This window comes from Podarcis melisellensis (genome assembly GCF_964234715.1).
Source record: "Podarcis melisellensis genome assembly, chromosome: 17".
NCBI classification, from domain to species: Eukaryota; Metazoa; Chordata; class Lepidosauria; order Squamata; family Lacertidae; genus Podarcis; species Podarcis melisellensis.
The window spans coordinates 37,494,524-37,555,471 of NC_138534.1; the positions used below are offsets into that span (position 1 = coordinate 37,494,524).

General features: G+C 46.9%; 1 protein-coding gene across 3 annotated transcripts; it reads left to right on the top strand.

Annotated features, from left to right (window-relative positions):
* Nucleotides 1–32,916: 32,916 nt before the first annotated feature.
* Nucleotides 32,917–60,414, top strand: SCNN1A (sodium channel epithelial 1 subunit alpha). 3 transcript variants are annotated; one of them, XM_081894173.1, is made up of 14 exons: nucleotides 32,917–33,160; nucleotides 38,745–38,790; nucleotides 40,815–41,205; nucleotides 43,125–43,374; nucleotides 45,092–45,279; nucleotides 51,048–51,148; nucleotides 51,838–52,001; nucleotides 52,626–52,724; nucleotides 52,895–53,012; nucleotides 53,157–53,235; nucleotides 54,505–54,562; nucleotides 56,332–56,387; nucleotides 57,868–57,943; nucleotides 59,791–60,414. In XM_081894173.1, the coding sequence occupies exons 1-14, from the start codon at nucleotides 33,074–33,076 to the stop codon at nucleotides 60,088–60,090; spliced, it is 2,013 nt and encodes a 670-aa protein (XP_081750299.1). In that variant the 5' UTR covers nucleotides 32,917–33,073; the 3' UTR covers nucleotides 60,091–60,414. The 3 variants fall into 3 exon arrangements, with proteins under 3 accessions (XP_081750299.1, XP_081750300.1, XP_081750301.1); XM_081894174.1 differs by lacking the exon at nucleotides 32,917–33,160 and adding an exon at nucleotides 35,142–35,198; XM_081894175.1 differs by lacking the exons at nucleotides 32,917–33,160; nucleotides 38,745–38,790 and adding an exon at nucleotides 38,995–39,095.
* The last annotated feature ends 534 nt before the right edge of the window (nucleotides 60,415–60,948 follow it).

Here is a 60,948-nt window from a genome sequence, read left to right on the forward strand (position 1 = left end):
TCCCTGGGCTGGTGCCTTGGCTGCTTCTGGGGACTGTGGTCTTCTCTGCAATCACCACCACTGTAGCAATAACAGGCAGTATCATTTTGTCTAAATGTAATCCATTTGAATCACATCTAAACAATGACTCAGGAATTAACACAACCAGTTCCTGTAAGTTTTTTAGCCTACTATATTTTTCCCCGAATTTCCTTCCTCTCGTGATATTTTTGTTCTCATCCATTTTATTACTAACTTCTCTGTGGAGGCACAAAAATCTGTTACAAAACAGCACAAGGGATGTCAGCACAGAAGCTCACCTGAATGCCATCAAAGCCCTGGCTTCTTTCTCCATTCTCTATGTAACTAACGTTTTTGTGGAAATCTTGTCAATAGTTTTGTTTTGGAAGGGCATTAACGCCAATGGGGTGCATTTAATTCTTTTTAATGTGATTGCCGCATATTCCTCTGGTCATGCCATTATCCTGATCTTCATGAATCCCAAACTGAAACAGGAATTAATCAAAATGCTACATCAACTAAAATACTGAATGAAATATTGAATAAATGAATGCACTATCATGTCAAAACTGAAAAGCAAGTGTTCTACCAATGTAGGTTCCTTCTTAGTTCTGTGTTTCCCTTCAGATATCCATTTTAATTTCCTCCACATTATTACACAACTTTGTGAGGGGTCTGGTATATGGTTAATCAGAGTTCTGAAGATTTATTTTTTTCTTAATGGCTGAAAACTAAAGACGGGGGAACGGGCTAGTCTTGGTACTTGGCTTGTCTTGGTACCTGGCTCTTGCTCCAGCATGTATTGTGGGAGACACCGAGGCACTGAGTGGAAAAGCACTTCTCCTGCCAATAATCCTCCCATGCTGCCATTAAGAAACAGAGGTTCTCCTGTTAATTAGAGCTTAATTTGGACTAATGTGCATGATTTTGCTAGAAGAGATGAGATCATAAACTGGGGAACTGAACCAGCTGCAAGGTCTTTAAGGTCTGAACTTGAGAGAAGACATCATTCAGTACAAAAGGCAGTTCGGGGAGGGGAGCCTATGGCTTCTTTATATAAAGTTTTCTTCTCTACGTTTATGATTTGGCAACCCTCCCTTGAATGCTCATTCAGATTGTATATGTGCAGGTGAGGAGGGATGAAACTGGATTGTAGATATGGAATATAACATTAAATGGAACTGTAGCTCTATGTTGCAAGAGGTTTGCGATGGAAGCTTAGACCTGACTCTTCCCCATCCTTTATTATTTACGGAATGAACTGAATAATGTTAAAAGGACTTGGAATTTATTTAATTGGAAGTACAACCGCTCAGTTATCTCCAGCCGGACGGAAGGATGAAAGGAATCTGCAAACTTGCCAAGGAACTGATAAGGTTCATTACTGGGACAGTGTGATTTTTGCAACTGTTGTCATAGTTGCACACCAACGAAGCATGGGACAGAGCAATGGAGAAATTTCTGAAGCAACAATAGGATATTAGCTCCACCCAAGGCATGAGGGAGAACAGCAACAACCGGGAAAGATAGACATAACATTTTACAAGGACAGGAAGAAACATCACGGACAGAATAATTGTCGCACACAGGAAGAACAAGGATATAGTTTGAGTGCCTCACTGGTAGTTTCATAAATCATTTAATGTATCAACATGAATAGAAGTTATTATTACAGTACTGCAGTAGTTGTATATATGATTATTATTGTGATTGGAATGTAATTGAAATTAATAACATTTTGGAAGGCAGAATTAAAGAAAATCATCAAACCATCAATTCTAGCATGCAGTAGGCCACCTAAATTATATCATTTGGTATTTGAATGATTGGTATTAGTAATTGTATTATAATTTGGCATTATTATTTTTTCCAAATTTTTTATTGATTTTCCACATTTCTTTGTATCACCTTGTAACAGTTCTCCAAAATCATCTTTCTAATAAAATTAACTACTTCAATTTACTATCTTCTTCTCTTTTCTTAATAGTCTAAATCCATAATGCTTTAGAATTATTTCTTATTCTAAGCCTAAGCCTATTTGATACTTTCAAGTGACTTCTAATTATCTTATGTTGCAATATTTAGCTAAATAATCTTCAAATTTCTTCCAATCTTCTTGGTATTCCTTCTGATCGTGGATTCTTCCAGTCAGGTGGCCAGCTCCAAAAACGCCAACATCTTCATCTGCCATTCTTCTACAGTTGGTATTTCTTGAGATTTCCAGTTTTTAGCTAATGGCAGTCTTGCCGCTGGAGTGGCATACAAAAACAATCTAACATTTTTTGGGGCAATTCCAATCCTATTATTCCAAGCAGAAAGGCTTCTGGTTTCTTAACAAATGTATTTTTCAACTTTTTTTTTTTATTTGGCATTGTTATAATGAGGCTATTATTGGACTGTAATTGAAAACTAATAAAAATTATTATCCAAAAAAAGAATGAAAAGAAAAGCAGGTGCTGCAAGCAAGGGATCAATATAAATAACAAAAGCCTGACAGTTTTGGTTCAGGCTGTGTATACATTACCATTTTCCCCAGCTCTAATTCTAGCGCACTCCCACCACTGGTGTTTGAATCTGTTATACAAATTCTAAGGTTTTATATATATATATATATATATAATAAATGTTCATAACTCTACAAGGCAAACACATACGTAAGTATATAAACCACGTGGAGGAAATAGTATAGGAGAACAATCCTGAAACCATTTTGACTCTCCCAAAATGACCTCAAATGTTTCTCTGCAAGGAGGAAGGAAATGGGAAAAGCTTTCCAATTGTCTTTGGACCACCTCTTTCTGTGATGTATGTATGATGTTTTGGGGGGGTGGTCTTGAGCTACAGGGTAAGGTAAAGGTAAAGGGACCCCTGACCATTAGGTCCAGTCATGACCGACTCTGGGGTTGCAGCGCTCATCTCGCTTTACTGGCCGAGGGAGCCGGTGTACAGCTTCCAGGTCATGTGGCCAGCATGACTAAGCCGCTTCTGCCGAACCAGAGCACCACATGGAAACGCCGTTTACCTTCCTGCCAGAGCAGTACCTATTTATCTACTTGCACTTTTACGTGCTTTCGAACTGCTAGGTTGGCAGGAGCAGAGACCCAGCAACGGGAGCTCACCCCGTCGCGGGGTTTCGAACCGCCAACCTTCTGATCGGCAAGTCCTAGGCTCTGTGGTTTAATCCACAGCGCCACCCGCGTCCCTCTGAGTTACAGGGTAGGCAATTTCAAAAGTCTATATAAGAGATTGCATACGAATCTGTAAGGTTGCTACATTGGCTAAAATGCTGAACGAAGCCACCATCTTAAAGGCTACCAAGATCTTATGGAGGTGCCTTCCTATTTTGCAAGAACAAAACTATCTTCCTGAGAACCGCCTAGAAGACGTTCTCCTACACAAGACTGCCCAACCACTGCAGACTTGTTTGCACAGGAGAATGTCCTGCTGGATATGCCCATGAAGTCTTCATTTGTTTTGAAACCATATTTATTCGCTTAACAAGTCATCCACTGCAAACAGAATTATTTAGCAAATCGGGTTCCGCCACAATTCTGGGCTTCGCTTTCGGAGAGCCATATTCAGTTTCTCCAAAGTATTTACACAACCTTGTGAGGCGACAGGTGTATGAGGAATCAGAGCTTTAGAAATATTGGTGTTTCTTAATGGTTGTCTCTCGTTCCTTGAATTCACAATTCACCTGTACAGTATGTGCCTCAGACTAGAGACAGAGTAAGCTGAAAGAAGGGGGACCAGCCATTGTGGTGGGAATCTTCCACCTGAATTTGGAGAGTCTGGCTGTCTTCGCTCCTGCCCTGGTTATATTGTCGTGAGGTTGAGGTTGCGCTAATTATCTCCTTTGATTTTTAAGAGTGGGATCTGCTAAACGAGTTGAAGCAGTTGGAATGCTGGATATTACTTTCATAAAAGTATCTATTTGTACACATTATGAAGGTAGGTAGCAGAGAATGACTACGGAAAGTGAAAGTATTGTTCTGAAAAGAGGAGGCTGAAGGCAAGGGATTTGTATAAAGAACAATAGACTGACAGCTCCAAATCTGGCTGTCCACATGTTAGCATTCTCTCTGATTAATGTGGTTTGAATCCCACAATGAAAGGTACAGGCTGAGACATCTCCCCCTAGGCTGGTGGCCGGGCTGTGCCACACTGCAACAGAAGCATCACAATTCAGGTCAGGGAGAAGGTGCAGGGAGTAGGAGGGAAAAGTCATTTGGGGGGACAACAACAACAACATTTTTTATATGCCTCTCATCTGACTGAGTTGCAAAATTTCTCTATAGAAGCAGAAAACCTGGAGAAACTGTCTTAATTTCATTAACTAAATATTATGTTGAATGTACACAATCAGCTTCCTGGTTTTTAATTCTTCTAACTTCTGCCTTTTTATGGAATGCCAATCTATTGGCCTGCATAATAGCTCTACTGGACCGCCTCTCCTGATATGTCCCATGGAGGACCTTATGGTCTTCAAACATAAACATCTTGGAGGTCCCAGGCCACAGGGAGGTTAGGCTGGCCTCACCCAGAGCCAGGGCTTTTTTGGCTGTGGCTCTGATCTGGTGGAACACACTGTCACCAGAGACTAGGGCCCTGCGGGACTTGACATCTTTCTGCAGAGCCTGCAAGACAGAGCTGCTCCACCAGGCCTTTGGCTAAGGCACAGCATGACCCCCTTCTTTGGTAATCCTCACAGAACCCAATGGTTGCCATTAATTTGATTTTGAATTGATTTTAGAATGAATTGATTTTAGAATGCTGTATTAATTTACTGTTGTTAGCTGCTCTGAGCCCGGCTTCCGCTGGTGAGGGCGGGATATAAATAAAAAAAAAAATATTATTATTTATTATTATCTAACACCCCACTTCAATTACCCAACTAATTAGAACAAATACCCATTTGATAAAGAACTATGTTTTCAAATTTATTAATAAGATTAATAGCAATGTTGGTGGACAAAGATTAATCAAAATAAACAAATCCTCTCTCTCTCTCTATATATATAAATAAATATATCACTTTGTTAAGCCAGATTCAAATACAATAATCAAAATGTCTGTGGAATTTGCACACATGACATCAGAAGAGGCAATATCGATTTAGTAATAGAATCCTTCCATGGTTGATTTGCATCTGAACAGAATCAACAAATGAAAATAACTCCTCAGCTCTCTAAAACCTTCTCTGTTCTAGATAAAAGGCAGAGCTATTGTGCTCCACACAACACATATACATAAAGTGTGGTGGTGGCAGCAGATGGTGCAAATATTACACATTACAGCAGAGTTTACATCCTCCTTCACGCTCAGAAAGATGTCTACCTTACTTGAATTGTTCTGCTTCATTCTTCTGGTGGTTGTGACCCTCACAGGATTGGCAGGAAATGGATTTATTCCTATCGTTAACTGCATTGACTGGTTTCAAAGCAGAAAACTATCCCCAGCTGACATGATCCTGAGTTGTCTTAGCTTGTTCAGATTTGCATTTCTTGCCATTGTGATACAGTTTGCAATTCTTATCCTCTTTTTCAGGGACACTTTTCAGAATAAGGACCTAAGCACTGTATACAGTGCTTCGTGGTTTTTTGTTAATACTACTGAACTTTGGTTTGCCGCTTTGCTCAGTGTCTTGTACTGTGTAAAAATCGCTAACTTCTCCCACCCTCACTTCTTGAAAATGAAGCAGAGATTCCCTGGACTGGTGCCTTGGCTGCTTCTGGGGACTGTGGGCTTCTCTGCAATCATCACCACCATCAAGGTAATAATGGGCAATAGACTCATGTCTGAATGCAATGCATTTGAATCACTTCTAAGCAATAACACTGACTCAGGAATGAAGACATCTGACTTTTGTAAGTATTCCATCTTTCTATATGTTGCTCCAGATCTCTTTCCCTTCATGATATTTTTCTCCTCATCCATCTTACTACTAACTTCTCTGTGGAGGCACAAAACTCTTCTACGAAACACTGCAAGGGATGTCAGCACAGAAGTTCACCTGAATGCCATCAAAGCTCTGGCTTCTTTCTGCATTCTCTACGGATCTAACTTTATTGTGGGAATTTTGGAAGCTGTCCTGGCCTGGATGGACACTGTGGACCTTTGGGTAAAAATATTTTTTTATAATGCGATTGCTGCATGCTCCTCTGGCCATGCCATTATCCTGATCTTCATTAATCCCAGACTAAAAAAGGAATTGGTAAGGATTCTACATCAGCTAAAAAGCTGCATGAAGACACCATCTTAAAGGCCATCAAGACATTATGGAACTGTCATCCTCTTTTGCAGATACAAAACCTTCTGTCTGAGAACCACCTAGAAGACGTTCTCCTGGAAAAGACTGACCAACCACTGCAGAGTGGTTTGCATAGAAGGATATTGCACAATATTTTCTGTCCCTGTGTTTGCAGGTGCCCACATGCTCTGAGGACAGAGCTTAGGAGAAGTTCTCCTGAACAAGAGTGCCCAGCTGTTGCAAGAAGGGTTGCACGGGAGAACTTTCTGTTGCGTATGCTCTCTAATTCTGTAGTAGTTGTTTAGTCGTTTAGTCGTGTCCGACTCTTCATGACCCCCTGGACCAGAGCATGCCAGGCACACCTGTCTTCCACTACCTCCCGCAGTTTGGTCAAACTCATGCTGGTAGCTTCGAGAACACTGTCCCACCATCTCGTCCCCTGTCGTCCCCTTCTGCTTGTGCCCTCCATCTTTCCCAACATCAGGGTCTTTTCCAGGGAGTCTTCTCTTCTCATGAGGTGGCCCAAGTCTTGGAGCCTCAGCTTCAGGATCTGTCCTTCCAGTGAGCACTCAGGACTGATTTCATTCAGAATGGATACGTTTAATCTTCTTGCAGTCCCTGGGACTCTCAAGAGTCTCCTCCAGCGCCATAATTCAAAAGCATCAATTCTTCAGCGATCAGCCTTCTTTATGGTCCAGCTCTCACTTCCATACATCACTACTGGGAAAATCATAGCTTTAACTATATGGACCTTTGTTGGCAAGGTGATGTCTCTGCTTTTTAAGATGCTGTCTAGGTTTGTCATTGCTTTTCTCCCAAGAAGCAGGCGACTTTTAATTTTGTGGCTGCTGTCGCCACCTGCAGTGACCATGGAGCCCAAGAAAGTAAAATCTCTCACTGCCTCCATTTCTTCCCCTTCTATTTGCCAGGAGGTGATGGGACTAGTGGCCATGATCTTCGTTTTTTTGATGTTGAGCTTCAGACCATATTCTGCGCTCTCCTTTTTCACCCTCATTAAAAGGTTCTTTAATTCCTCCTCACTTTCTGCCATCAGTGTTGTGTCATCTGCATATCTGAGGTTGTTGACTCCTCCCATGAGGATGCGTATTTCCACGCACTCCGAGACCATCACTTTCCACGTAGCCACGTTGGCTGGTCCGCCCATTATTCTGGGTATGAGTTGGTTGGCCTTGCACAATCCGGTGGTTTCCTGGCACCAGTGGTCCCTGACTTTCAGGTCGGCGCACTGTTTGGAGAACTGCCTGGGAGTAGGGAAACCTCGAGACAGGGGGGCCCAGATGGCAGCAACATGCATGGGAAGCAAAGGCAGAATCCCTCCGCAATACCGAGACTTGGAGGAAGTGTTCAGTGAGAGGGAGGCGAACACATTACCGCCGCACCGGCCATACGATTGCCAGATTAACCTGGTCCTGGGGGCCAAGCTGCCGGTGGGGAAGCTGTATTCCATGTCGGATCAAGAGATGCAGGAGTTGAAAGACTTTATTGACAAAAACGTAAAAGGGGGGGGGGTTCATCAGGGAATCCAAAGCTGTGGATGGCAGCCCGATGTTCTTTGTGGACAAGAAAGTGATGAGTGAGAAGAGGCTGGTCGTGGATTTCAGGGCCCTCAACTCCTTGATGGAACCGTGGCCTTCCCCATGCCGAGAATCGACAACGTTTTGGCGAGAGTGCAGATGGGATTTTTTTTACTAAGCTGGACCTCTGGGGGGCGTACAATCTCATCAGGGTGCATGAGGGCGACGAGTGGAAAACCACCATGTTTACACTGCTGGGGGCATTCAAATATCTCGCCATGCCTTTCAGCTTGCAATGTGGAAGCCCGTGCTTCCAGGCTTTCATGCACCACGTGCTGGGGCCACTGCTGTATCGCAACTGCGTTTGCTTTTTGGATAATATCCTGGTATTTTCTGACAACGAAAGGCAGCACGTGAAGGACGTGTGTGAAGTCCTGAGCAAGCTAAAGGAGCATCACCTGTGGGTGAAGCTGGAGAAGTGCCAGTTCCACACAAAGGAGGTTGGGTTCCTGGGCTACAGGTTGTCAGATAAGGGCCTGAGAAGGTGAAGGCTGTGGTGGAATGGAAAAGCCCTAAGACCAGGAAGGATGTTCAGCGGTTCCTGGGTTTCAGCAACTTCTACAGGAAGTTCATTAAAAACTTTGCACAGTTGACGGCGCCCATAACGGACTGCCTTAGTGGGAAGAAGTTTATGTGGACTGAAGCGGCGCAAGAGGGATTTGAGAGGCTTAAGAAGATTTTTGCATCCGAGGAGCAGCTACTGCATGTCAACCCCGACCTGCCGCTGCGGGTGGAGACTGATGTGTCTGACCGGGCCATTGGAGCGGTACTGATGCAGAAAGATGGCAAGGGGGATTGGCGGCCGTGTGCCTTTTTCTCCCGGAAGCTGAAGAAATCGGAGCTAAACTACAGTATCTATGACAAAGAATTGCTTGCTATTGTGGCTGAGTTCAAGCAATGGAGACACTTCCTGATTGGTGCAAGCCACCAGATACAGGTGTGCACGGATCACAAGAACCTGGAGTACTGGCGTACGGCACATGTGCTGCGCCAAAGGCAGATACGCTGGGTGGAGTTTTTTGCCAACTTCAACTTTAGGATTCAGTACATGCCAGGGGAGCAGAATGTGAGGGCAGATGTGCTATCTCGCAAGCCCGAGTACCTGGGGGAAGAAGGACCTCCTGTAGCCAGGCTCATGTTTCCCGAGAAAAGGTGGACTTGTGGGGGGGCATTGGTGAAGGACGATGAACTGATGCAATTGATCAGAGACGATGCCTTTGCACGGCAGAAGATGGACGAGCTAAGGGAAAAGGAGGGAACTGAGGGAGGTTTTGAGGGAAAAGGGGGGCTTCTATTCTATCGGGGGCATTGTATATTCCAGGTGAATCCCTAAGGGCCAGAGTCCTCAAGCAACTTCACGACAGCTCCACGGCAGGACATTTTGGGCAACACAAAACCATGTTGCTGGTTACTAGGGAATTTTGGTGGCCCAAAGTGAGGGAGGACGTGAGGGAATATGTAAGAGTGTGTGACACCTGTCAGAGGGCCAAAGGGGAGAGGGCTGCTCCAGCAGGGTTGTTGGAGCCTTTGCCCACACCAGGGAGGCCATGGGAGGTGGTATCGGTAGATTTCATCACTGAACTGCCCAGGCCCAAGGGGAAAACAGCAGTCATGGTGGTGGTGGATTTCCTAACCAAGATGTGTCATTTTGTGGCATGTTCACATGCAGTGACGGCGGAGGAAACAGCCAAGCTGTTCATAGAGCATGTGCTTAGGTTGCATGGGGTCCCTTCTAAGGTGATTTCGGACAGGGGGACCCAATTTACGTCACGGTTTTGGCACAAGCTCATGAGTTTGCTGCAAGTAGAGGTGAGCTTCACGACAGCGAGGCACCCCAAAACCAATGGGCAGGCGGAGAGAGCAAATGCTGTCTTGCAACAGTATTTGCTGTGTTATGTCAGTCAGAGGCAGAATGACTGGGTGGACAAATTAGCACTAGCGGAGTTTGCTTACAATAACGCGGAGAATGTATCCACAGGGATGACTCCTTTCTTCGCCAATCACGGGTGTCACCCTAGGGCTTTCCCGGGAAGGGGGGAGGAGTCGTGGAGTGTGCCTGCCGCGGAACAGTTTGCGGAGGAAATGGAGGCGATTCACCAACAGCTCCAGTTGAACTTGGAAAGGTCCAAAGAAGTATACAAAAGGGAGGCAGACAAGCATCGGAGACCAGGGGAGGTCATCCAGGTTGGGGAGAGAGTGTGGTTGTCCATGCAAGGGTTGCCCTGGAAAGGGGGGTGCAAGAAACTCAAACCCTGACGGGTGGGGCCCTTCGAGATCCTACAGCAGATCAATCCAGTGGCATTTAAGTTGAGGCTGCCTGAGAGCATGAGGATTCATCCCGTCTTCCACAGGTCACTGCTGTCGCCCTACAGGGAAGGAGGCATCTGGCAGGGTAGAGGGGAAGGGGAGGTTCCACCGCCCGAAATAGAGGAGAGGGAGCAATGCAACGAGGTGACTGAAATACTGGACTCTCGTTGGAAAGGGGAACAACTAGAGTATCTAGTGGCTTGGGAAGGCGCCCTGTTCAGAAAACACATGGGTTCCGGAAGGTTGCATCTCTGAGGAGTATCTGGTGGAGGAGTTCCACAATTTATTTCCCGACAAACCAAAACCCCCAGGTAAGTTCTTTAAACAGGTGTTTGGGCCGACGGATGATGAAGAGGACTTCGGGGGTTTGCCACCATCAGACGATGGGGGGGGGCGGAAGAAGTCGGTGGAAACGGCCAGGGAAAAGGACATCTCAAGGATCGCCGGGAAACTGCGGGTTTGTAGGAGGGCTGGAGGGATGTTTTTGAGGATACAGAAGATGAGGATGACATTTTCCTAGGTTTCCCTCCCGCGACCCCTGATATGGGCGAAACTGGAACAGTCGTCTCTCTTGAGGAGGAGAGGGGGGCCTTTGGGGAGGGGGTGGATGTCAGGGAATTGGTGGCAGAGAAGGGGGAGAGAATGGGGACTTACAGAGATAAGCCTCTGTTACTTAGCAGCTGTACTTCTTCGGAAGAGGAGGGTGACAAAGGGTTGTCAGGAAGCAATGAATCAGAGGGGGGGAGTCACTTCTGGGGCCCAGCCACTCTCGTAACAGAGGAAGGAAGGGGGGTGGGTTCAGGAACTGGATTTGCTGGCAGAAATCAAAAGCTTCTTCAGTCTCTGCAACTGACTCACCATGATGGAGGCTGACTCTCAGAGCTCTTTGTAAATAGCAAGAAGAAACCAATAAATCTTGTAAATATGGCTGGATTCCCAGACTCTTATCTCTGCTAGCACTCACCAATCACCCCTGACATAAGGTTTCAGGGGAAATGAAAGCTGACATGTATTCTGAGCTGAAAGCTTTTGAAGCAAAACTACACATTTTGTAAAGCAAGATAATGAAGACAGATTTTCAAACTTTTCACACTGCAATGAACTAAAATTTGAGAAGGAAAAGAAAAGGCACTAAAACTATTGCAGAAGGAATTCCAGAACAGATTCCTTTATAATAATAATAATAAAAAATTTATTTATACCCATTATATTAAAAACGCAATAAAAAATCAAACATTAAAAACTTCCCAAAACAGGGCTGCTTTCAGATGTCTTCTAAAAGTCAGATAGTTGTTTATTTCCTTGACATCTGACGGGAGGGCGTTCCACAGGGTGGGTGCCACTACCGAGAAGGTCCTCTTACCAGGTTCCCTGTAACCTCACTTCTCGCAGTGATGGAACCTCCAGAAGGGCCTTGGAGCTGGACCTCAGTGTGTGGGCTGAACAATGGGGGTGGAAACGCTCCTTCAGGTATACTGGGCCAAGGCCGTTTAGGGCTCTAAAGGTCAGCACCAACACTTTGAATTGTGCTCAGAAACGTACTGGGAGCCGAGGAAGGTTTTTCAGGACTGGTGTTATATGGTCTCAGCTGCCACTCCCAGTCACCAGTCTAGCTGCTGCATTCTGGATTAATTGCAGTTTCCAGGTCACCTTCAAAGGTAGCCCCATGTAGAGCGCATTGCAGTAGTCTAAGTGGGAGATAACCGGAGCATGCACCACTCTGACAAGACAGTCCGTGGGCAGGTAGGGTCTCAGCCCGCGTACGAGATGGAGCTGGTAGACAGCTGCCCTGGTCACAGAACCGACCTGTGCCATGTGCATAGGAAAGAAATAAGAATGTTTCACAATCCACTTGAAGTGGTGCCAGAAGATGCAAGTGATATTTTTTTCCAGATGGAACTCACTGATTTGCAAGCCACTGATCATCTCAGAGACATATATAAAGAAAATAGGCTGACGAGGTTTTTATTCTAGCCTAAAATATACTTGGGACGCAGGTGGTGCTGTGGGTTAAACCACAGAGCCTAGGACTTGCCGATCAGAAGGTCAGTGGATCAAATCCCCTCAACAGGGTGAGCTCCCGTTCCTCGGTCCCTGCTCCTGCCAACCTAGCAGTTTGAAAGCACCTCAAAGTGCAAGTATATAAATAGGTACCGCTCCGGCGAGAAGGTAAACGGCGTTTCCATGTGCTGCTCTGGTTCGCCAGAAGCAGCTTAGTCATGCTGGCCACATGACCCGGAAGCTGTACGCCAGCTCCCTCGGCCAATAAAGCGAGATGAGCACCGCAACCCCAGAGTCAGCCACGACTGGACCTACCTTTACCTTTAAGATTGTAGGTATGTTCACAGTCTTTGGCACCACATGCTTCTGAAAACAAGCTTTTTCAGACAACAACACTAAAAGCACCTCATTGAACAGCATGAAAGATTCTCAAAGTTGCTTGTAAGTAATGAATAAAATTCAAAAGCTGCATGAAATTCCATTGTTAATTTCACTCATTCTCAGCAGGTGGCAGTGTTGCCATTCTGAGCTCTTAGGGAAAAAAGTACTGTACGGTTTTCTGTGACCTCAAGTCTGCTTTCTGAGAAAATGTTCCCTTAACGAACATATACATTTTAATTTCATACCCCTCAAATGTTCTGATGTTCCAGGGACAGTCCCGGAATTACAGAAGACATCCCTATCTTCATTGGAGAAATGCTGGAGGGCATGTAATTTTGCTTGTTATTAGAAAAGAGGTAGGGGTGCAAATAAATAAAAATGCGCCTGCTTATATCTCTAATGCAGGTACAGTGGTACCTTGGAAGTTGAACGGAATCCATTCTGGAAGTCCGTTCAACTTCCAAAACGTTCGGAAACCAAGGCACAGCTTCCGATTGGCTGCAGGAAGCTCCTGCAGCCAATCGGAAGCTGCGGAAGCCGTTTCGGACGTATGGGTTCCAAAGAAGGTTTGCAAACCAGAACACTCACTTCCAGGTTTGCAGCGTCCGGGAGCCAAAACGTTCGACTCTCGAGGCGTTTGGGATCCAAGGTACGACTGTATAGCGGACACTCGGGTTGTGAACGTGATCCGTGCGGGATGCATGTTCGCAACCTGCAGCGTTCGCAATCCAGAGTGGCGCATCTGTGCACACGCAGGTTGTGATTTGGCGCTTCTGCGCATGCACAAAGTGCAATTTAGCTCTTCTGCGCATGCGCGATTGCCGAAACCCAGAAGTAACCCATTCCGGTACTTCCAGGTTTTGGCAGTCCGCAACCCGAAAAAAACACAACATGAAGTGTCTGTAACCTGAGGTATATCCTCCATCCTGTATACCAGACAGGCAAGCTGTGGCCCTTAAGATACTATTGGACTCCAAATCCCATTGACCCCAGCTAACATGGCTGATGGTTAGGGGCGATGGGAGCTATTGCTGTTGGCATCCGTTTGCCTCTAGAGACAACGGAGTGCGCCACCAAGGGTGAAGCCAAACCACTTCACTAGCAACACCGGAGCAACCTTCCTGGAGCGCAAGCTCGGGACACTCAGTACATGTTGTTTGGGGTGCTCATTGCACACCAAGCATTGCTTACGTGATGTCGCATGTGCAACAGCAGCTCCCACCCAATTCTCCTTTTAAGTTAGTGCGTGTGAGCAGGCTGCTCTCCTGCACAATCTCATGCAGTGAATTGAAGCTTCACAGGAGCACGACAATGCACAGCCATATGCTCAGGGAGTGTTCCTATACGCCACTGTGCAAGAAGCTGGAAATGGGATTAAATATGAATCTCTCCAGGTGGTCTCCAGGGCCTAGACTTGTTTGACGAGCACAATTCAAAGTGTTTCTTTCCTTGGCATCCTTCAGATGTCAAGGAAAGAAACAACTATCTGACTTTTAGAAGACATCTGAAGGCAGCCCTCTTTAGGGAAGTTTTTAATGTTGGATGTTTTATTGTGTTTTTAATATTCTGTAGGGAGCCGCCCAGAGTGGCTGGGGAAACCCAGCCAGATGGGTGGGGTATAAACATATTATTATTATTATTATTATTATTATTATTATTATTATTATGCATGGCACTGGGGTCATATGAGATCCAATAATTGCCAGCATGGCTGAATTTGGACAAATGCAGGTTATCTTTGGCTGGTATCGATATGAGAAAAGTTGCAACTGCTGAAATTCTCCCTTCATGTCAGCTATGGAAGGCAAAAGAACCTTGCTCAAGAGATGAGAGACTGGGGTAAATATCATGGGCGGTTTGCACGCCATTTGTACTTTGCACTCACCACAAGCCCAGCTCACTGCTAGCTGTTTTGAATTTTGGTCAGCTTTTTTTCTTTTTCTTTTTGTGTATTACATAAATATTTTTATTAGTTTTCCAGCACAATTATACATTTTTCTCTATGTTTTAACAAATTAATCTTTTTTGACTTCCTTCCGCTTCTCTGGTAATCATCCATATTTACTCTTCGATACGCATTCCCTTCATTGTATTGCCCTTTGTCTTCCCTCCCCTTTCTATTTCTTTTTGACAATACATCTCAAACTTTTACAGTGCTTCTTGAAACCCCACCAGCATTGTTTGCACATCACATACATTTTTTCAGATAATCTACAAACTTTCCCCAATCTTCGATGAACTTTTGGTTTCGAACATATCTTATTTTCCCAGTCAATCTATCCAGTTCCGCATAGTCCGTGAATTTTGGTCAGCTTTTCAAGCGCTGTTATGATGACCTCTGTTGGGTGATCCATTACGGCGCTTTTATAGTTATGACAGCAGCATGCACATCATGCACTCACTGACACATATTGAGAAATCTGTCATAGGCGATAGCTGCTCTCTGTGTCATTTGCCAAAGGAACATTTGTGAGCCATTTGGTGGAAATCTGTGCTTCTTCTTTTTAATGTTTGTGTACGCTTCTCAAATGGTTAGGATCACGAGAAAGAGAGCTGAGAGGGTTTGTGTGCTGCTGGGGAGTTCCCATGCCCTAGATCTCTGAAACCCTAAATGGGAACTCTGCAAACAGTAACTGGTGAACTTCCTGTCCCTCATTCGGGTTTCCGAGCAACAAGGTGGGTTAGCTCTATTGCCAGGCAAAAGATGAGGCTGAAATTCGCAGCTCCTCACTTCTTCTTCCAGTGAGAGTTCAAAAGCAAGTTGAACGAGCAGTTTCAATAAGAAGCGGGAGTGAACACGCAACCCAAAATAAATTAGAAGAGACATATAGAGAATGGAGTATTACTGATGGAACAAAAAAGGGCTTTTAGGAATTAATAAAATAAATATACAGACTGAGCAATGTCCTCAAATTTATTATTGCTAACAAACTGGGGAGGTCAAAACTACGGGGAAGGGATAAAGTTTGGTAGGCCGTTCTGCTGATTGAATTAAGTGAAATCAGACTGACAGATGGGAGAAAGCAGGAAATGGAATTTATGATGGATTGGCAACCTTTTATGGAACTTTGGGAGACTAGATATTAACATTATAGCTACATTATTGCTTTGCCAGAATGTAATGTTAATTGCTTGTCATCATAAGCTAAAATATTGAAGATTTGATTAAATGGACTAGATATTTATATTAGCCATATGATTTATTCTAATCGTTTTCTCATGCGATTGCCATTAACAGTACATTGTGTTTTTGATATGTCTGTGTTGGTATTTTTACTTAAAAAAAAAAACAAAAAACCAAGATTAAGCAATGCCTGTGTCACCTTCTTTCCAAGAACACCGTTGGGAAAATACAATGTGAGTTTTGTGTTTTAAGAGCTTGAACACGAGCCCATATTCTTGCAAAATCCTGTGCACAACTTCTGAGCAATGATTCTTGGCTCTGGCTTCTCTCTTGAAAAACCACGAGCTCAGTGGTCCAGGGTCCACTGCCTGCATCCAAAAATAGGTGGCGTCTCAGCACAGACCGGGTCTCTTGGCATCTACAAAGGCCTGCCTAAGAATGTTGCAACTGTGAAGTGTGTGGTCATGCCGTTGCCTTTTCAAGTAGGAAAGTCTGAACTCTCGTCTCACAAAATGCAGAGGTTAATATGTTTCTCAGCAGGCTCTCTCTCCCCGGCCCCCTGCACAAATTGATACTGTTATTTCAGGTGGTACAACATCTTACAGAAGTATACTTTTTAAAAAGTTATTAGGTATTCCGTTTCTATGCCACTCTCCCTCCCAAAGGACGTTACGTTATTCTGCCCCATTCATTTCAGTGCAAGGAAAATCGATACAAAAGCCACCTCTGCAACATGTCTCTGTTGCAATAATAGTACATTAGTGCTGGATTTATACTGAACAGCCCACAAATTGTCCCACTTTATTAGTTGTTATGCAATGCTCCTCCAATAGAATTAGTCTCATTGTTGCCATTTGGAGGAGCATTCTTACACTGTAGTGCAGCCATACAGGGCAATTGGGAATGAGCAGAGGTGCCAGGTTATCCTCAAGATTGTGATGGCCCAGCGAAAGTGTGAGTGTGACATCACTCAAGTATTGCATGTCATGGTGTGTGACATCATGTGACGTTGCATCACCTGGAGAAGGCTCTGTGGGAGCCAGCACTGAAGCTGCAATGCACCAGGCCGCCCCAACACTGAGAGGGCCTGGCCTGTTTCCAACAAAGATTGAGGGGGTTGGAGACACGTCAGCCCCCTATAGTTGGTGCACCTGGGAATGAGGCACTATGTCTGCCCCAAAACCTTTGCAGTTTCAAACTGTATTGAAAATAGGATTGCATCAAGAGCACAAGTTGTTGCCTCTCTGAACATATCCACACTTCCTCTTGTTCTTGTTCTGCTGCTTTCCCCCGGGGGGGGGACTGCTCTTTTGTGCTCCCTCGGAGCAAATGGCAATTCAGGTTTTCTCCACTTTTGCTCCAATTTAGCAAACTAAAGAGCAGGCTTTTCCTGCAAAAGGAGCGGTGCAAGCAGAAAACTACTCAGAGCCATGCTTAACGAGCGCAGGTCAAGCGGAGAACCACTCAGACCAGTGCTTCCTAGGCACGGAACATGCAGAAGTGTGGACAAGGCCTTATAATGTATCAACAATGAAAAGGATGTCTGGAGGGGCCTTTACTGAGAACAGCAGGCCAGGAACTGTTGCAGCTTCTAATGGACCCTGTCCGTGCCCCCTAACATAGGAGAAAACGATAACCATGTGATGTTGGATAGCAGCAGGTGTTTTACACAGCAGATTCCTAACAGGAGCAAAACTCCTGGAGAAGTTAAAGCACTGAATTTCAGGAACAGAACCCTGAAAGGCCCATGAGGTTCCTTAGCTTGCTACAGTGCCAGTTCTCAGGGACAGCCCCAGAACTGGTATCCTGCCCCAGGCATATAAATGAGCAGTTGCCACAGAAAGCAACGAAAGCGCTGGATCTGCTCCCCATGGACCTTCTTTGTGATGTTGCTGCTGCTCAAATATTGGGTCAGTCAAGGGCAATCAGAAAGCCCTGTTGTCCTTTTGTTTGCCAAGAAAACTGATTCCACCAGGGCAGGACTTTCTCATGGAGCACCGAGCTGGCAATTTCTGCCTACTGGAAGCTGCTTCCTGGTCCCTGGCTGTGTGACTGGGGCAGAATAATTAATCAATCACAGACCCACACCCATAGATTGCGGCCAGCAAAACCAGGCCCAGAGTGATTTAGGGGCCCAATAAGCCAACAGCATATTCAGCATCCCCTGCAAGAACCAGCCTCTACAGAAGAGGACATGGTGATGATGGCTGTAAGCAGTGGCCTTTTCTGCCAGTGTCAGCCTTGGGCTTGCATTGATGCCTCTTGTTGCAGTATATGCTCCACACTTATCATCGTGCATCAACAGCTGTCATGGTCTGGTTGGACGCAGAGGAATGGTGGGAGGATCCAGCTGGGAAACCCCTAGTGGACAAAGGCTCAGTGCCCAAGGACAGGTGGTGGGACAATGATGAGTGGTCAGAGGGAAAAGACTGGGAAGAAGTAACAGGGCTTAGTGAGCTGTGAGAGTTGGTGGCAGAGACAGGGCCAGAATCAGAGGCAGAAGCTGAAGCAGGAGAGGAGGGAGGCCAAGAGGCAGAGATGAATCAGCACTGCTGTGACAAGCTCCCCTCCCACCTGGTATCCCAGAACCAGGAGGAGCATGAAACAGGAGGAGCAAAGTCAGGCATGCAGGCACAGTCTCCAATTGCCTGGGAAGGAAGAGACATAGATGGCTGCGGGGTGGTAGGGACCTTTAGTCATGACAACTGATCCATGGGGGCAAGACATATTGGGGATGAGTTGCTGTGCTCTTTAGACCTGCCACTCATGAGACCTGCCACTCCACCAAGTCAGTGCAGATCCTGTTCTTTCTAATAAAGAGTTAACTCCGACATGCACAGTGTGATTTACTGCTGGCTTGCTCCTGTCAATAGCCAAGTAGTACAGTTAGGTAATTTTGGGGAGCGTCCGGCAGAGAAGAGTAGCAGTGCTTATCAGCTTCCTAGCACTGGTTTCACTGTGGCTTACCAGGAAGAAGAGGAGGAAGGACAAGGCAGGAGTTTGTCATAGTGCAGGTGTCCAGGCAGAGACAATTCAGCACTTCCGTCAATGCATTCACACCGTGTCAACCTCCCCACCGCCTTGCCCTCCCCCCTCTCCCTCCCTATACGTCAGAGTGACGTGGGTGCCAGGAGACCTAGTAGATGTCATTCTCCATTCTTGACCCATACCTTTAAAAGAAGCCTTGCAGCAGTTTCAGATCTCCTGATCTTCGCAGTGCTTTAGAAAAGGGCACTTCTCAGCAAGTTGACAACTCACGGATGCTCTCCTCCTTTTTCATATTTTAAAATTTTAAATTTTAAAGGACACCTCAAAGTGCATCTAATTTAGTTTTTTATAATTGTTGTTGTGAGGCAGCAGTAACACAATTTGAAGGCACATGAGGTGACATGAGGCTACCATTCTGCTAAAGCTAAGCAGTTTTGAGTCTGTTCCGTGTCTGGGTGGGTGGCTGTTTGGGAACCAACAACAACACAGCCTTGCATTCCATGGTGGAAGAAAATAAACAAACAAATCAATCAATCAATCAATCAATTGTGGTAGTTTGTTTAAGTGTTCCTGAAATTGTAGCTTTGTGAGGGGAAACTCCACTTCCCAGTATTCTTTGAGGGAAGTCATGTGTTTTACATATGTCTTGTGGATCTGCCCATACCCTTTTTAAAGAATTGAAAAACAGCTTCCAGGGAGAGGGAAGGGAAGTCTATTATGTTGCCGCAGACTCCAGCCCATCAATGCACAGTGCATAAACACAGTGGCCTAGCATGGGTTGCTGGTGCCCGGGACAGAGCAAGTATTGCACCTCCCTAGCGAACTGGGTAGTAGGGATGGGAGCCTGAGGGTGGGTGCAGAGCTTGCATGGAGGGATGGGCAAACTGGCCCGACCTCGTTGGCCAGCCCAAGGTGGGGCATGCACAGATGTCCCTTCATTAGCCACATGGAGAAGGAGGCACCACCCTGGCCCCAAAGGCCTGGACCAAGTGTGGCTTGCCTCCCTGCAGCTCCAGAAAGTGGTAGGAGCTTAGTCACACTGATGGAGCCTGTCGTGGGGGCACCTGGTTGTACCCCTCTCAGAATTTTGTACCCAGGACAACTGGTCCCTGGTCTCCCCCCCCCCCACGCTACACCACTGCATAAATACAGAGAATTAGTTTTTTCACAAACTCAGTCTTAGGGTGGGAGAGAGAGAGAGAGGGAGGGAGGGAGGGAGGGAGGGAGAGAGAGAGAGAGAGAGAGAGAGAGAGAGAGAGAGAGAGAGAGAGAGAGAGAGAGAGAGAATATGAACGCTGTGGTAAGATCACTTCCAGCAAGCTGATTTCATTACTGTCATTGGAATTCAATTCTTTAGTAAGGACATTGAATAACCAGCAGTGATTTATGTCTTATTCCATAGAATACATCTATAGGGACTCTCTTGCTGGATCAGACCATGTAGCCCACCATCCATTTCTGATACCAACAGTGGTCAGTCAAAGTCCCCTGAAAAGTTAAACACAGATCATCAAGATAACAAGTCCCCTTCTCCACACTGTTCGCTAGCTTCCAGTCAATTTCCGGCAGTACATTTAGACAAGGATGCCCAGAGAACCTTGAGGCAAACAGTAAAATAGTGCCCCATCTCCCCTCCTCCAGGGGGCAGTGCCAGGCTCCTTGCCCATCCCACCCAGCTTGACCTACTTGTTGCGTGCTGCTTACACCTGCCTGCTAAACAAACCTGTTCATCAGAGGTTCAGGCAGAACAGAGGTATTTGCAAAAGTGTTCCTGCAAATATTTGCAGAACTTAGAAAAGGAGTAGATGGGAACAGTAGCCCTTAGAGCTTAAGATCATTTCCTGGAGCAAGAGCCACAGATCTTGGCCCAGATGGCGCCACCTGTTCCATTCAAGTTCTCATCTGGACGGAGGAGGAGATATTTCTGGGGACAGGTAGCTCTTCGCCAAAGTCAAGGCAACCCAGGGAATTCTATGTTGAAACAATAATCAGAATCATATTATTAATACCCCACACATATGGCTGGGTTTCCCAGACAAATGCCTGAATGTTTCAGGAGTAGTTTTATCAGTGTGGCCACTTAGGCAATGCCAAGGAAGTGGAAATGAATCACATCCCCTCCCCAAAAAAGAGGGCACCAATCTGCATGAAAAATGTGTGCCCACTTTATCAAAACACTGTCTATTCAAGCTTCAAACTGTGACCATACAACCGTCAAGTCTGCAGTCCGCTTAAGCCATGGGTAGGCAAACTAAGGCCTGGTGGCCGGATCCAGCCCAATCACCACCTAAATCTGGCCCGCGGACGGTCCAGGAATCAGTGTGTTTTTACATGAGTAGAATGTGTCCTTTTATTTAAAATGCATCTCTGGGTTATTTGTGGGGCATAGGAATTCGTTCATTATTTTTCTCTCAAAATATAGTCTGGCCCCTCACAAGGTCTGAGGGGCAGTGGACCGGCCCCCTGCTGAAAACGTTTGCTGACCCCTGGGCACGTAAGTAGTTCAGTTCAACAATTACTTTGAAAAAATACACATTTTGTTATGTGCAAATGGGTTTAGATACCTATTAAGTCCATAAATTAGCATATACAGTGGTACCTCTGTTTGCGAACGGGATCCGTTCCAGAGCCCCGTTCACAACCTGAAAGGAACGCAACCCGCGTCTGCGTATCTGCACACACATGGGTCATGATTCGCCACTTCTGCGCATGCGTGTGATGTCATTTTGCATGTCTGCGCATGTGTGAGTGGCAAAACCCGGAGGTAACCCTTTCTGGTACTTCTGGGTCGCCACAGGACGACCATGTACCATGAAGCAAATGTAACAAGAGGTATGACTGTACTCAACACAAAAAACAGTGACAATTTGTTGTTGAAAAAGGACAGCTGGACATATAAAGGACCCCATTACCTTCAGTAGCTTAGGGCCTCATCAAACCTAAATCCGGCCCTGACAGCCTAAACGGCCTCGGCCCAGTATACCTGAAGGAGCGTCTCCACCCCCATTGTTCTGCCCAGACACTGAGGTCCAGCTCCGAGGGCCTTCTGGCGGTTCCCTCGCTGCAAGAAACAAAGCTACAGGGAACCAGGCAGAGGGCCTTCTCGGTAGTGGCGCCCGCCCTGTGGAACACCCTCCCATCAGATGTCAAAGCGATAAACAACTACCTGACATTCAGAAGACATCTTAAGGCAGCCCTGTTCAAGGAAGTTTTTAACGTGTGATATTTTAGTGTATATTTGGTCTCTGTGGAAGCCGCCCAGAGTGACTGGGGAAACCCAGCCAGATGGGTGGGGTACAAATAATAAATTACTATTATTATGTAGGTTGTATATACATTAGCAGCTTAAAACGAAGTGAATTCTCCAGCCCCCCTGCCCACACACCCCTGCATTTCCAATAGCATTTGCATTCTGCTGTACACCCCAGAGACCAGGTGGGGATGTTTTCCCCCAATGCGCATCCCTTGCTTGCTTTCCCCATGCCTGCACAGAAGCACACCCAGACTCCTATTCACGAAGCTTTCAGCAGCGCATTCGCAGTGGCTGCCTCGAATTTACACACACCTCGGCTTAACCGCAACCTGAATGTGGCTTATGTCTGCAAATCGGACTGATGCTGGTTTGAAGGGAAACCCATCAAACTGCAGCATTTCTCAAGAAAGTACAGGATAGACACGGGTTGTGGTGCAGTGCCATGTGGACATGGCGTCAAAAACCAATGGTGAGAGCACACTGGAACGGGAGCAAATTGCAATGCGTACAGTTATCAGTTAAAGATCATAAGGCCTGCTAAACTGAATCAGCCGAATTGTCCACTTCAAACACAAGACTGTCCACTGTAAACTACAGAAACAGATTGTTATGAATTTGCACTGTATAGTGGTACCTCGGGTTAAGAACTTACCGTATTTTTTGCTCTATAAGACTCACTTTTTCCCTCCTAAAAAGCAAGGGGAAATGTGTGTGCATCTTATGGAGCGAATGCAGGCTGCGCAGCTATCCCAGAAGCCAGAACAGCAAGAGGGATTGCTGCTTTCACTGCACAGCGATCCCTCTTGCTGTTCTGGCTTCTGAGATTCAGAATTTTTTTTTTCTTGTTTTCCTCCTCCAAAAACTAGGTGCGTCTTGTGGTCTGGTGCATCTTATAGAGTGAAAAATACGGTAATTTGTTCTGGAGGTCCATTCTTAACCTGAAACTGTTCTTAACCTGAGGTACGATTTTAGCTAATGGGGCCTCCTGCTGCTGTTGCGCCGCTGCCGCGCAATTTCTGTTCTCATCCTGAAGCAAAGTTCTTAACCCGAGGTACTATTTCTGGGTTAGCAGAGTCTGTAACCTGAAGCGTCTGTAACCTGAAGCGTCTGTAACCCGAGGTACCACTGTAGTTGAACAAATTATTATTCACATATTTTCCTATCTGTATCTCACTTTTTTTTAATGTATTCACCTTGGGAGCAATTCAACGTGCTAAGGGGATTGTTCCCCTTGCCTGGCAGCCTGACAAGTTGGTTTTCCCTCTCCTCCCCCTGCACATTGTTGTTCCTGAAATCTTCAGTACCAATTTTAGGGGTGCAGGCAGGCACATTGGGGGGGGAGAAGGAGGGAAAGTCCCACTGCACAAGCAAATGCCTTTCTGCAGGGCAGGGCCATCTTTACCTGGGGGTGCCGAATTCTGGGGGACGCCAAATTCATTCCAGTGTCTCTCAATCGGTGGCAGTGAAAAGTAATGGAGCAAAAGTCCCGTTCCCCCCATCGCTCTGTTACTCCGTAGTGTCAAACAAAAGCATTTTTTCCTCTGTGTCACTGTTACGGGTGAGCGATTTCCCTCCCCTCCAAAAAGGTCAACAACGTTGAATTCGCTCCCCTAAAAAAGGGGGTGCTGGGCAGATCTTTGCACCCCAGTGGTGCATATGCTAAATATGGTCCTTAGGAGAATCCTGTCCTGTGTCCTTATTTCTTTTACCAATCATCATCAATAATAATAATAATAATAATAATAATAATAATAATAATAATAATAATAATTTGTTTATATGCCGCCCTTCTGGCTGAGTTTCCCCAGCCACTCTGGGGGGCTTCCAGAATATTAACATATCAAACATCTGATTTACAAGGTGCAAAACAGTTTACAACATTTCAGAATAATCTACGATGCATGAAAAGCAAGAGAACCGATGAAATCGAAAGCAAGCAACAAATCCACAGCTGAGGGATCATTCCTCAATATTTATCAGTAAACAGGAGGCCTTGCAGAACAAAAAATGTTTTTAGCTACCTGTGGCAGGAGGCAAGTGCCAAGGCCAACCATCAACGTATGTGTGTGACAACTCCCTGCAACGCGGAAAGGCATTGCGCAGTACGGAGGCAGCAACAGCATTTTCAGCCTGGGAGTTCGCACACATCTGGGCTAATTTTCAAGTGAAAACTTGTGTTTTATTCCTGTTTGGTTCCATGAACGGTGGCTTGGGATGTGTCCATATTCTGTACATGTAAAATCCATGGGTTCTGTCTCATATTTCAAAGGTACATCCAGTGCTATTTTTCTTGAAAAAAGAGGTGCTGGAACTCACCTCAAACACCTTCCTCGTTCTCTTAGATTGGCTCTGGTGCCCACCTGAAAGTGCCAGAACTGAGTTCTGGTGAGTTCCGGCTGAAAAGGCCCTAGGTGAGGATAAAATATCACACTGGCCGTAGCAAAATTCCTCCCGGAAGCAGTAAAAATCAGAAATCAGGATGTACAGGCTAAAGCTCGTCCGTTGGATAGCATGGGCGATCTTACAGCTTAATCACTGTCGATATATAGAAGGTGTGACCAGAAAGTTCAGTGAATAGGAACTGGACAGCGAGAAATATTTGAACACACAATCGGCATCGGAAACCCATAAAATGCTCACAATTGTGCATAGAGATGAGGCTGTAACTCGAAAGACGGTGTGTGAGTGGTTTAAGCGTTTCCATGAAGGGTGGAAAACCATCGAATATGACCCTTGTTCTTGTAGACCATTGATGAGCAGAATGGTGGCAAATGTTGACAGAGTTCGTGAGTTATTGATGCAGGATCGGCATTTGTCCGTCCAAGTGATGGCGGAAGAATTGCATATTTCGTGTGAAATTGTTATTGAGGTTACTGAGTTGTAACATCTTCCATATTCTCCTGATCTGCTTCAGCGGATTTTCTTTGTCCAGAACTGAAATCTGCACTGAAAGGGCACAGATTTTCCAGCATTTCACACGTCCAAGCTGCTGTGAAGAGGGAATTGAAAGCAGTATGAAAAGAGGACATCTCCAGAAGTTTCCAACAGCTCTACAAATGTTGTCAACGGTGCATTGTATCAAAGGGGGCCTACTTTGAAGGCCTGTAAGGTATGTATGTTTGAATATTTCTCGCTGTCCGATTTCTGTGACCATTCACCAAACTTTCCGGTCACACCTTGTACTATGTTGTATTGTGTATTTGGGGTCGTAGTGATGTATGGAAGTGAGAGCTGGACCATAAAAAAGGCCGATTGCCAAAGAATTGATGCTTTTGAATTCTGGTGCTGGAGGAGACTCTTGAGAATCCCATGGACTGCAAGAAGATCAAACCTCTCCATTCTGAAGGAAATCAGCCCTGAGTGCTCACTGGAAGGACAGATCCTGAAGCTGAGGCTCCAATACTTTGGCCACCTCATGAGAAGAGAAGACTCCCTGGAAAAGACCCTGATGTTGGGAAAGATGGAGGGCACAAGGAGAAGGGGACGACAGAGGACAAGATGGTTGGACAGTGTTCTCAAAGCTACTAGCAAGAGTTTGACAAAACTGCGGGAGGCAGTGGAAGACAGGAGTTCGTGGCATGCTCTGGTCCAGGGGGTCATGAAGAGTCGGACCCGACTAAACAACTAAACAACAACAACATCTCCTATTTTATTTATACCATCGGCAGCTCAGATGCCTGGCAAATGGGCAAACCCTCTTTGGCAGTGCCAGTAACCCTGTCATAGCCCTGAGGTATGTGAATACCATGAGAATAAAAAAGTGGAACAGACAAGGTACAGCTAGCCGAAGGCAAATGTACTGTGAAGCCATGACAATCCACGCCATCCCAGAAGGACAAGATGTAAGCTGGCACATGGGCATTGCTAATGGATACTGATTTATTTTAAACTGTTTTTACTATTCTACTTTTTATTTGCTGTGGCCTGCCCTGGAAGCTTATGGTGAAGGATGAGCAATAAATCAAATGCATTAACAATAGATCTTGAGCCTGGAAAATAGGAACCACTAATCCTGGACGCTTCCTGGTGATCATCACCTGAAGTCTCTGAGAAGCTGCTGCCAACTCATATTTTTTTTCTTCTTTCTTCCTTGCTACCTTAGCTAATTGTTTACCTGCTGATCCCACCCCCACCCCCACCCCCCGCCACCATTCCAGGAACACAATGTTCTTTAAGCAGTGTGCAGTTATAGCCTGGAGCAGAAAGTGTAATTCCTCCCCCTCACCTGTTTCAGGTGACAGGGAGATCGTAATCACATCAAGTAAGACACGAGGCGGAATGCTAGGTCCGCCAAGATATTTTTTTTACTGGCCTGAGGAAATTGAGCGTGTGAAGCTTTTGATAGAATGGAGCTAAGTGGCGGGGAAAGCCTACAGTCCGCTGTGATTCTCTGCGTGTCAGCAGCTGTTTAAAAAGCACAGGAGCAGAGACACCCAAGAAAGGTGGCAACTCTGCCCTTGCCACCAGCAACCCCCCTCATCCTGGTTGTCTCCACCCTGTCCAGTATGATTGATTGATGGCTCATCTAATAAGGGACTCCTCAGCAGAAAGCAGACTCTGATGTTCTGTAGGCCACCCACGTTCCACAGAAACATGTCCTTTACTCACTGGGGTGCCCTTTTATGAGCCACAAGGAGCTATGGAGTCAGTTTCATTTTCATTTAAATGAATGTTTGGCAACTGATTTCTAAAGGTCCGCTTTTTGAACTGAACAGTAGCGGCAGGAGCGCCAACTCCTACGGCAGGAGTCATCAGCCTAAGACCCATGGGTCACAAGCGGCCAACAGGGGTCGTTTAACCGGCCTACGATCCGCCCCAAAACTGAGCCACCCACTCAGCAAGTCCCCACCAGCTGTGCTAAACTGGCCCAACTTGGTGCGGAGACTCGCTTCCGCAGCACCAAAAACTGGGTCTGCGCAGACGCCGGAAATCACGGACGGGCAGGGTGGGTGTGCATGCACTCGCACGCGATCCAGCCCATGGAGGGATCTCTGCTGGAGTGAACCAGCCCAGGCAAGGTAAACCTTGCTGACCCCTGCCCTAGGGACTGAGGCGACTTCAGCCCCCCCAAAAAAAATGTACCATATTTTTCGCCCTATAGGACGCACCGTCCCATAAGGCGCACCTAGTTTTTTGGGGGGGGAAATAAAGGGGGGGGATTTTCCCCAGGCATGGGGCTGGGGCGGGGGAGGCCCGAGCTTCCCCCAACCCCAGCCCCCAAACAGGCAGCTCTCTGCAAGCCCGGGGAGCCCAGCGCTGGCTCCCTCTGCTTGCGGAGAGGTCTGCGAAGCCTGGACGCGCTGATCTCAGCGCGCGCAGGCTTCAGCATGCAGGCCACTCTCCGCAAGCAGCGGGAGTGCTCCCGCTGCTTGCAGAGAGGTCCGCGAAGCCTGGAGAGCGAGAGGGGTTGGTGTGCACCGACCCCTCTCGCTCTCCAGGCTTCACCGAAAGCCTGCATTCGCCCCATAGGACGCACACACATTTCCCCTTCGTTTTTGGAGGGGGAAAAGTGCGTCCTATAGGGCGAAAAATACGGTAGTTGATGGAGCTGAGTCCCCACCCCCAAAGCTGAGGGCTGCCACTGTTGCGAAGTATGCCAAGCCACCAGCACGAGACCTCCAGGCCACTGGCATGAGGTGTGCCGCACTACAGCCACCAGTGTGAGGCACTGGCATGAGGCTTGCCAGGCTACCACCATTGCAAGGATTGCTAGGCTGCCAGCAGGGTGCCTAGGCCACCAACGGCTATGTACCGTATTTTTCGCTCTATAAGACGCACCAGACCACAAGAAGCACCTAGTTTTGGGAGGAGGAAAACAAGAAAAAAAAATATTGTGAATCTCAGAAGCCAGAACAGCGAGAGGGATCGCTGTGCAGTGAAAGCAGCAATCCCTCTTGCTGTTCTGGCTTCTGGGATAGCTGCGCAGCCTGCATTCGCTCCATAAGACGGACACACATTTCCCCTTACTTTTTAGGAGGGAAAAAGTGAGTCTTATAGAGCAAAAAAAACAGTACTTCCAGAAGCTTGTGCCAGTAGTGTGCTTCTGGAAGTACATTGGCGGCTTCCGGAAGTGCGGCTGCGGCGGCTCACAGCGGATACTCCACCTGCTGCTGCAGCCCCTGACCCATGGTAGCTACACAAGGGGGAGGAGCTGTCTCCAGAGCCACTGGCCAAGGAAAGCAAGCTGCCACAAGACGCCTGAGCATCATTCCAGCCCCATCTCCTACCTAAGTCAGCGTACTGTGCCTGGGTAGGTAGCGGAAGAGCCACTCAGATGCAGAGAGAAATTTGAAAGGGCCTGATGGAAAGTTGCTGGGAGCGGGGTCAGTTTGAGCCCCTGGGCCAGAAGTTGCCTAATGTATGGTTTCCTGGGTATTGTGTGGGTTAACTGTTCCACTTCGCCAGATTTCAGTTTATATGACGTTCTCGAGACAACTGCTTTGGATCAGATTGTTCCACCTAACATCGTTAGGAGCAAAATCCCTGGCCTTGGAACGTTCCTTCGAGCAGTTCCCAGAACGGAATCGGCTTACAGCTTAGGAGACAGAATTCGGGTCACGACCGGTTCTGTGCCTCATCTTAGTGTCATGAGCTGGCAGGACACCGACGGGGAGAAGGGGTGTGGCCACGATTGGTTCATACCAGGGCAAGATGAAGATGGCAAAGGGGAGGTTGGGAACTTAGGACATACTCATGGGGCATCAGGGGATGTTGAGGAGGTGGAGAACAGTTCACAGAAGCCAGAGGAAGGAGACCCATCACCAGAACCAGAGGTACCCTGATCTCGCAGACACATTGGCCTCCAAGGCATTGGGAACAGAAGGAAGTGCACTCCAGGGGACTGAGGCAGGCAAGGGCACACAGCCCAGTTCACTAGTGGACCAGGTGGAGAGCCAGTGTGGTGTAGTGGTTAGGAGCAGTAGACTCGTAATCTGGGGAACCGGGTTCGCGTCTCCGCTCCTCCACATGCAGCTGCTGGGTGACCTTGGGCCAGTCACACTTCTTTGAAGTCTTTCAGCCCCACTCACCTCACAGAGTGTTTGTTGTGGGGCAGGAAGGGAAAGGAGATTGTTAGCCGCTTTGAGACTCCTTCGGGTAGTGATCCAAACTCCTCCTCTTCTTCTTCTTCTTCTTCTTCTTCTTCTTCTTCTTCTTCTTCTTCTTCTTCTTCTTCTTGGGGTTCCTTAGGTCTGGCAGGAGGTTTGTGGTTGCTGAACTGGATTAGGCTCAGAGCAGGTGAGGATCACATGCTTCGTCAAGCGGAGGAGGTCAATTGCTCAGCTCGAGCAAACTCAGGTGCATCAATCTGTGGCAGTCAGGTACAACATTTCCTGTTTGCCCAGAGTGGACACACAGAGGGATGTTACTCCAGCCAGGAGGACTTCCTGTCACACCTGTCTGGAGCATCCACCTCCTGCGTGTGACCAGGTAGATGGGCATGACCCTGGGAGACCCCATGAAGGGGCTAGTCACACAGCCATCTTCCCTTCCCCTTCCCCTTCTTCTTGATTCTCCATCTTCCTGATGTTATTTTGCTGTGTGCTAGCTCAATCACCATATGGGAAGAATCCAGACCTTTCTCTGTAACTACAAGCTAAAACCTGCCTTCAGGATCATACTGTGAACTGAATTGAAGTAAACTTCTTATTACCTTTAAAAGAAGACTATTGTGTCATTCTTGGTTTTTAAGAGGGAATTAAAGGGGAATTTACCAGGAACAAATCCAATTTGGACAAGCCAGACTGGACTGCTTAACTCAAGAAATTCTAACAAATCTACCAACTAGCTTCTTGTGATATACAGAGAATGTGCTCTGCTGCTAACTCGCTAGTGTGAGTGAGGAAGGATAATATTTAATCAATATATCCTCTCCTACTATCCACAACATTCCAACACAATCAAGATTGGGAAGGATAAAAGGGAAGAAAGGCTGAGATTCTGCGTCTGCTCAATTTCTCCATTGACAGAATATGACTTGGCTGGTTCAGAAATGCCACTGGACTGTGACTTCTGGACTGATCCCAACCCTGGCTCTTTGTCGGAGGTGGGAACCTGACCTCACAGATTGACTTTGGACCTTGCTCATTGTATTGGACCTGGACCAGTATTTGACTATTTGGACTGACTTACCGCCAGGTAGGGATGCGGGTGGTGCTGTGGGTTAAACCACAGAGCCTAGGGCTTGCCGATCAGAAGGTTGGTGGTTCGAATCCCCGCAACGGGGTGAGCTCCCGTTGCTCAGTCCCTGCTCTTGCCAACCTAGCAGTTCGAAAGTGCAAGTAGATAAATAGGTACCGCTCCGGCGGGAAGGTAAACGGCGTTTCCTTACGCTGCTCTGGTTCGCCAGAAGCGGCTTAGTCCTGCTGGCCACATGACCTGGAAGCTGTACACCGGCTCCCTCGGCCAATAAAGCGAGATAAGCGCCGCAACCCCAGAGTCTGTCATGACTGGACCTAATGGTCAGGGGTCCCTTTACCTTTACTTTTTACCACCAGGTTGGTACACTGGGGGTCGGGACATCTAGGTGGCCCTTTCCTATGGGACTCTGCATCCCTTCCTCCAATCCACACAGATCCCAAACGCAAGTCTAGGACCTCCTTGGGCTGAACCTGGTTTGAAAACAGGAGCTACGGTTAAGCTGAGGTGTGTACATTTGAGAACGCTGTTGTGCTTGCACAGGCGACAACTTTATTGAATTGTTGTTTGAGGCAGGGGGGTTGTAGGAGCAGTGAAACTAACCAGGCAATGCTTATCTAGTGAACACATCCCCTCCCCCTCTCTGGTGTGTCCAGCAACAGAAACATGCCACTTGAAACACGGTCGGTGGGACCGGCGATGACCTCACTGCATTTTAAGCTGCTAATTATTTGTGGCTAATGCAGACATGGTCATCACCTCTATAGCCCTGGGGGATATTGCTTCCTTGTAAGGCAAGCTCTTCCTGCTTCCTCTCTAGTTTCATAAAAAACTGTGGTACGAACAGGAAACATGAGGGGATCTGAGTTTGCAGCCTGCAGGGGGACAAGATATTACCTGGCGGCCATTTTAAATTTGAGAAAGATATTGGCAGGCACTAACTGTTATGTACTGAGTTGAATAGGATCCAAAAGGCAGCAGTCTGATTGGTCCTAGAACAATAGGATGCAGAATGCAGCAGTCTGATTGGTCCACAGGAGCCACCCAATCCAGCTCCAGGTGGAAGTGAATCCACAACCTGATTGGCCTACAGGAGAATCCCAGAATTAGCCAATCATGTGGGGCCCATTGTGTAAATAATGTATATAAAGCAGATATTGTGGGGGAACTTCGATTCCTCCTCACCACTATGAGCTGAATAAAGAGCATGAAATCCACTCTCGACTCCGAGTATATCTCACTAACAAAGCTTAGCGAATTGGGTGTGGGGGTGGATTTTGGGCTGCCAAAATTATACGGACTGGATGAAGTGAATTGTGAAGCACCACATTTCTGAAGGTGGGCTAATCAGAAGCTGCACTTTGGTTTCTGAACGTTTTGTAAGTCAAACAGACTTCCAGAGCAGATTCAGTTCGACTTCCAAGGTACGACTGTACTAAAGACCTTCCCCCATGAATGGTACATTCCCTGATACCCACCCCCAGCAATATTCAGTGGCAACCAGCTAATAAATCAGATTGGGGGACATTTACTGTGCAACAAATTTGTGTGTGAATTTAAGTATCCTATTGTGGCCATTAAACATGAGCAGGGTCCTTGTATACCGTCCCCAACAACTTATTTCTTCCCCCCCTTCCCCCATAGTTTGCATGCTTGTGATGGACATATACACAACAGCCAACTTTTATTAAACTTCTTCAAAAAACTGACTCTGGAGGGATAACAGAGACACTTCCAGGCTGTTGCCATTTTCAGGTGGGATTCAACCACATACAGGCAAAATTCAAGTTGTGCAGCAAATCCGCTTCTCCAAAAAACTGGGCCTTTTGCCATAAGAAAAGTGATGGGGAAATGCTCTGGTGGAAAGTGCAGGGTAAGACTTGCTTTGACGCAATGGCTGCATACACATTGCACCTTTAAAGCACATTCAAATGACAGCCTTCTCCTCAAAGTTTTCTTCAGGGTTGTTGGGAGCATAACTCTATAAATGGTAACCTACAGTGCCCAGAATTCTTTGAGAGGTAAATGTGCTCCGAATGTGCTTTGAAGGTATAGTGTGTATGCATCTCATCCAACCTCCCCACAAATAAAATGAATGCTCATGAAACAACCAATGCTGTCTAACCTCCCTGCAAACAAATCAGGATGAATGCACAATAAAGCAGTCATCTGGAAGTGCGCCAAATCTCTTCCACTCACCTCAAAGGCCAGTTACACCAGGGGTCAGCAACCTTTTTCAGCCATGAGCCGGTCCACCGTCCCTCAGACCATGTGGTGGGCCGGACTATATTTTTTGGGGAGGGGGCAATGAACGAATTCCTATGCCCCACAAATAACCCAGAGATGCATTTTAAATAAAAGGACACATTCTACTCATGTAAAAACACGCTGATTCCCGGACCGTCTGTGGGCCGGATTGAGGAGGAGATTGGACCAGATCCAGCACCTGGGCCTTAGGTTGCCTACCCCTGAGTAACACAGTCACAAGCTGGTACAGCCCAAACACAGGGAAAACTGAGGTATGTTAGACCAGGGAGACCATGAGATGGAAGAAGTGATGCGACAAACGGGCTGCACACGGAGAAATCAAATTATAAAGCTAGCTGCTGTAATTCAGTATAACATAGAATAAATAGCATCCCTCTCTGAATGTAAAGTAAGATGTCCTGCAGTGGAGACATAGCCTCATCGTTTCCTTCTACTGCTATCACCTCCTCCTTTCCATCTTTCTCAACCTCTCTGCTATTATGCAGTAAATTGAGACTCCTGCTGCTGCTGCTGCCTCCGCTGTCTAAACTTTTCTTTCATCCCAGCCCCTTCACATGGGCGGGGAGAGGCAGGGAGGGCCAAAGGAGCAGGACAAGTCGCCAGATTGATCTGGAAAGGAACCAGTTTAATCCCAACCATCAGGAACAAGGAGCTGCCAGCAAAGCAGGGGCCAGCCTCCTGAGATCAGGCAAGAAGAGAGATCTCTCTCTCCCTCTCCCTCTTCTGCAGCAGAGACAGCAGCTGCTGGGTGGAGCACCCCTCCAGGGAAAATGCAACAGGACAGAAGCATCATCACCAAAGGCAACATGCAAGAGGCTGGTCTCCCTGGCACCTCTGATTCTGATCCTAATCAACAGGTAAAGCCTGGGGACTGTGCAGTTGTGGGCGGAGGAGACAAGAGATACAAGTAGATAAGAAGGGACAAAGTCAGCTGTCTCCCACGGGAATTAACCAATTCTACCGTTATTCCAAATCTGTAATGTTGTAAGAAAAAACTGCTCCTTTTCACTTCTGGGGTACCCAAGACCCGATATAGAGTCTTTTACTTTAGCAACAGTCAGAGATGCATACGTTTAGCAGGTGGAGTTTAATTTTTCCCATCACTTCTATCCCCACGTGGAAAAAAAACTTGACTTTTGGCATGTCAGGCAGCTCTTTAAAAGCACAGCTGGGGGGGGGGAGATAACTGTACATGGATCTCTTGGGGGGGGGACAGCAGGACAGCCCTGTACTTTCAACACAGGGTGAGAAAACAGGCACCTCCCCAAGCCACTTTATGGCAGGCTCTGTGTTGCTCACACAGGAAGCTTTTCACAGCACCCACATAATATCGCCCACATTAAATTGCCATCCCATATCTAACCCCACCCTCGGTTTAATCCAGATTTGCCATTTCCATGGTCTGGGGGTTTCTGTTTGTTTACTGACGGGTCTTCTGTATAAATGATAAATCGAAATGAAATTCAGAAATAATATGGGATGGCATCTTGATGGGGTTGGCATTGTGTGGGCACAGCATAAATACTGAATGCGTGGGGAGCATCGAGGCCACAATAACCTGCCTGGAGGAATTGTTCTCCTGAGCCCACTTTTGGAGTTTGGTTTCCTTCGTCTTGTTTCCACTGCGATGCTGAAGCAGCAGACAGACAGCCGCCAAAGACTCTCCTTCCCTTGTCTTGCCTCTCTGCCATGAAATGATGGAATGTAGCACACTAAAGTATATAATGTTTCTCTCAATCTCTCACACACAACTCAGGTCACCTTTGTTTGCCCAGGCACTCCTGTTGGGCTTTAGTCTTTGCCTTGGGTCTTTTTACCTCTAACAAGAGTTGCCGGAATAATGATGATGATGGTGGTGGTGGTGGTGTTTTGCAGTGCTCACCTCTCTGTGGTGAGGCTGCCATTTGTTGCAACCATTTTGCATGAGTGGCCTCGATTTGTTGTTGGAGTCTGACTGCACAGTTACGTGCTTATTAAAACTCTAGCAGCAGGTTCTTCAAGAGAAAAGCAGAATTTTGGGGGGGGGAGATTTGCAGCAGAGACACTGTCAGAGAATTCTCCTCACCTCCAAGCCCTTTTGCTCCTACAGGTAATGGTCTCATGTACCGTATTTTTCGCTCCATTAGACGCACCGGACGATTGGACGCACCTAGCTTTTAAGGGAGGCTCACCTGCGGAGACTTCATCCCATGGCTAAGCCAGAAGCTAGAACAGCCAGAGGGATCCCGCTCACTGTTCTGGCTTCTTTAGCCGTGCACAGCCTCTCCGGGGCCAGGAGAGGCTGCGCACGGCTATGGCTTAAACCAAGACAGCCAGCGGGATGGATCCCGCTCGCTGTCCTGGCTGCTTTAGCCACGTGCAGCCTCTCCTGGGCAAGGGGAGCCTTCATCCCCTGCCTGGGAGAGGCTGCATGCGGCTAAGGCTCCCCCAAGAGCCGCGCTCCCTTTAAAGAGTGCACGGAGTTTGTGTGCGGCTCTTGGGGAAAAGCCTCCAAGAGCCGCACACACGGTCCACGCGGCTCTTTAAAGGGAGTGCTGACAGAGCCTCCCACCTGCATTCGCTGCATAAGACACACACATTTCCCCTTACTTTTTATGAGGGGGAAAGTGCGTCTTATAGAGCGAAAAATACAGTACCTACCCCTCTCCACACATCACTGTTACTAGCAGTCTTCTCCCAGATGGTCTCTTTTGAACTAAAAAGGCCCAAGTGGCTGAGGGGAGCTGAGCCCTCCCCCCCCCCCAGCTCTCTGCCCTCCATCGTTGCAGACATTTTTATTCCAGTCCATCTCATTTAATACTAAATGGGGAGAGTGGCCATCGTTGCAGCCTGTCTCTTTTACAGGAAGTGAGCGCCGCTGGCAGGAAAGGTGTGTGAAGTGCAGAGCACTGCAAGGTAAGGAAGAACTGGGAGGTCAGAACCCTCCAAGTGTCCCTATTTTTCAGGGACAGTCCAGGATTTACAGAAGCCATCCTGGTTTCTGATATGATTCTGGAAAGCCCCACTTTTCCTTAGGACGTCCCCATTTTCATGGGAGAAATGTTGGAGGGTATGGAGTCATGCAACCCCCACCAAGCCAAGGAGATAAGTAACTATACAACCTTTAGAAGACATCTGGTTTTTTAGTGTTTTTATTTTTTAGTGTTTAATGTTTTATTATGTCTTTATATATGTTGAAAGCTGCCCAGAGTGGCTGGGGAAACCCAGTCAGATAGGCGGGGTATAAATAATAAAATTAGTAGTAGTAGTAGTATTGAATAGGGACTCAACTACATTAGTCAAGAAGCAGAGTTTTGAATATGTTATAAACATGCAACACCAGAGGGCGCCAGAGAGCACAGAAAAAATTTGAAGCGTTTCTCCATAGCGGTTTTTTTCTTTTGTTATAACAATTTAATTCCTGGTGTATTTATAGGTATTTATAGTGAGGGGGTGGTTTTCCTGTGTGTAGATCCACCCAAGAATATCCCTATTTTCATTGGCTAAATGTTGGAGGGTATGGGCAATACGCACACCCGCTTTTTCATGTTTAAATAAGTCAGGCAACACTTTTTTACATGACAGGCGCATGACTAAACATCATTTTGCTTAGCCCTTTAGAGATGCCTTTGACAACCTGCTGCTCTGCAAATGTTCTGGACTAAAACCCCTGGTGCCAGCCAGAAGGGCACCAGTCTAGCAAAGGCTATTTTAGAGCATGCTATTTTATTAGAAGTCGCATATAATAGATATAGTGGTACCTCGGGTTATGTACGCTTCACGTTACAGACTCTGCTAACCCAGAAATAGTACCTCTGGTTAAGAACTTTGCTTCAGGATGAGAACAGAAATCGCGCGGCGGCAGCGCAGCAGCAGCAGGAGGCCCCATTAGCTAAAGTGGTGCTTCAGGTTAAGAACAGTTTCAGGTTAAGAACGGACCTCTGGAACGAATTAAGTACTTAACCCGAGGTACCACTGTATTGTTCTTCAAAACTTGCTGGCTTTAGCATCTTTATCATTCTGTAGTTTGGATGACCTTTTGATTCCCCCTCCACCCATGTAAGGATGATGGAATTACTTACCTTAGGAGCAACCACCTTTCAAAATCACTTCCATTTTTAGTTGGGTTCCATTCCACCACCACCCCGAGTGTTGTCAGCTGTGCAGAAGCCATGCATTTCAAGCACATCCCCCTCTCCAAAGAATCCTGGGAACTCTAGTTTACTGCTCAAAGAACTGCAATTGCTAGCACCCTCAACAAAAGAGTCCTTTGGGGAGGGGAATGTGCTTTAAATGTATGGTGTGCATACAGCTAATGATTTGGGTAAGAAGACTCTTACGTCTTGTTGGGAATAGACCTGTGCCTTTGAAGAGCTGCTGTGCTGGGCAGGAATCTGTGAAGAAGAAGCAGAGGGATGGTAAATAAAGAAATAAAGAACTAGCTTGGGCCTTTAGAAGTCCCATGGGAGTGCCGCTTAGATTTCTCCCCTTAAATTCTGGCTGGATCATGCTCTCTGTGTCTTACCTACGTAAGCTAAGCAACCATTAAGAACAAATTTTGACTATTCAATCCCGCATTTTTTGCTCTATAAGACTCACTTTTTCCCTCCTAAAAAGTAAGGGGAAATGTGTGTGCATCTTATGGAGTGAATGCAGGCTGCGCAGCTATCCCAGAAGCCAGAACAGCAAGAGGGATTGCTGCTTTCACTGCGCAGTGATCCTTCTTGCTGTTCTGGCTTCTGAGATTCAGAATTTTTTTTTTCTTGTTTTCCTCCTCCAAAAACTAGGTGCGTCTTGTGGTCTGGTGCGTCTTACAGAGCAAAAAATACGGTATATTTCAGAGTTCTATATTCCAGCTTTTCAGATAGAAGCAGTTTACAGGAATGCACCGGCCAAACATCAGTTTTCAAAAAAAAATTGCCAAGCAGAAGCTAAACCATGAGGTTAGACTAAAGAATTACAAATAAATGAATAAATACATGTCATCAATGTGAAGAAAGCGATCAAGCCAGCCCAGTTTCTGCTTCTGACCTTTACGCTTCATTAGGCAACCACAAGCACTTCCTTGAGTAATCTGAAGTGGCACTCATTTTATCATGGCACAGAAAAAGATTGTCAAATATAATATAATATAATAGAACTTCATTTTTCACTTTGCTACGTATGGGCGCTGTGTTTTTTCTTGTGATAGACTTTGTTTAAAATAAATAAGTGAATAAATCCTTATTGAAATATTAGCCAGTATGGACATTTCCTGTTTAGTCTGCTGTTGCAAGGATCTGTCAATGAGTCGATTGATTACTCATTACTTTATGAGGGCAGAAGAAGCCAAACTAGATGTTACTTGGCAATATGAAGTTCTCATTGTCGTCATCGCCCCCCCACCCCGCCCAGCCATGCCAGCTATTTGTGAAATCAAAAACAGCTATGACACATGAAACTATTATTTATTGCATTTATATCCCACCTTCCCCCCCCCCAGGGAGCTTGAGGTGGCGCACATGATTTTCTCCCCCTCCTCATTTAATCCCCACAACAACCCTGTAAGGTAGGCTAGGTTGAGAGGCAGTGACTAGCCCAAGGTCACCCCAAGGAGCTTTGTGGCTGGGCAAGGATGTGGGTGGCACTTGTGGGTTAAACCACAGAGCCTAGGACTTGCCGATCAGAAGGTCAGTGGTTTGAATCCCCGCGACGGGGTGAGCTCCCATTGCTCGGTCCCTGCTCCTGCCAACCTAGCAATTCGAAAGCACTTCAAAGTGCAAGTAGATAAATAGGTACCACACTGGCGGGAAAGTAAACGGCATTTCTGTGTGCTGCTCTGGTTCGCCAGAAGCGGCTTAGTCATGCTGGCCACATGACCCGGAAGGTGTATGCCGGCTCCCTCGGCCAATAAAGCAAGATGAGCGCCGCAACCCCAGAGTCAGCCACAACTGGACCTCATGGTCAGTGGTCCCTTTACCTTTACATTTTAAGGATTCGAAGCCAGATCTCCCAGGTCCTGGCCTGACAGTCTAACCCAGTCAGCAAACTTTTTCAGCAGGGGGCCGATCCACTGTCCCTCAGACCTTGCGGGGGGCCGAACTATATTTTGGGAGGGGGATGAATGAATTCCTATGCCCCACAAATAACCCAGAGATGCATTTCAGATAAAAGCACACATGCTACTCATGTAAAAAGAAGCTGATTCCCGGACTGTCCATGGGCTGGATTCAGAAGGTGATTGGGCCAGATCCGGCCCCTGGGCCTTAGTTTGCCTACCATGTTCTAACCAGTACACAACACTGTGATAGGAGTGATGTCCAGTTCAGCTCAAACAGGAATGTACTAAAAAAAGACAGGTCTGTGTCTCTAAGCAACTGACGGTCTAAATTTCTGAAGGGAAGTGAGGGAATGGGAGAGGTTCAGCTAGTCAAGGGATGCTTATGAGCAGATATAGTTACATTTACTTATGTTTTGTTTCAGATGGATATGAGGACCAAGGGCCTGAGCCAAAGACTTCGTGGGAAAGGTAGGCTTCTTGTCACCAAACATAAGGCACAAGGTACACTTCTGTGTGATTTTAAGAATGTAAGCAGATCCCTGTCGGATCAGACCAAAAAATCATTTTCATTGATTTTCCAATAAAAAACATCCAATTAATATATCCAATCATAATACACCAATTAAAATTAAAAAGTCCAAATTATAATTATTAATTTTTCAGAGCGCCCCACGGTCTGGATCTCTGAAGCATATATCCACATCTCAGTCCTGCCAGACCAAAGGGCCATCTAATTTCACAGTGACCAGTCAGATGCCTCTGGCAAGCTGGATGTGAGTGCAATAGTGATCTCCCCAATTGTGTTTCCCAGAACCTAGCACACTGCTGCTTCTAACACTGGAGATACTTATTGGTGCAAAAGGCACATCACACCCAAACCAAACAGTTTTACATTCCTGAGACTAATCTGTAAAGAGGCTCCGGGAACTGATATACAGGGCTATGACTGAGCATAGCTGTCAACCGTCCCTTATTTGGCGGGAAACTCCCTTATCCCAACGCCATGTCCCGCTGCTGTTCCTTACTGATGATGTCCCTTAAATTTCCCGGGTTTCATGCTCACCCAGCTCAGGAGGGAAGCAGCGGCTCGGGGTTCTCCGCTGCGAGACAGAGAGCGCACTGGTGCCATCATCCTGGTGCGAGGAGTTACATCGGCCCTTCCCCACCCGAGGGGGGAGAGAGAGACTCTCGCCCACACCGCCCACAAGCCCGGAGGCAGCAGCGGTGGTGGTAGCTGAGGAGGCGGCCTGAGGGAGGAGAAAGAGGAGGGGATGGGGAGGGACGCAGAAGGGCGGCGCTTCAGCGGCCGCGGCCGCACCACAACCACCTCATGCCGGATCGACAGCATCTGTCAATCCTGCCAATGTATGTAACTCTTTACAATAGCAAAATCCCTTATTTTGGCTGCTGATCCCTTATTTTCAAGGCTGCTGGTCCCTTATTTTCAAATCCGTAAGTTGATAGTTATGTGACTGAGACAAGGGAGATGGGAAGGAATATGCTTTGCAGAGCCAAGATCCTTTCTCTACCTAACAGGGAGCATTCAAGATCTCACACCGTGCATTTGAAGCACCTCCAGAGCACCTTTGAAGGCCATGACTTCCACCCCGGAATTCTGGGAACTGCAGCTTCCCCCTCGCATAACTACAATTCCCAGTTTCCTTAACAAGCTACAGTTCCCACGATTCTTTGCGGGAAAGCCATGTATGTTGGATGTGCTTTAAATCTATGGTATAGATCTGTATTAGTAAGGAGGCTAGATTACAATGCTATGAACCTGGGAATAAACCCAGTGAGCACAGACAGAAATTATGTGTGTAGGGCACCTTGACTATCACCAAGGCAAGCCTGATTGCTTGAGTAAGACCCTGAGGCAGTTTAGTGAACTAGCCGTCAACTCAAGGGCTGCACTCCATATGAATGAAATGTCATATTTCATATTTGCCAACATCAAAGCTACCAAGAGATATGGGTGCATTTCTACGTACATTTTCTTTCAAGCCTCTCCCATTGGTTTATGTTACCTCTGGGTAAGCAAGCATTAAACCGTCTCCATGGCGGTCTGATTTCTAACATTTAAGTTAAACTTTCACATTCAAAATGTGAATTTACATTTACATTTTGAAATTTCCCTTTGAGAAGTTGAATGGAGAAGTTAGAAATGGTTGTGAGATATATATATAGAGAGAGAGAGAGCCAGTGTGGTGTAGCGGTTAAGAGTGGTAGACTCATAATCTGGTGAACCGGGTTTGATTCCCCACTCCTCTATATGCAGCTGCTGGGTGACCTTGGGCCAGTCACACTTCTCTGAAGTCTCTCAGCCCCACTCACCTCACAGAGTGTTTGTTATGGGGGAGGAAGGGAAAGGAGATTGTTAGCCACTTAGGGTAGTGATAAAGCAGGATATCAAATCCAAACTCTTCTTCTTCTCTCATATATATATATATATATATATATATATATATATATATATTTGTGACTGTTCTTTTCAGCTCGAATTGTAACTGTTAAGGCTGAAAACCAGCCTAGACGCAAGAGGGCTGAACAGCTCAAAATGGAGACAAAGCAAGAAAAAAAGAAGGAGGAGAAAAAAGAAGAGAGTTCTGGTCTCATTGAATTCTTTAGTTCCTATCAGGAGCTTTTCCAGTTCTTTTGTAACAACACAACCATCCATGGGGCCATCCGGCTGGTCTGTTCTAAGAAGAACAAGATGAAGACGGCCTTCTGGTCAGTTCTCTTCTTCCTCACCTTTGGCCTCATGTACTGGCAGTTTGGAATCATCTACAGAGAGTACTTCAGCTTTCCTGTCAACCTGAACTTGAACCTCAACTCTGATAGGCTGACCTTCCCTGCTGTCACGCTGTGTACTCTCAATCCCTACAGGTAAGCCTGATGATGTGCAATATTGCCAGTTGGGGCTGACTTGAGCCTTGCGTGGTCTACTTCCCCTGCCCAGTGTTTTAGGTTGATAAAGGGTGAGTTAGCACTCAGTATCCACAAACAGGGGACACAGGTGGCGCTGTGGGTTAAAGCCTCAGCGCCTAGGACTTGCCGATCAAAAGGTCGGCGGTTCGAATCCCTGCTGTGGGGTGCGCTCCCGCTGCTCGGTCCCAGCGCCTGCCAACCTAGCAGTTCGAAAGCACCTCCGGGTGCAAGTAGATAAATAGGGACCGCTTACCAGCGGGAAGGTAAACGGCGTTTCCGTGTGCAGCTCTGGCTCGCCAGAGCAGCGATGTCACGCTGGCCATGTGACCCGGAAGTGTCTCCGGACAGCGCTGGCCCCTGGCCTCTTAAGTGAGATGGGCGCACAACCCCAGAGTCTGTCAAGACTGGCCCGTACGGGCAGGGGTACCTTTACCTTTACCTTTATCCACAAACAGTTAAGGCACGACTAACCTGTGTAACTGGGACGTGGGTGACACTGTGGGTTAAACCACAGAGCCTAGGACGTGCCAATCAGAAGGTCGGCAGTTCAAATCCCCGCAACGGGGTGAGCTCCCGTTGCTCGGTCCCAGCTCCTGCCAACCTAGCAGTTCGAAAGCACCTCAAAGTGCAAGTAGATAAATAGGGACTGCTCCGGCGGGAAGGTAAACGGCGTTTCCATGCGCTGCTCTGGTTCGCCAGAAGTGGTTTAGTCATGCTGGCCACATGACCCGGAAGCTGCACGCCAGCTCCCTCGGCCAATAAAGCGAGATGAGCGCCGCAACCCCAGAGTTGGTCATGACTGGACCTAATGGTGAGGCTTTCTCTTTACCTTTACCTTTAACCTGTGTAATGCGATCCTGAGTATCCGATCTTGCGTTGAAATATGTTCCATGCCCGATCAGATCAAGGGGGTGGTTCCAGGCATCCATTTGTTTCAAGAGGCAACAAAGTGCACCACCGAGAGCGAAGGCACACTGCTGGGGAATCATGGCGCCTGCTGTGGCTGCAGAAACTGGCAGTTCATAACTGCTGCCTCCTGTGCTGTTTTTGCTGCATTAGCAGCACCACAGTGACCTCCCTGGAGCACAAGCTTGGGTAGTGTGCATGGAGGTCCTGGGCTGCCCAGACAACAAGACCCTTCTCTCATCCTTGCTGACGTGGGCCAAATGAAAGCAGAACAATATGTTTGGCACCAGCTTGGCTGCAGGAGTTGCCGGAAGGAGGCCCAGTAGGCACCATCCAACTGTCTTGTGTGTTGTTTACTCCACTCCTTGGCCCTTTTCTCCTCCTAAAGAGGTCCTGGCAAGGCAGCAGGTATGGATTTTTCCTCAGGGTTTACTCCCAAAGCCTTTCTCACAAATAGCCACAACACAGCGGAGGTTTAGGACCATGCAGAAACCGCCTTCTTGACCATTGGACCCACTATTGACCTAGTCCACTCATTCCACCAGAGCTCGTCTTTGCATGTAGAGGAAGTCTCCAACTCACCGAGGGTTTGAGACCCATTGGTTGATTGGTTGCCCTGTCCTGGTTTGGTTGATCCGTCGAGGCCATTCCTGGGGTGTGGCCACTGTCACGTGTTGACAGCTTCTAGGAATAATAGAATGATAGAGTTGGAAGAGACCACAAGGGCCATCGAGTCCAACCCCCTGCCAAGCAGGAAACACCATGTGGCAGGAGCCACAGGTGAGAGCTGAGTACAGGTTGAGGCCCAAAGGTGGACGAAACAACCCCAGAAGGAGCATGGCGTGTCCCTCCCCTAACACCCCATGCACCCCTAACCGACCATCAAGTAGACCATATTACCTTCTGCCCACCTTTCATGTACTGGATCCCTTGAGGTAAGACCCCTTTAAGCCCCTTCTTCCATCTTTTAGGTACAGTGCGATTCAGGAGCAGCTGCAAGAGCTGGATCAAATCACACAGCGGACCCTGATGGAGCTCTACAAATACAACATGTCCATGGAGCAGAAGAACTGGCAGGCCCAATCCTTGAGGAAACGCAGCTCCAGAAGTCTGTACCGCCACATCCAGCGCCACCCGCTCTATAGACACAAGCGTGAGACCAGCATGGAGGAGAACAATCCCCAAGTGGACAAGAGTGACTGGAAGATTGGTTTCATTCTGGTAAGGATGACTTCCTATTCCTTTGGTGGCACCTCTCTGCTTCTTCCTGCTACCTTCCAACAGGTCTGCCCTGTGTGACACACACACACACACACACACACACACACACACACCAGTATTGTTTCAAAGTCCAGTATCTCTGCTGGACTTCAAAAGCTGGAAAGGAAAGAGAACTACTTGAAAATGATTTATAGATGGTATTTAACTCCGAGTAGACTTGCTAAAATGTATAAATCCAAATCAGATAAGTGCTGGAGGTGTAATGAGATGGAGGGTACGTTTTATCATATACAGTGGTACCTCGGGTTACATACGCTTCAGGTTACATACGCTTCAGGTTACAGACTCCACCAACCCAGAAATAGTACCTCGGGTTAAGAACTTTGCTTCAGGATGAGAACAGAAATCGTGCTCCGGCGGCGCAGCGGCAGCAGGAGGCCCCCATTAGCTAAAGTGGTGCTTCAGGTTAAGAACAGTTTCAGGTTAAGAACGGACCTCCGGAACGAATTAAGTACTTAACCCGAGGTGCCACTGTATGGTGGACTTGTATAAGGGTAAAAGCATATTGGGAAATAATATAGAATGAATTGGAAAAAATGTTTAAAAGTACCTTTCCAAAAAAAACCAGAGTCCTTTTCGTTGGGCATAATTCAGATGGAAATTCCCAATTGTCAAAAGAGGTTATTTATGTATGCCACTACTGCGGCCCATGTTTTGCTAGCCCCAAAATGGAAAACGAGCGAGGTCTCAACTAAAGAAGAATGACAAGTTAAACTGATGGAATACATGCAGCTTGGAGATTTAACATATAGAGTAAGAGAACAAGAAGAGCATACATTTAAAGAAGACTGGAAAATGTTTACTGAATATATGGGTGGAAACTGTGTACATTTAATAACACTGGTAGCATTAAGGTAAATTCAACAGTGTAAATAAGTTTTGATGGATGTAACAAGGGAATACTGAATGGTTTGGTTTATGCAAAATAGGCAGGGATGTCTGGTATGCAAATTGAGCCACGGAAAAAGAAGGGAAGTCACTGATTTAAAGTTGTTTGGATATTTTGAAATGTAAATTAGAAAATAATTAATTAAAAATTACACACACACAAGCTGGAAAGGACAGTGACTGAATCTAACTCAGTCTCGCTCATCTTCTCAAATGGTGCAGGTTCAGATTACAGTGGTACCTCGGGTTAAGTACTTAATTCGTTCTGGAGGTCCATACTTAACCTGAAACTGTTCTTAACCTGAAGCACCACTTTAGCTAATGGGGCCTCCCGCTGCCGATTTCTGTTCTCATCCTGAAGCAAAGTTCTTAACCTGAAGCACTATTTCTGGGTTGGCGGAGTCTGTAACCTGAAGCGTATGTAACCCGAGGTACCACTGTACCTGCAACATTTAAATCCCCAGTTCATCAAAGAAACAAACAATGCTTTTCATCAGTAAAGATAATCTCTTTTTACTTTGGACGAGGGAATAAATGTTAAGTTGATGTATCTGCATCATAGCTATCCTGAACAACCATATGTCTTATGACAATCTTGCTTGTGTGACAACCAAGATTTGAGCCCCTCCAGCTTCCCCAACATTTCGTCCTCGTCAGGCATTTGGAACGACCCTCTTCCTCCATGTCCATTTGATCTTCCCGGGGCCCTCATTTCATCCTCTATGCCCTGGGGAAGTGGCCTAACGGGGTTGTTGACTTCCTTGTGCAGTGGAATGAAAACAAGACAGACTGCTTCCACCAAATGTACTCCTCGGGTGTGGATGCCGTGCGAGAGTGGTACAGTTTCCACTACATCAACATCTTGGCGAGCATCCCTGACGTCAAAGACCTCGACGAGTCCAACTTCACAAGCTTCATCTATTCCTGCCGTTTCAACGAGGAGACCTGCAACAAAGCGTGAGTCCCCAAATAACTGCTGCTTTATAAACCCACCTTCCCCACCTCGGTACCCGTTGCTGGCTGGGGCTGATGGGAATTATAGTCCAAAACATCTCAAGGCCAACAGGCTAGGAAAGGCTCTCAATGATTGACACGGGTCACTCACTGTTCATGGGTATCTTAATTTTGACCTAGTTTTGGAAAATACTGTATTTTTTGCTCTATAAGACTCACTTTTTCCCTCCTAAAAAGAAAGGGGAAATGTGTGTGCGTCTTATGCAGCGAATGCAGGCTGCGCAGCTATCCCAGAAGCCAGAACAGCAAGAGGGATTGCTGCTTTCACTGCGCAGCGATCCCTCTTGCTGTTCTAGCTTCTGAGATTCAGAATATTTTTTTTCTTGTTTTCCTCCTGCAAAAACCAGGTGTGTCTTATGGTCTGGTCGCATCTTATAGAGCGAAAAATACGGTACATGTTTGGTTTTTAAAATAAAAACTAAAAAGGCCACCTTCCCATCACTGATTCAAAGTGCCTCAAAAATTCAATATAAAAAAACAAAATAGCTGATGAAGTAGTGGATTTCCATGTTAAAGAAGGCAATTCACAACATGATCCATGACCCTCCTTCCAAGAGAAGGGGAAGGAGCACGGAATTTTTATGTAACTATCCCCACACACACCCCTGCCTGTTTCCTTGCACCTACTTCCATCCCCCAGGTAATCTGTTTTTTTCCACCGCCAGACTCTGAAACCAGAAGCCAATCTAAGAGAAAAATTGTCTGAGGAGCATTTTTCTGAAGAGAATTGGTGGGCATTAGCAATGAGGGTAAGGGGGGAGTGGATTCAATGCAGCTCACATTTAAAGCCAAATCTGCCAAATTCACACTTGCCAAAGCCATACAAGAAGCAAAACACAACCACCTTTCGAAATGCACATTTATTCAAATTTTGCAATGCAGTTCTCTAGGCAAACAATACGTACGCACATTTGTGGAAATAACACATAAAAGAGCATTATTGAATTCATTAAAAATGGCTTGCAAAAATGTGTACATTATTCAGAACTGTCTACAAAAATGTGTTCTCATTAGGAGAAATACTAAAATGCTGGCTATGCTTATGAGGATTTTTTTTAAAATTGCAAATTGCTTCAGAAATGTGAAGCACTTGATTTAAGATTGGGGGGAAATGTGAAATAGAGACACCCAAACTGGTAGAACTTTCCATCCCTGGTGGGTGGAAAGTTTGAGGGCTTGTTCACATTTCAGTGCATGGGTTTGAGAGATTTTTCATTCGCCCCACCGCTTTCCCCAGGAAACCCCGCTGTTTACCACTGAATTGTAACAAACACCAATCGGGTTTTCTGTGGATTAACATTTGTTCCAATTAAACAGCAACTGTGTTTCCCCAGGGAAACAGTGGGACAAAAGAAAAACTTCTTCGGCTCATGTCTAGAAAGCATGGGAGAAGCAGAAGTTTGGACAAACACTGAGTGCCGTTCGGACCCTATATTCCCAGTATCTCTGTCTATTTGGGAATATGTTTTTGCTGTGAAACCTTCTAAAGGTAAAGGTAAAGGGACCCCTGACCATTAGGTCCAGTCATGGCGGACACCGAGGTTGCGGTGCTCATCTCACTTTATTGGCCAAGGGAGCCGGCGTACAGCTTCCGGGTCATGTGGCCAGCATGACTAAGTCACAGGGATTCGAACCGCCGACCTTCTGATCGGCAAGTCCTAGGCTCAGTGGTTTAACCCGCAGTGCCACCCGTGTCTTCCTAGTTCTACTCACATATGACATCTGAATGAAAAGCAGTCCCAACTTTGCAAAATCCTGCCTGGCAGCTTGGCAACCCCAGTTAAGGACCATTACAAATTATGTCCAGGGGTGCCAACTTGAATAAAATATTGGGGGGTCCAGGTAGGCCCCACCCTGCATAATCAATCACAAGATGCGGTACGCGCACACCATTTGAATGGCAGTGCCCATCAACTTTGGGGAGGCCTGTCCCCTCAGATATTTTATTGGGGGAGCCAAAGAGACCTCGGTCCCTAGTAGCTGGTTCCTACGGTTATGTCAGTGCAGCCACACCAGCAGATACCCCCCCTCTCCCGCCAAGAAGGAGGTTGACATCACCCCATAGCTGTCAACCATCCCTTATTTGGCGGGAAACTCCCTTATCCCAGCGCCGTTTCCCGCTGCTGTCCCGGATTGATGATTTCCCATAAATTTCCTGGGTTTCAAAGGAAGCAGCTCCTCTCCCTCCCTCCCTGCCGGCAAGGGAGGAGGGAGGCTCCAACTGTGTTGCTTGGCTGCGTTGCTCACCCAATAAGGAGTCTAAGAATGACTGGGGGGTGGAGCTTGCATGCCTTGTGCCGATCAAATCGGCCACGTTGCCTGGGGACTCGCCTTTGCTCAGCGCTTCCCAGCGGAGAGGTGACGGTGGTTTTCCTCGCTGCATCCCCTTTGCTGCGTTGCTGTGCTGTGGGAACCACCGCTTGAGGCTTTGTTTGGCTGCTGGTTGACTAAAATCCCTTATTTTGGCTGCTGATCCCTTATTTCCAAGGCTGCTGGTCCCTTATTTTCAAATCTGTAAGTTGACAGCTATGCGTCACCCAAATGTTGTGGGGAGTCGCTTCTTTCATTGGAAAGTGTCAACATGATTCATTTGACACCCTTTCCATGTGATGCTGAGGGAGCCCTGCTCTGCCTGTTACTCAAAAGGTAAATACAGACCCCTGGCCATGTGTATACCCCCTCTCTGCTGCCAGGTTCTTGGCCACCAGCCCCCTTGCCCCTGTTTTTTCCAGCGCCCCACAAGCAGCAAAACAAGGAAGTGTTTCAATTTCCCAGTGGGCTGCATTTGGCTTGGTGATAAGGGCGTGCATGAATCAGGCCTTCCGTGACCACAGGGGTTAGTTACACTGGTTAGATTCCCATCTCTGGAACAAAAATACCATTTTTCCAGGGCTGCCAAGCCTTGGTTGTTTGGGTCTAGCTGGCAGGCTGACAAACCACCATTAGTTCCAGCAATTGTTTGCAGTACTTTGTCAACTCACCTTACTCTGACCTTCCTTTCACAACTTGTGCGCGCCGTTTCCCCACCCTCCAAACCCACCTGCTGCTGACACCAGGCTTCTTCACAAGTGCCCTGAATCAGCGCTGAATGCTGTTTATTCTTGTTTAAATTTGCAATACGTTTAAGCCTTGCTGATTTGCCTCTGGTGCTGTAGACACTATTTATGGTGTCGACACAGCTTGTGCGTGGGTCATGCCCATAACTTTCACACATCTGTTGTGCCTCTGAATTAGAAAGCACTGGATCTTCTCTGAGAAGGCTGCTAAGTGCATCAAAGCTCCACAGGGAAATTTTCAAACCCTGAAATTTGGGGTCCCCTTCAAACTGGTGCCAAAATTTTGTAGGATTTTGTAGCACGAACCATGTTTGATTTTTTTGTTGTTAAGTACGAACCCCTGTTTGATGTCTCAATTAATCAGTGGGGGGTGGTTCTACAAAACAAGGGGTTCACACTACAAAACCCTACAAAACAACCACAACACTTTGGCACCGGTTTAGAGGGAATCCGAAACTTTAGGGGTCGTAGTTAAGGAAGCTCTGCTGCAGGGTCATAATCACAGACACAATTTGGTCACCCCGCGACGGGGTGAGCTCCCGTTTCTCGGTCCCTGCTCCTGCCAACCTAGCAGTTCGAAAGCACGTCAAAGTGCTAGTAGATAAATAGGTACCACTCCGGCGGGAAGGTAAACGGCGTTTCCGTGCGCTGCTCTGGTTCGCCAGAAGCAGCTTCGTCATGCTGGTCACATGACCCGGAAGCTGTACGCCGGCTCCCTCAGCCAATAAAGCGAGATGAGCTCCGCAACTCCAAAATCGTCCGCAACTGGACCTAACAGGCAGGGGTCCCTTTACCTTTACTAAGGCTAAGTAAAATGTTATGAGGCAACAAGCAAATCTTTGAATTCACTACAGCACTTTTGCACACCAAATCTTTGGGCAGAGGAAGAAAACATAATATTGCTGGGCTTGGTTGAAGAGCTGAAGTCAGCAGAGAATAGAATCACAGAATTGTAGAAGTTGGAAGGTAACCCAAGCGTCATCTAATCCAACTCCCTGCTATGCAGGAATTTCAGGTAGCTCAAACATGACAGGTGGCTGTTTTTAATAGCCTTCAGATGGGATGGAGCAGGTGTTAAGCGCTATTTGACTCTGCTGGTGCAAAAAAGAACTTTAGATGCAGCAAGGCAAACACTGCTTTCACCTAATTAGCCACCCCTTAAGTGATGTCAAATGTACCTCAGCAGCGCAGTGGGGAGGGCAGGGTGAAGCGAGTGACTGGTGGCAGAGCTAGGGGGGTCAGGCCAGTGGGTGATGGGGCCCTTCTGAGCTCTGGTGCTCTCAGCAGCTGCCCAATCCTGCTGACCCCTGAGGGCACCAAGACAATGCCAAGGTGTCCTCTCCATAGTTGGCGACAGCAGTGTTCTGCATGTAACCGATTTGCCAAGCCAACTTGTTCCATTGTGAAATGCATTGACTGTGCCCAGGCTGCTCAAGCGGTGTGTTAAAATCACAAGGCCCATTAGAGTTGTTGTCGCAGATCATTCACAACTAATTATCTCTACACTGTTCCGCCTATGTGACTTTTATACTTAACATTAGATGTATGTTAACGGCACAACACTTTGTTTTATGTTATGCTCCATGCACCGTCCCTGTGCATTTGTGTACTGAACTAATTTGTGTGCTAAATACTAACGTGCCACCATACTGTTTTACTGGCAAAAGAAAGTTATCAACAAAGGCATGTTAGTTTGGCTTCATTGGCATAGAGGTAAAGGTAAAGGGACCCCTGACAATTAGAGCCAGTCGTGACCGACTCTGGGGTTGCAGTGCTCATCTCACTTTATTGGCTGAGGGAGCCGGCATACACCTTCCAGGTCATGTGGCCAGCATGACTAAGCCGCTTCTGTCAAACCAGAGCAGCACACAGAAACGCCGTCTACCTTCCCGCTGGAGCAGTACTTATTTATCTACTTGCACTTTGACGTGCTTTCGAACTGCTAGGTTGGCAGGAGCAGGGACTGAGCAACGGGAGCTCACAGGGATTCAAACTGCCGACCTTCTGATCGGCAAGCCCTAGGCTCTGTGGTTTAACCCACAGCGCCACCCGCGTCCCTCTCATTGGCATATAGTGGCATGCTTAATACCAACCGCAAAGTAGCTTGTTTGTATGGCTTTCTTGGGGTGTATTTGACCCCAAGATTGGACCAATAGACTTTTTTTTTCCTATTGGCAGAATGATAAATCAGCACAAAACCTTCCATCTTAGGACAGGCAAGCTGCAAGACTTGGGACTTCCACCATGACAGAAACTTCTTTTTCTCTCTTCCTCTATTCCATTTTTAAAGCAGGAGGTTGATACCTAGGCTGAGTTCTCATACACTATAGCCTGCTGGTTTCTTTTGCTGTTGTGTTTACTTGGCCCCAGTACAGAAATTGTGCTACTGTTGATTTTTGCTCATTTCTAATGGGCCAACACAGTGGCCTGCCTTTTCTCACTTTTGTTCAACTGAAGTGTCTTTCTGGATAACTCAGTGGCTTAGAGCATGGTGCTGATAACGCCAAGGTTGCAGGTTCCATCCCTGTATGGGACAGCTGCATATTCCTGCATTGCAGGAGGTTGGACTGCATGATCCGCAGGGTCCCTTCCAACTCTTCAATTCTATGATTCTTCATTGAGTTGACCTGAACACTTTGCGTTTCCTCTTCTCAGGAACTACACTCATTTCCATCACCCTATTTATGGAAACTGCTACACATTCAATGACAACAGCAGCACGCTCTGGATGTCCTCCCTGCCTGGGATCAATAATGGTGAGCCGGGGCTTGGAAGGTGGTATGGATGTCGGAAGAGGCTCCTTGAGCTATATCCTCATTCCCCTTTCTAATCTGGCACCACATTCATCTCTTTCCTGCAACATTGATTTTTCTTCCTAGCTGAGCTCACTCCTACAGCCACCTGCCTGTCTTCTTTCTTTGCATTTTTGTGTGTTTCTTTTCTTTCTTTCTTTCTTTCTTTCTTTCTTTCTTTCTTTCTTTCTTTCTTTCTTTCTTTCTTTCTTGATAATAGTTTTTATTTGGCTTTACAGGTTAAAGTTTACATTCAAAGTCATAAGTAATAAAAAGATTCACCCAAATATCTGGACTCCCCCCCCCTTCCATCTCTAGTCCTTTTCTGCTGCATATTTTAAGTTACTCCAATTTTTTAAAGTATCCCATTTACTCCTAGTTCTTTTTACAAGTGTTATTCAAATATTGCTAAAGAGTTCAATTGTTTACACTGGTCTCCAAGGTAAATTATGAATTTCCTCTAGTCTTTGTTGAAATTCTGGTCTTCCTGGTTTCTGATTTTCCCAGTCATTTTCGCCATCTCCGCATAGTCCATTAGTTTGGTCTACCATTCCTCTCTTGCGGGAACTTCGTCTTCTTTCCATCTCTCTTTTGCCCTGTTTTCATCTCTGTGCATGACTGCCATTGGCCTTCCCTGCCCTCTGTCTCCACAGGTCTCTCTCTAGTTGTCCGCACAGAGCAGAACGACTTTATCCCACTTCTCTCCACTGTGACGGGAGCCCGAGTGATGGTGCATGGTCAAAAGGAACCGGCCTTCATGGATGACGGGGGCTTTAACGTGCGCCCCGGTGTTGAAACATCCATCAGTATGAGAAAGGTGAGGTCAGAAGTAGGATATGAGACCTGGCTTCAGTGTGCAGAATTGTGAGAGAATGAGGGGGAAGGACATGGCTCCCGTAAGACCCATTGGATTCAGTCAGAGGTTACAAAAAGAAAATATAAAGAAATGTTGGTTAAACATAAAGGTAAAGGGACCCCTGACCATTAGGTCCAGTCGTGACCGACTCTGGGGTTGCGGCGCTCATTTCTCTTTACTGGCCAAGGGAGCTGGCGTGCAGCTTCCGGGTCATGTGGCCAGCATGACTAAGCCACTTCTGGTGAACCAGCACAGCGCACGGAAACACCGTTTACCTTCCCGCCAGAGCAGTACCTATTGATCTACTTGCACTTTGATGTGCTTTCAAACTGCTAGGTTGGCAGGAGCTGGGACCAAGCAACGGGAGCTCACCCCGTCGCGGGGATTTGAACTGCCAACCTTCTGATCGGCAAGTCCTAGGCTCTGTGGTATAACCCACAGCGCCACCCGTGTCCCTGAAATGTTGGTTACCTTCCCATAAAACTAGAGATAGAGAGAGAAGCTGATTTGGCCTGAGAAACAGCTGCAAATCAAAGGGAAGGAATGCAACTGTGTTGATCTGACATATTGTGAATTAACTGTCAGGAAACAACAAACCGTCTTGGAGGCACCTACAGCGACTGCACAGAAAATGGCAGCGATGTGCCCGTGAAGATCCTCTACCAATCCCGTTATACTGAGCAGGTATCTACATTTGACCCACCCACTAATCCTTACCCTATAATTGGCACCAGACCAACCCTGTTATGATTACGATCCTTATTTTTATTTGCACTACATGCCTGTCCCCGTAGGTTACCCAGGGTATTGCTAGCACTGCCCTATGGTGGCAATTCTCCTTTTACTTCACCTAGGTCTGCATTCGTTCCTGTTTTCAGAATAGCATGGTGGACCGGTGTGGCTGTGGCCATTTCTTCTACCCCTTGCCCACCGGAGCAGTTTACTGTGACTACAACAAGCACCCCGCCTGGGGTAAGTGGAGACAAAAGGTGGCGGGGGGGGGGGAATCCACAATGTCACCTGTTTCCTATCCAAGGTGCAAGGTGCTGGGGCTCCTGTCCTATGCACGCAGCTCACACAATTACTTTATCGACTGTCCCTCTGTCTCTGGACTAGGTTACTGTTATTACAAACTCCAGGCTGAATTCAAAACAGGCACCCTGGGCTGTTTCACCAAATGCCGGAAACCTTGCAAGTAAGTCAGCTTCAAAACCTGTGCAGTTGCATTCCTGGGCCTGGTCAAATTCCACAGAGCTTGCTGGGCAATAAAAAAATATTCAGTAAAATGGAGCGGAACAGGATTTTTGTTTTTTGTGGGTTTTTGTACCCAACGTATCATTCCATGCTGGTTTCCCAAACTCAGGCCTCTCAGCCCCAGGCTTTCTTCAGAAACCCAGTAATGAAGGGTTCTTCCATTGCCTCTTTTCCCCAGCTGATGTCTCACCTGATGTCAGTGGTGTAGCACAGTGGGGGACACCCGGTGCTGCCACAATACAGCTGCACACTTCCGTCACTGGGCTCCATTGAAAACTGCTTCTCCATGTAAACCAGGAAGTGACCCAACAGAACAACTCTTCTTTTCTTATCTCCGTGGCTGCAAACTCCTGGGTGATATGGATGCCACTAGACCATAGCATTTCCATGCATACTCTATCCGTTTCCCTCCCTCCCACACGGGCCCAGGCACTGGCAACCCATGCTATGCCACCGCCTGATGTAGCAAACATATCTTGTGATTGGCAGCTGCTCATATCTTGGAAGGTGATGGTGCCACAGGTGTCCTACGTGTATGTCTTAGCTGAGCCATGCAGGCTAGGCCTGGTTCAGAATGGTACCAAGAGAAGAGCAGCATTATAAGAACTTGCACCCTTACATCATACCCCTCAAGTACCGCAATTTTTCCAGGACAGTCCCAGAATTGGAGAAGCCATCACACTTTCTGACTTTGAATTGGCACATCCCAATTTCAAGGCTTTATCCCACCAGCAGCAGCCGCCATCACAATGCTGCCCCAGTAGCGGATTCTGCCTCTCTGCCCCTTGCAACATGGCGGCTGCCTCTGGGCTTGGTGGCGCGGCTTGATGATGTCATTTGCCAAGGCGCTGCAGAGTGCTGGAGGCAGAGAGACAGACCAGGGGTGTGTGGAGAGAAGCATGGGCTTAAAAGGGCTGCAGTGCAGATTGGAGCCGGCAGTGGCAGTTGATGAACCTTGAGTGACCAGCAGGATGGAGGCAAGGGCAAGGGGGAAAGGGGAAGAGGACTGGAGCCCAGTGCTAGGGTCCCACCCGGAAATGTGTGGAGTAATGAAGAGGTGGCACAAGTGCCTCTGAGCATGCATCGAGTATTTCCAATTCTGAGGAACGTTGGAAGGTTATGCTACAATCCTTGAGACCCATGAACGTCAGATGTAAATAAGGTCCCCTGGTAATGTGCATCTAAGCTTATTGTATGCTTTTCTCTTTAGGGTGACAGAATACCAGTTGTCAGCTGGATATTCACGATGGCCTTCTACTGTCTCTGAGGTAAGGAGATGATTTCCTGCTTCCATGAGTACACACATGCACACCTAAGAACTGCCACGGGGCAACTACACGGGGCAACTGCTCTATAGGACGCACCGGACCATAGGACACACTGGACCATAGGAGGGGGAGAACAGGGGGGGGGATTTCTCCCCCTCTCTGCTCAGTGCCCCTTCAGCGAAGCAGCAGAAGAAACAGGGCCCCTTCCATTTCTCCTCCTGCTTCGCTGAAGGGGCGCTGCGCAGAGAGGGAAAACTGTGCAGTGCCTCTCCAGCAAAGCGAAACCTGGAGAGCAAGAGTGATTGGTGTGCACTGACCCCTCTCACTCTCCAGGCTTCAGGCGGCTATCCACAAGCCTTCGGAGCACAGTGGGAACTCCTGCTGCGCTCCGAAGGCTTGCGGATAGCTGCCTGAAGCCCCTGGAGCACAGCAGGAGTTCCCTGCGCTCTGGGGGCTTCAGGCGGTTTCAGCGAAAGCAACGCGAAGCCTCCGGAGCACAGGGGGAGCTCTCCCTCTGCGCTTCAGAGGCTTCGCATTGCTATCGCTGAAGCCAAGGAGCCTGCATTTGCTCCATAGGATGCATACACATTTTCCCTTACTTTTTAGGAGGGAAAAAGTGAGTCTTATAGAGTGAAAAATACGGTATATGTTTTGCATAAATGCATATAGCAAAGCTGCAGTGCTTTTTAAAAAAGAAAAAGAAAAGAAAACCATATCAGAAGGCTTCAGCCTTTCCCTGCAGTAGGGAGTCCAAAGGTACGTTTCTATCAAACTCACTTTTTGAGCATACTGGGGTGGGGGGTTTGCAGCCACTTGGGGCAGGCAACCAGAAACAGTGGAAACAGAATGTGAGAAACCAGGAAGAGAAGAACTTTAAGGAGGAATGGGGGGGAGGAGGAATTACAATGTGTTTAAGAGAACACTGTAAACAACAAAAAACTATGACAGGATTTGAGTGACGCTTGTAATGTATTAAAAAAAACTGGTAAAAATGGATTATTTAAGAAAAGCAGAGAAAATAAGTGAAGCAGTTGAAAAAAGTTTGATAGCGGTAACCATGGAAAGGCAGAGGGGGAATCGAAGAATTCAGGGAATCCTTAATGATGATGTTGATGTTTAATGTTTGAATTTAAATTGGCAAGGTAAAACTCAATAAAAAAGTTTTTTAGTAAAGAAAAGAAGCAGAGTGAAAACAGTGGGGGGAAAGACTAAGTTTCCCCACATAATCTGATTTGCTATAAATTCCACACACACACACACAGAGAGAGAGAGAGAGAGAGAGAGAGAGAGAGAGAGAGAGAGAGAGAGAGAGAGAGAGAGATAGGTAGCCGTGTTGGTCTGCCATAGTCAAAACAAAATTAAAAAATTCCTTCCAGTAGCACCTTAAAGACCAACTAAGTTAGTTCTTGGTATGAGCTTTCGTGTGGTAGGAATCACCCATTCCTACCACCCTTCTGAGTAATACCCCTCCCCACCTTCTCACTATATAGAAGGGTCTGGAAACTTCTGTTTCAGTGTATCTGAAGAAGTGTGCATGCACACGAAAGCTCATACCAAGAACTAACTTAGTTGGTCTTTAAGGTGCTACTGGAAGGAATTTTTTTATTTTGTTTTGACACACACACAGAGAGAGAGAGAGAGAGAGAGAGAGAGAGAGAGAGAGAGAGAGAGAGAGATGGATTAGTTACGGTATATGCATTTGTGTGCTTCTGGGCTGCCTATAAAGCTTTTGTTTCCAATTTATTTATTTTGCAAATGTGTCGTTTCAGGCCTGGGTGTTCCACATGCTGTCACGGCAAAACAAGTACAACATCACATCCAAGAGGTAAGAGCTCCACCTGCAGTCAGAAGAGAAGGTCAGCATCGGAGACGCAACGATCGATGAAAAAAATAGGGAGAAACAATGAGGATCACAGGGTGCCAAGCTGTGTTGGGACAGGAGAGAGTGGTGAATTCTAGGATCAAGGAAGAAATTGCTTAGGGATAGGGCTTAAGCTAGATTGCATGAATTAAATGCATGCTTTCTAAAACTATGGAGATTAATTGGACTGGGGACTATGTGTTGAGATTCCTGAACAGCAGAGGCAAGCTCCAGGGTCCCTTCCAACCATATAATTATATGATTCTGGTGCAAGAAGCAGTGTAGTACAGTGGTACCTCGGGTTACATACGCTTCAGGTTACAGACTCCGCTAACCCAGAAATATTACCCCGGGTTAAGAACTTTGCTTCAGGATGAGAACAGAAATCGTGTTCCGGCGGCGCGGCAGCAGGAGGCCCCATTAGCTAAAGCGGTGCTTCAGGTTAAGAACAGTTTCAGGTTAAGTACGGATCTCCGGAACGAATTAAGTACTTAACCTGAGGTACCACTTCTAATCCATTCCTCTACATAATGTTAGACACTCAATGTGGCTTACAGATACAATAAGAATAGCTGAAAACACACACACACTTTTAAAAATATATACTCCAACAAGTCCTGTTTATCAGCAACCACAGGTTCCTTAGTGCCCTAGACCAGAGGTCAGCAAACTTTTTCAACAGGGGGCCGCTCCACTGTCCCTCAGACCTTGTGGGGGGCCCGGACTATATTGGGGGCAGCCAGTGATGCAAGAGCACCGCAAGGCCCTGTGGCTGCTTACCTGTGTCTTGCGAGCAGCAGGGGTTCGCAGCAGCGGCGGAACAATGAGCAGCGCACAAAAGGGCTCTGGAGAGGGGCTGCTTAAAATGGCGGCCTCTCCAGCGCTGCTGCTGCTGCTGCTGGCACCAACAAGGCCCAGCCCCCTTCCTCCTCTAGGCAGGGCAGGGAGAAGCCAGGAGGAGGGAGGGAAGAGGCGGCGGCAGCGCCATGTGAGGGAGGGAGAGGGAAAGAATGTGCGTGCTTGCAATCCACGCGGTGATTCCCAGACCGTCTGCAGGCCAGATCCAGAAGGCAGTTGGGCCTGATTTGGCCCGTGGGCCTTAGTTTTCCTACCCATGCCCTAGACAGATCGTTTGCATGTTTCAGGAGGTGGAGTAGGAAATTATAGCTTCTGAACAGATGCTCACACTGTTTAAAAACATTTGGCTTGTTATGGGGCAGCTTAATTTGAGTTTATGAGATAAAGTTCAGAGAAATGCTGTAGACCTGGGAATGGGGGGTTGTGAATTTGGAAGGAGTGGGCATTTTGGGAGAGGTGTAGGTTCTAATCCTATAGCCACTTACCTGGCAATAAGCCCCACTGCACTGAATAGGATGAATACTCATTTCTAGGACTGTGCTGTAGGATATTGATTGAGCCAGAACTTTCCCTTTTGTATTGCCAGGAATGGAATTGCCAAAGTGAATATATTTTTTGAGGAGTGGAATTATAAAAGCAACGGGGAGTCTCCTGCTTTCACAGTATGTATTCCCTTCGTCGTCACGTATTCCCAACTGCTCCCCCTACCACCATCTGTGACACCAAAAAAGCCACCATCCTTTAAGGCCTGTCCAGATAGTCAGTTCCTGGAAATAAAAATCTGCCCATTGTTGCTCATTGCATGGGAATCTAGCCTCCTTCTTTCAAATAAGTGCTTTTGTTTCAGGTACATTGCACTTCCCTATTTCTTGGGGGGGGTGTCATTTTTGTTGTTAGGAAAATGTGGTTCTCTGCCCCAAGCAGCAACGTAACTGCATTCTGCAACACAACACTTTTTGGAATGTGCTCGTTAGAATGTCATGGGCATATGCCAGAATAATGCCCACCCCTTGGCATCAATCAATTATTTTATTTGTTTGCTACCTTTAACTACGATGCTCAAGGCGGCCGTGTGGGACACAGGTGGCGCTGTGGGCTAAACCACAGAGCCTAGGACTTGCCGATCAGAAGGTCAGCGGTTCAAATCCTCGTGACGGGGTGAGCTCCCGTTGCTCGGTCCCAGCTCCTGCCAACCTAGCAGTTCGAAAGCACACCAGCGCAAGTAGATAAATAGGTACCGCTGTGGCGGGAAGGTAAACGGCATTTCCGTGCGCTGCTCTGGTTTGCCAGAAGTGGCTTAGTCATGCTGGCCACATGAGCCGGAAGCTGTACACCAGCTCCCTCGGCCAGTAAAGCGAGATGAGCGCCGCAGCCCCAGAGTCGGTCACGACTGGACCTAATGGTCAGGGGTCCCTTTACCTTTACTTTTACAAGGTGGCTTACAGCATGTGAAAAATTGTGTAACTACAAACATACCAAAAGTGATCATAAACAATAAATAAAACCTCAAAAAGAGCACAACCAAACTGAACTTCCACATAAATTGTAAGATCCAATATAAAGAGACAAACATTTACTGCAACAACCTGCCCTAAACAATACCCCCGTCCAAGATTCTGTTCAGCAGGCTCAGTTTTTTGTAGTTGGAGTCAGTCTGAGCCCCGCCCTCTGAGGCCAGGTGGGAGAAGGCCTGCAAGGCAGGGAGCAGGTCTTCCAGGACTCACAGCCAATATGCTGAGCGACACAATTCCCCTGCCCCCATGCCCGCTAACAGCAGCCCCTGCAAAGAGCTCTTCCTAAAGAAGCTTAAACTAGCTTGTCTCAAGACAAGTATCCTATTCCCCACATCTCTCTACCCAGCAAGAAGTCTTGAGACTTCTTCAAGAAGTCTTGAGTCACTTTCAGCATCTGAGAGAGTTCATTTTTAGTAGGCTAAGCACTGTGCACAGGAGCTAGAGTAAAAATGCATATACAATCCCCAATCTTTTGTGAACGCTTCGATAGTGAGCGTTCTCTAGGTTTGCAAAACTTCAGCAAGTGGTTGACAGTCACTGCCGGATTTTGCTGTAGCAGTCAATATTTGACAGCATATGGTAGATGATGTCAAAATTTCACACCAACATGACCTGCGTCATAATTTAGTATATGGACCTCAATTCAATGAATCGATACAGGTGACTGTAAAAGTTTAACAGCAATTTTGATTTTGAAGCGCAAGTGTCAACATTTGGATCATATGTAGACATTAAAATATAAATGTTCTGGAGTACATCTCCAGCCCCCAGGAGGCAGGAGCAACATAGCTACTCCTTATTGAAGTTAGACTGTGATTTCTTCTGAAATGGAGTTCACTGAACAGGTGATCTAGGTGAGTCCCAAGGGAAAAGATGGCAGCCTTTCCAATCTCTATCAGTGGCTAAGATGTTTGGGGAGCCAAATTTCTTTCTTGAGCATTGTTTTTATAAAAATAAAAATAAAATATTCCCCTGTTTTGATCTTCATTCTGCAGGTGGTGACACTGCTTTCACAGCTGGGAAGCCAGTGGAGTCTCTGGTTTGGTTCTTCGGTCCTCTCCGTAGTAGAGATGGCCGAGTTGATTCTGGATTTTGTCGCCATCACCTGCATCCTGGCTTTCCGCCGGCTGTACTTGCACAAATCTTCTGACCTCCATACACCCAACAGCCATGACACCAGCTCCCACGCTACATCTGCTGCCCCACAACATGCCTCTGAAGTTGCTGCGCTACCATCCTACAACAGCTTGGAGTCGCTATCCCTGCACAGAGTTTCCTTCAGGAGAACAGAGTGAGGGGCCCAGGCCAGAATGGCCTGCAGAAGCCCTTCTTGAAGCATGGAGATGGACATTACTGCCAGCAGTTCACTGTACTTCTCATACTTCCATGAGGCAGATTGGATCAAAAGGTCTCCTGGGAAGCTATTGGCAGAAGGAAGTCATAGTACATATATACAGGGCCCAAGTGGCTTGGAATGCCCTCTCTGCCTGCTTTGCAACTGGTGGTGTAGTGGTTAAGAGCAGTTGACTTGTAATCTGGTGAACCGGGTTCGCTTCCCCGCTCCTCCACCTGCAGCTGCTGGGTGACCTTGGGCCAGTCACACTTCTCTGAAGTCTCTCAGCCCCACTCACCTCACAGAGTGTTTGTTATGGGGGAGGGAGGGAGGGAAAGGAGAATGTTAGCCGCTTTGAGACTCCTTCAGGTAGTGATAAAGCAGGATATCAAATCCAAACTCTTCTTCTGTTTCAAATTGGGATCCCCAATGTGGCACCCTCAGACACACACACACACACACAGAGTTGCCACCTGCCCATGCCTCCCAGTTGTTTGTTTTGTTTTGACCATGAGTGACATTGGGCCACGTAGAAAACAAAGCTCATTATCCACCCACCCCTCCCTTCCCCCAGAATGTCTCTGGGCCCATGCAGAAATGTTTTGTTTGGGGTCCCCCCTTCCCTTTGGTGTATATTTTGTTTTTGGTTTTTTACTTTGCTTGGTTTTGGGGTGTTTGGATTGGCTCTTGTTGCTGTTTGGTTGTGGAGAATGTTCTGGCTACTGGGGGAAATTTTTGGTCTGTGTTGTGTTTGTTTTGGGGGGGCCTGTTGATGGAGAGCAGAAGAGTTCTGAGCATCACCGTTTTTCCCTTCTGTGAA

Excerpts from the sequence above, each read along its gene's own strand:
- SCNN1A (XM_081894173.1), top strand. The coding sequence starts at position 33,074 with ATGCAACAGGACAGAAGCATCATCACCAAAGGCAACATGCAAGAGGCT. Across the intron at positions 51,149-51,837 it reads CCTGCCTGGGATCAATAATG|GTCTCTCTCTAGTTGTCCGC; the intron begins GTGAGCCGGGGC and ends CTGTCTCCACAG. Across the intron at positions 52,725-52,894 it reads AATCCCGTTATACTGAGCAG|GTCTGCATTCGTTCCTGTTT; the intron begins GTATCTACATTT and ends TACTTCACCTAG.